Source organism: Bufo bufo, chromosome 4 (genome assembly GCF_905171765.1).
Source record: "Bufo bufo chromosome 4, aBufBuf1.1, whole genome shotgun sequence".
NCBI lineage: Eukaryota > Metazoa > Chordata > Amphibia > Anura > Bufonidae > Bufo > Bufo bufo.
This window is the reverse complement of record NC_053392.1, coordinates 414,870,357-414,942,445: the sequence shown is the minus strand read 5'-3', so window position 1 is coordinate 414,942,445 and position 72,089 is coordinate 414,870,357. Positions and strand designations below refer to the sequence as shown.

General features: G+C 44.2%; 1 long non-coding RNA gene across 1 annotated transcript; it reads right to left on the bottom strand.

Moving 5' to 3' along the window:
* Positions 1 to 22,084: 22,084 nt before the first annotated feature.
* On the bottom strand, positions 22,085 to 45,041 carry LOC120998588. The gene is made up of 3 exons (XR_005778439.1): positions 44,909 to 45,041; positions 31,459 to 31,464; positions 22,085 to 22,096 (listed from the first exon to the last, which is right to left on the bottom strand). It is a non-coding gene; the product is annotated as an uncharacterized LOC120998588 (long non-coding RNA).
* Between the last annotated feature and the right edge of the window lie 27,048 nt (positions 45,042 to 72,089).

Sequence of the window (72,089 nt, the reverse complement as noted above, 5' to 3'; positions counted from 1 at the left end):
GGCCCCGGCACCCAGACAGAGGAGAGGTTCATTCAACTTTGGGTTGCCCCGCAATATAATGGTAAAATGAAAATAAAAATAGGATTGAATGAGGAAGTGCCCTGGAGTAGAATAATATATTGTTAAGGGGAGGTAGTTAATATCTAATCTGCACAAGGGATGGACAGGTCTTGTGGGATCCATGCCTGGTTCATTTTTATGAACGTCAGCTTGTCCACATTGGCTGTAGACAGGCGACTGCGTTTGTCTGTAATGACACCCCCTGCCGTGCTGAATACACGTTCAGACAAAACGCTGGCCGCCGGGCAGGCCAGCACCTCCAAGGCATAAAAGGCTAGCTCTGGCCACGTGGACAATTTGGAGACCCAGAAGTTGAATGGAGCCGAACCATCAGTCAGTACGTGGAGGGGTGTGCACAGGTACTGTTCCACCATGTTATTGAAATGTTGCCTCCTGCTAACACGTTCCATATCAGGTGGTGGTGCAGTTAGCTGTGGCGTGGTGACAAAACTTTTCCTCATCTCTGCCATGCTAACCCTGCCCTCAGAGGAGCTGGCCGTGACACAGCTGCGTTGGCGACCTCTTGCTCCTCCTCTGCCTTCGCCTTGGGCTTCCACTGGTTCCCCTGTGACATTTGGGAATGCTCTCAGTAGTGCCTCTACCAACGTGCGCTTGTACTCGCGCATCTTCCTATCACGCTCCAGTGTAGGAAGTAAGGTGGGCACATTTTCTTTGTACCAGAGATCCAGCAGGGTGGCAACCCAGTAGTCCGCACACGTTAAAATGTGGGCAACTCTGCTGTCGTTGCGCAGGCACTGCAGCATATAGTCGCTCATGTGTGCCAGGCTGCCCAGAGGTAAGGACAAGCTGTCCTCTGCTGGAGGCGTATCGTCATCGTCCTGTGTTTCCCCCCAGCCACGCACCAGTGATGGGCCCGAGCTGCTTTGGGTGCCACCCCGCTGTGAACATGCTTCATCCTCATCCTCCTCCACCTCCTCCTCATCCTCGTCCTCCTCGTCCTCCAGTAGTTGTCCCTGTCTGGCCACATTTGTACCTGGCCTCTGGTGTTGCAAAAAACCTCCCTCTGAGTCACTTCGAAGAGACTGGCCTGAAAGTGCTAAAAATGACCCCTCTTCCTCCTCTTCCTCCTGGGCCACCTCCTCTTCCATCATCGCCCTAAGTGTTTTCTCAAGGAGACATAGAAGTGGTATTGTAACGCTGATAACGGCGTCATCGCCACTGGCCATGTTGGTGGAGTACTCGAAACAGCGCAACAGGGCACACAGGTCTCGCATGGAGGCCCAGTCATTGGTGGTGAAGTGGGTCTGATCCGCAGTGCGACTGACCCGTGCATGCTGCAGCTGAAACTCCACTATGGCCTGCTGCTGCTCTCACAGTCTGTCCAGCATATGCAAGGGGGAGTTCCACCTGGTGGGCACGTCGCATATGAGGCGGTGAGCGGGAAGGCCGATGTTACGCTGTAGCGCAGACAGGCGATCAGCGGCAGGGTGTGAATGCCGGAAGCGCGAACAGACGGCCAGCACTTTATGCAGCAGCTCTGACATGTCGGGGTAGTTGCGAATGAACTTCTGCACCACCAAATTCAGCACATGCGCCAGGCAAGGGATGTGCGTCAAACCGGCTAGTCCCAGAGCTGCAACGAGATTTCGCCCATTATCGCACACCACCAGGCCGAGCTTGAGGCTCACTGGCAGCAACCACTCTTCGGTCTGTTGTTCTATAGCCCGCCACAACTCCTGTGCGGTGTGGGGCCTGTTCCCCAAACATATGAGTTTCAGAACGGCCTGCTGACGTTTACCCCAGGCTGTGCTGAAGTTGGTGGTGAAGGTGTGTGGCTGACTGGATGAGCAGGTGGAAGAAGAGGAGGAGGAAGCTGAGTAGGAGGAGGAGGAGACAGGAGGCAAAGAATGTTGCCCTGCGATCCTTGGCGGCGGAAGGACGTGCGCCAAACAGCTCTCCGCCTGGGGCCCAGCCGCCACTACATTTACCCAGTGTGCAGTTAGGGAGATATAGCGTCCCTGGCCGTGCTTACTGGTCCACGTATCTGTGGTTAGGTGGACCTTGCCACAGATGGCGTTGCGCAGTGCACACTTGATTTTATCGGACACTTGGTTGTGCAGGGAAGCCACGGCTCTCTTGGAGAAGTAGTGCCGGCTGGGAACAACATACTGTGGGACAGCAAGCGACATGAGCTGTTTGAAGCTGTGTGTGTCCACCAGCCTAAATGACAGCATTTCATAGGCCAGTAGTTTAAAAATGCTGGCATTCAGGGCCAGGGATCGAGGGTGGCTAGGTGGGAATTTACGCTTTCTCTCGAATGTTTGTGAGATGGAGAGCTGAACGCTGCCGTGTGACATGGTTGAGATGCTTGGTGACGCAGGTGGTGGTGTTGGTGGTACATCCCATGTTTGCTGGGCGGCAGGTGCCAACGTTCCTCCAGAGGCGGAGGAAGAGGCCGAGGCGGCGGCAGCAGCAGAAGAGGCCGAGGCGGCAGCAGCAGAAGAGGTAGCAGGGGGAGCCTGAGTGACTTCCTTGTTTTTAAGGTGTTTACTCCACTGCAGTTCATGCTTTGCATGCAGGTGCCTGGTCATGCAGGTTGTGCTAAGGTTCAGAACGTTAATGCCTCGCTTCAGGCTCTGATGGCACAGCGTGCAAACCACTCGGGTCTTGTCGTCAGCCAGGGAAGTGCCATGCCAGGGAACTCCTTGAAGCTGCCTTTGGGGTGCTCGGTCCCAGATGGCGGCGGTCAGTAGCAGGCGGAGTCTCTTGGTGGCGGGTGTTCTGATTTTGCCCACTGCTCCCTCTTTTGCTACGCTGTTGGCTCGGTCTCACCACTGCCTCTTCCTCCGAACTGTGAAAGTCAGTGGCACGACCTTCATTCCATGTGGGGTCTAGGACCTCATCGTCCCCTGCATCGTCTTCCACCCAGTCTTGATCCCTGACCTCCTGTTCAGTCTGCACACTGCAGAAAGACGCAGCAGTTGGCACCTGTGTTTCGTCATCATCAGAGACGTGCTGAGGTAGTATTCCCATGTCCTCATCATCAGGAAAAATAAGTGGTTGTGCGTTAGTGCATTCTATCTCTTCCACCCCTGGGGAAGGGCTAGGTGGATGCCCTTGGGAAACCCTGGCAGCAGAGTCTTCAAACAGCATAAGAGACTGCTGCATAACTTGAGGCTCAGAAAGTTTCCCTGATATGCATGGGGGTGATGTGACAGACCGATGGGCTTGGTTTTCATGCGCCATCTGTGCGCTTTCTGCAGAAGACTGGGTGGGAGATAATGTGAATGTGCTGGATCCATTGTCGGCCACCCAATTGACTAATGCCTGTACCTGCTCAGGCCTTACCATCCTTAGAACGGCATTGGGCCCCACCAAATATCGCTGTAAATTCTGCTGGCTACTAGGACCTGAGGTAGTTGGTTTACTAGGACGTGTGGCTGTGGCAGAACGGCCACGTCCTCTCCCAGCACCAGAGGGTCCACTAACACCACCACAACCATATCCACGTCCGTGTCCCTTATTAGATGTTTTCCTCATTGTTCCCGTTCACCACAATTTTGAGAATGGCAAATTTGGGAATAGTTTTTCAACCCAGAACAAAAAGTGTGCTTTTACGGTCACTACAAATAACTTGACCAGCTAAAACCGTACAGATTTGGTTGAATAGAAATGTGAGGCCTGTTTTTTTTTGCGCTGTGTGACAGGTATAGGTTTAATCACAGAATTAGACTTGTATCTGCACGGTAGCGTGTGTGTTAGGTTTTTCTGAATGACACTATCAGCACCTTGAATGTAAGATATCCTTTTTGGGATAGATTTCAAGTTGGCCTCATATAGCAGAAACTAGTTATTTTGAGAATGGCAAATTTGGGAATAGTTTTTCAACCCAGAACAAAAAATGTGCTTTTACGGTCACTACAAATAACTTGACCAGCTAAAACCGTACAGATTTGGTTGAATAGAAATGTGAGGCCTGTTTTTTTTTTGCGCTGTGTGACAGGTATAAGTTTAATCACAGATTTAGACTTGTATCTGCACGGTAGCGTGTGTGTTAGGTTTTTCTGAATGGCACTATCAGCACCTTCAATGTAAGATATCCTTTTTGGGATAGATTTCAAGTAGGCCTCATATAGCAGAAACTAGTTATTTTGAGAATGGCAAATTTGGAATAGTTTTTCACCCCAGAACAAAAACTGTGCTTTTACGGTCACTACAAATAACTTGACCAGCTAAAACCGTACAGATTTGGTTGAATAGAAATGTGAGGCCTGTTTTTTTTTGCGCTGTGTGACAGGTATAGGTTTAATCACAGAATTAGACTTGTATCTGCACGGTAGCGTGTGTGTTAAGTGTAACGGTCACGTCCACACACACACAGGGGGAAGGGTAGTGACCACTGCGCTCCACCCTCACCCCTGGCCCAGCCTACTTGCCTCACGAGTCCTGATGACAGGGGACAACTAGACGGCAGTCCCTAACTTAGGATATGTGCAGGGAAGACAGACAAGACAAAATACGGAACATGAACGGACCGGGTCAGAACCAAGAGAGCTACGCAGTACAACGGATTAAGCAAAGAATGGTCAGGAGAAGCCGGGGTCAAATACCAGGAGAGTAGCGAAGTACAAGAGGAGTCCTAAGAGAGTAGTCAGGTGGGAGCCGAGGTCACAATACCAGGATGTATGCGCAGTACAGGAGGAGCAGGCAGAGGATAGTCAGGGAACAGGATCAGGTAAATATTTAGTCCAACAAATACCCAGGAACCTAGAAATTAACAGGCAACCTGTAGCCAGCAGGCTGCCTGTATTTATAGTGGGGAGTGAGGGTCATGTGACGTGGCTAGCATCACATGACCGACAGACCAACCAGTCGAGCACCGAGTGATCAGCTCGGCGCTCAAGGCAGACTAGGAGCAGGGAGCCACCCAGCTAGTAAAGCCGCCCTGGGAATGAGGTCAAACACAGAACCTCATTCCAAAAGCTAAGCAACAGTTCTGCGGGCAATGGGGGACCGAGTGCACCTTCGGAACCCGTGACATTAAGTTTTTCTGAATGACACTATCAGCACCTTCAATGTAAGATATCCTTTTTGGGATAGATTTTTAAGTAGGCCTCATATAGCAGAAACTAGTTATTTTGAGAATGGCAAATTTGGGAATAGTTTTTCAACCCAGAACAAAAACTGTGCTTTTACGGTCACTACAAATAACTTGACCAGCTAAAACCGTACAGATTTGGTTGAATAGAAATGTGAGGCCTGTTTTTTTTTGCGCTGTGTGACAGGTATAGGTTTAATCACAGATTTAGACTTGTATCTGCACGGTAGCGTGTGTGTTAGGTTTTTCTGAATGACACTATCAGCACCTTCAATGTAAGATATCCTTTTTGGGATAGATTTCAAGTAGGCCTCATATAGCAGAAACTAGTTATTTTGGGAATGGCAAATTTGGAATAGTTTTTCACCCCAGAACAAAAAGTGTGCTTTTAAGGTCACTAACAATAACTTGACCAGCTAAAACAGTACAGATTTGGTTGAATAGAAATGTGAGGCCTGTTTTTTTTTGCGCTGTGTGACAGGTATAGGTTTAATCACAGAATTAGACTTGTATCTGCACGGTAGCGTGTGTGTTAGGTTTTTCTGAATGACACTATCAGCACCTTGAATGTAAGATATCCTTTTTGGGATAGATTTCAAGTTGGCCTCATATAGCAGAAACTAGTTATTTTGAGAATGGCAAATTTGGGAATAGTTTTTCAACCCAGAACAAAAACTGTGCTTTTACGGTCACTACAAATAACTTGACCAGCTAAAACCGTACAGATTTGGTTGAATAGAAATGTGAGGCCTGTTTTTTTTTACGCTGTGTGACAGGTATAGGTTTAATCACAGAATTAGACTTGTATCTGCACGGTAGCGTGTGTGTTAAATTTTTCTGAATGACACTATCAGCACCTTCAATGTAAGATATCCTTTTTGGGATACATTTTAAGTAGGCCTCATATAGCAGAAACTAGTTATTTTGAGAATGGCAAATTTGGGAATAGTTTTTCAACCCAGAACAAAAAATGTGCTTTTACGGTCACTACAAATAACTTGACCAGCTAAAACCGTACAGATTTGGTTGAATAGAAATGTGAGGCCTGTTTTTTTTTACGCTGTGTGACAGGTATAGGTTTAATCACAGAATTAGACTTGTATCTGCACGATAGCGTGTGTGTTAAATTTTTCTGAATGACACTATCAGCACCTTCAATGTAAGATATCCTTTTTGGGATAGATTTCAAGTAGGCCTCATATAGCAGAAACTAGTTATTTTGAGAATGGCAAATTTGGGAATAGTTTTTCAACCCAGAACAAAAAATGTGCTTTTACGGTCATTACAAATAACTTGACCAGCTAAAACAGTACAGATTTGGTTGAATAGAAATGTGAGGCCTGTTTTTTTTATGCGCTGTGTGACAGGTATAGGTTTAATCACAGATTTATACTTGTATCTGCACGGTAGCGTGTGTGTTAGGTTTTTCTGAATGACACTATCAGCACCTTCAATGTAAGATATCCTTTTTGGGATAGATTTCAAGTAGGCCTCATATAGCAGAAACTAGTTATTTTGAGAATGGCAAATTTGGGAATAGTTTTTCAACCCAGAACAAAAAGTGTGCTTTTACGGTCACTACAAATAACTTGACCAGCTAAAACAGTACAGATTTGGTTGAATAGAAATGTGAGGCCTGTTTTTTTTTTGTGCTGTGTGACAGGTATAGGTTTAATCACAGAATTAGACTTGTATCTGCACGGTAGCGTGTGTGTTAAGTTTTTCTGAATGACACTATCAGCACCTTCAATGTAAGATATCCTTTTTGGGATAGATTTCAAGTTGGCCTCATATAGCAGAAACTAGTTATTTTGAGAATATCAAATTTGGGAATAGTTTTTCAACCCAGAACAAAAAGTGTGCTTTTACGGTCACTACAAATAACTTGACCAGCTAAAACAGTACAAATTTGGTTGAATAGAAATGTCAGGTCTATTTTTTAGGCGCTGGGTGACAGGCTCAACTTGCCCCTGATGTAGTATATGGCCAAAAAATAACCACACTATTGATGGTTAAATGCACTTGGGTGACACAGGCTCAGCCTGCACCAGATGTAGTATATGGCCAAAAAATAACCAGACTGTTGATGGTTAAATGCACTTGGTGATAGCTTGTGCTGGCGCACCACAAGCCACAAAATGGCCGCCGATCACCCCAGAAAAAAGTGATCTAAAAACGCTCTGGGCATACTCAAAAAAGTGAGCAAGTCGATATTAGCACTTCAATGATCCACAGCTGCAGATCGATCACAGAATGAAGTCTTTTGGAGGACTTAATCTGCCTAATATCGCTCTAACGTCGCAGCAGCAACCTCTCCCTATGCTTGAATCAGCAGAGTGACGTGCAGCGCTACGTGACCCAAGCTTATATAGAGGCTGGGTCACATGCTGCACTGGCCAATCACAGCCATGCCAATAGTAGGCAAGGCTGTGATGGCCTCTTGCGGCAAGTAGTATGACGCTTGTTGATTGGCTGCTTTGCAGCCTTTCAAAAAGCGCCAAGAAAGCGCCGAACACCGAACCCGAACCCAGACTTTTACGAAAATGTTCGGGTTCGGGTCCGTGTCACGGACACCCCAAAATTCGGTACGAACCAGAACTATACAGTTCGGGTTCGCTCATCCCTAACCACTGCTTCAATCAGTTAATTTGGGGGGCAACTGGTATATAACACCAGTAGAAATTGTTTGGTCCAATAGCTTGTGTCACTCTGGGTAGCTGCGGCAAATCAGCAAATATGCTGCACTACCTACTGTAAATGCACTATATAGAAAGTATATTATTGGTATATAACACCCCTGATTCAATCAGTTTTTTAGGAGAGCACCTGGTATATCACACCAGTAGAAATTATTTGTTCCAATAGCGTTTGTCACACTGTGTAGCTGCGCTAACGCAGAAAAACCGCAAAGAAATGTTGCACTACCCAAATGCACTATATAGAAATTATATTATTGGTATATAACAACTCTGCTTCAATCAGTTTTTTGGGGGACAACTGGTATATCACACCAGTAGAAATTATTTGTACCAATAGCGTTTGTCACTCTGTGTAGCTGCGGTAACACAGAAAAACCGCAAAAAAATGCTGCACTACCCAAATGCACCATATAGAAATTATATTATTGGTATAGCTTCAATAAGTTTTTTGGGGTGCAACTGGTATATAATACCAGCAGAAATTATTTGTTCCAATAGCGTTTGTCACTCTGTGTAGCTGCAGTAACGCAGCAAAACTGCAAACAAATGCTGCACTAGGTAAATGCAAAATATAGAACGTATATTATTCGGATATAACACTATTGCTGCAATCAGTTTTTTTGGGGCGCAACTGGTGTATCACAACAGTAGAAATTATTTCTTCCAATAGCATTTGTCACTCTGTGTAGCTGAAGTAGCGCAGCAAAAAACGCAATCAAATGCTGCACTACCCAAATGCACTATATGGAAAGTATATTATTGGTATAGGACACCCCTGCTTCAATACATCTTTTGGGGAGGAAACTGGTACATAACACAAGTAGAAATTATTTGGTTCCAATAGCGTTTGTCACTCTTTGTAGCTGCGGTAATGCAGCAAAACCGCAAACAAATGCTGCACTAACTAAATGCAATATAAAGAAACTATATTATTGGTATATAACCCCCCTGCTTCAATCAGTTATTTTGGGGGGAAACTGGTATATAACACAAGTAGAAATTATTTGTTCCAATAGCATTTGTCACTCTGTGTTACTGTGGTAACGCAGCAAAACGACAAACAAATGCTTCACTACCCATATACACTATATAGTAAGTATATTATTCGTATTTAACACCCCTGCTTTAATCAGTTTTTTTTGGGGGCAACTGTTATATCACACGAGTAGAAATTATTTGTTCCATTAGCGTTTGTCACTCTGTTTAGCTGTGGTAAAGCAGCAAAACCACAAACAAGTTCTTCACTACCCAAATGCACTATATGGAAAGTATATTATTGGTCATGGGCGTAGGAAGCGGAAGGACGGGGGGGACGGATAATGCGGGGGGGACAGGTATGGTCAAATCCCTTCCAGCGGCAGCGGGGCAATGTGTGCGGCGGGGCAGGCACTGAGATGAGCCAGGGCTGGAGATGATAGTTCTCTGCCCCGCCGCCGATGTTCTCAGCAGCGCAGAGGAGAAGGAGTCTCTCCCTCCCCCCTGTGCTGCTGCCCCCGCCGCTGCCAATAAGAAGAGAGACGGGAGGAGGAGGGGAGGGGCTGTGGCCACTGCGCCACCAATGAAGAAAACTGACCTGTAATACAAATACAGGAGGCGGGTGCTGGAATCAAATAGCCGGCACCCGACCTCTGTGACAGGGAGCTGCGATCAGCTGCAGTTGAGTTAACCCTTCAGGTGCGGTACCTGAGGGGTTAACTGCCGCTGATCGTAGCTCCCTGTCACAAAGGTCGGGTGTCGGCTATTTGATTCCAGCACCCGCCTCCTGTATTTGTATAAGAAACATTGGTGGCGCAGTGGGAAGTGCCAATGAGGGTTAAAAAATAATTAAAAAAATTAACTCACCTCCTCCAGTTGATCGCGTAGCTGCCGGTCTCCTGTTCTTTCTTCAGGACCTGTGGTGACGCCTCTGAGCTCATCACATGGTCCATTACCATGGTGATGGATCATGTGATGTATCATGTGATGAGCACAGTGATGTCACCACAGGTCCTGAAGAAAGAACAGGAGACGATCAATTGGAGGAGGTGAGTTCATTATTTTTTTATTTTTTAACCCTCATTGGCACTGCCCACTGCACCACCAATGTTTATTATACTGGGGTGTTGGGGGGGCGCACTGCACCACCAATGTTTATTATATTGGGGGGCCCACTGCGCCACCAATGTTTATCATACTAGGGTGTTGGGGGGGGGCACACTGCGCCACCAATGTTTATTATTTTGGGGGGCGCACTGCGCCACCAATGTTTATTATACTGGGGTGTTGGGGGGGCGCACTGCGCCACCAATGTTTATCATACTGGGGTGTTGGGGGGGCACACTGCGCCACCAATGTTTATTATTTTGGGGGGGCGCACTGCGCCACCAATGTTTATTATATTGACCTTCTACTAAGCATTCTGTATTAAAGAATGCTATTATTTTCCCTTGTAACCATGTTGTTATAAGGGAAAATAATACAGTGAATAGACTTTCATCCTAGCAACCATGCGTGAAAATCGCACCGCATCCGCACTTGCTTGCGATTTTCACGCAGCCCCATTAACTTCTATGGGGCCTGCGTTGCGTGAAAAACGCACAACATAGAGCATGCTGCGATTTTCACGCAATGCACAAGTGATGCGTGAAAATCACCACTCATGTGCACAGCCCCATAGAAGTGAATGGGTCCGGATTCAGTGCGGGTGCATTCCAGTATTTTGAATGCCAGATCTGGCGCTAATACATTCCTATGGGGAAAAATGCTGGATCCGGCATTCAGGCAAATCTTCAGTTTTTTTCGCCGGAGATAAAACCGTAGCATGCTGCGGTTTTATCTTTTGCCTGATCAGTCAAAATAACTGAACTGAAGACATCCTGATGCATCCTGAACGGATTGCTCTCCATTCAGAATGCATGGGGATATGCCTGATCAGTTCTTTTCTGGTATAGAGCCCCTAGGACGGAACTCTATGCCGGAAAAGAAAAACGCTAGTATGAAAGTACCCTAAAATATTAAGTTTAAATCCCCCCTTTCCCAATTTTACATATAAAATATATAAACAATAAATAAACATATTACATAGCGCTGTCCAAACTATTAAATTATTTAAAAATATCTCCTATGCGGTGAGCATTCGCCATTTTTTAGTCACCTTGTCACCCCAAAAATAGGATAGGACTGTTCTATCATGAGCCGAATGTTTCATAAAATGCGAAATGCACGCAGCTTTTTTTATTTTTTTATTGAGTATCGCAATACTTTTTTATGGTGACGAAAGCGAATTAAAAATTTTGGTATCAAAACAACCCTACGCCGATCTGATTGGCGTAGCGTTGTCACGATACCAAAATTTTGATTCGGTTTCGTTTTGGCGACTAAAAATTTGATTTGGCTCCTAAATTTTTCAGTTCAGGAGCCAATGGCTACTAGGTATTTTTTTTAGTCTGGAGCACTGTGAGTGCTCATCTCCATAGTGATCTGTTTGTATCGCCGTCCTCAGGACAGCGATACAAACAGAAGGCTGCGGAGGAGCAGGGCAGGGAGGTGTGTCCCTTTCCTGTTCCTCTGATAGGCTGCCGGCACTACTAGGCCGTCAGCCTATCAGAGGCCGGAAGGGCGGCGCGATCCGCCTGAGCCGTACAGCGCTGGAGTCGGGACAGAGTGACAGGCCGAAAGAGGCCTGCATCGCATCGCTCTAAAGAGGTAAGTATAAGTGTTAATTATTTTTTTTATATATATACAATACTTTGTTTTACTGGCACATGATTGGGGGGGGCTATTACTGGCACTTGATTGGGGGGGTATTGGGGGGGCTATTACTGGCACATGATTGGGGGGGCTATTACTGGCACATGATTGGGGGGGCTATTACTGGCACATGATTGGGGGGGCTATTACTGGCACATGATTGGGGGAGGCTATTACTGGCACATGATTGGGGGGGCTGTTATTACTGGCACATGATTGGGGGGGCTGTTATTACTGGCACATGATTGGGGGGGCTGTTATTACTGGCACATGATTGGGGGGGCTATTACTGGCACATGATTGGGGGGGCTGTTATTACTGGCACATGATTGGGGGGGCTGTTATTACTGGCACATGATTGGGGGGGGGGCTGTTATTACTGGCTGATGAGAGGCACTGGGGGGCTGATGAAAGGCACTGGGGGGCTGATGAGAGGCACTGGGGCTCTTATCTGAGGTCTGATTGGGGGACATTCATATTGAGGTCTGAGCTGAGGTGTGATCTGAGGTCTTATTAACATTGGGGATCTTATTGGGGCTGTTAGCTGAGGTCTGATTAACATTGGGGGTCTGATTGGTGGTCTGACCTGAGCCCAGAGCACTGATCCGGAGCAGCTTGGAGAAAAAGGCCTCACAGTCTCCCACACTCCTGCCCGGCCAAGCCAGCCAGCACCCCTGAGTCTTCAGAACTGTAAGTGTGTGTGGGGAAGGAAGGGGGTTCACACACACACACTTAAAATTTAACGATATAAACAACTCGCAGTTTACTGAATAAGAATATACCCGGCGAGCAAAAATGCTGTCCCCCCCAGATTTTTGGGGGTTCCTACACCCATGTTATTGGTATATAACACCCCTGCTTCAATCAGTTTTTTGCGGGGCAACTGGTATATAACACAGGTATCAATTATTTGTTCCAATAGCGTTTTTCACTCTGTGTAGCTGTGGTAACGCAGCAAAACGACAAACAAATGCTTCACTACCCAAATACATTATATAGTAAGAATATTATTGGTATTTAACACACTCTGCTTTAATCAGTTTTTTTAGAGGGCAACTAGTATTTCACTCAATGTGTTAATAAGGGTTATTTTCTCCAAAAAGCAAGGTGTTCAGAGTGATATTCTGAACGCTACCAAACAACCCCTGCCACCTATTGTGGGAACCGAGTGCACCACTCCCCAATCAGTATCTTTTTAGATTTTGGTACCAATTATATTTTATCATATAGTTTTAATTTTGTGTGATATATGAATTTCGTGTGATACATGTGTTTTATGTACAAGTTTTTATTGTATGTGCAACCCTCATATTAAATACATCCATTATGGTCCAAATGTTGTGAGTGCTCACTCACTCTCCACCTATCCTTACACTACTTTACTTTGGGGCAGGGCACCCCATTTGTGAGCTGGTAGCACCCATCATAGCCACCAGGTGTGAGCCAACCCCCTGTATTCTATTTTTCCTATACTGTTGCCCTTTTTGTGGTTGGGCTCCCCGAAGTGAAATTGAAGTGAAGTCCAAGAGAACAATACAATGACAGAAAGTTTTAGAAATCTAGAAAACCTATTACAAAAACAGTTGAGGCAGCATTGGGAGATCCGCTCTTTACAACACTATGTAGAAGAAACAAAGATCCCAAAAGGATTATTAATAAATAAAAATCAAGCACAGGACCTTATTAGTGATGAATTCACCAGAGATTGGAACAACTTATTGACCAATCAGTCAATTGCTCTGATGAATTTAATCATTAAAAGAAGAACAGAGATCCTGATAGATATAAATACAAAGATTGGCAAATTAAGGGAACATGTAGAGAAATTCCCCAAAAATACTGAATTTAACTCTTGGCAAGACAGATTATGCAAAAGTTTGGATAAACTAGAGATGGATATAATCAATAAAAAAAGCAAAAAACATGTAGAGGTACACAGAAACAAACAACAAGAAATACACAGAGAAACTCAGGAAGATAGTAATAATTCCCACCAAGGATTGAGAGATATAGATTTAGGTAGGGACGAAAGAAGTAACCCTTATAATGTACCAATTAGTAATAGGTACGAGGAATTGGCAGGACAACATTTTTTAGACCATACCCCAGCACACCACAGAACACGCACGAGACACAGAGATCAGACACCGATACGACACAGATCACCTTACAATTTGAGACACACGAGCACCAGGCACCAACATCCCACAGGAAAGAATTCCCATCCCAATTATCAAACACGGAATTGATACACGCACTATCACAACAACGACGAAAATTCACAAACTCACCAACAATACCGACACTTAGAAAGAGAAAGACAAGAAGAAGCAAGAGTAAGGGAACCACGACACAGGAGACACCCACAAACCCAGAGATGGGATCAATAATCAATTTAAGTTCTAAAACCCTCACTATTTCACAAATTAATTTACTGAATAAGGGGCTGAAGTTTGCCCTGTCTAATACTGTAGACAAATTTTCCACCTACATAGGTGTCCAGAAGTTTATTAGAAATCTCTGCCTTAGGAAATACTATATTAAAAATCCTTTAGAGATTCTCTAGATAAAAAATTCAAAGACCTATTCAAACAAACTAATCTGAAAAAGAAATCCAAAATGTTCCCACGCAATGAAATAAGTAGGGAGATCGCAACTTTTCAGAAATGCGTAGAAGACAACATGAGAAAGATCAGAATTAGACCCCCTACCAGGAATAATTTAACCAAACAAGAAATTCAAGCTATCAAATCACTTCAGAAAGATAATAATTTAACAATACGCCCAGCCGACAAGGGTGGGGTGTCAGTGATTTTAGATACCGACCAATACAATAAAGAATGCTGGAGGTTGTTAGCGGATCAAACGACATATACAAGACTTAAGAATGACCCAATGCAAAAATTCAACCAGGGTCTGGAGGATCTATGTAAGAGGGGGTTGGAACAAGGAATCCTGTTACAACAGGAATCTGAATTCATTTTAGGCACGGAGAGGAGGTTACCTACCTTCTACTGTTTGCCCAAAGTGCACAAAAGTTTGATGGATCCTCCGGGACGCCCTATAGTGTCCGGAATAGGATTCATCACTTCAAACCTATCCAGATACATAGACACCCAACTCCAACCTTTGGTGAAAAATACCAAAACTTATCTAAGAGACACTACACAGATCATTCAGGTCTTGAAGGGACTGGTGATCGAACCAGGTTGGATTATAGGGACCCTAGACATTCAATCCCTATATACAGTTATAGACCACCAACAAGGATTGGAAGCGGTAAAACAACAATTAATAAAAAATGGTATGCTTGAAGATCCCCAGATTGAATTAATATTAGAAGGGATCCAATATATCCTACAACATAATTATTTTTATTTTGAGGGGGAATATTTTTTGCAGAAACGCGGCACCGCCATGGGAACCAGATTCGCCCCAAGTTACGCCAATTTATTTTTGGCGGAATGGGAATCATATACTATCGAACCCAGACTTGGGGCGGATCTGGTCCTATGGCGGCGCTACATTGATGACGTGATATTTATTTGGAACAAGGGAGAAACAGAATTGGCGAAATTCTTGGAGGAGATCAATAACAACAATTTAAATCTGATTTTCTCGTCTAGTATCAAGGAGGAAACAGAATTTCTAGCAATGCTAATAAAAAAAAGACGGTAATCGCTATTCTTGTAGCACGTATCAGAAACCAACTGCCAAGAATAGCTTTATCCTCTTTAACAGTTGCCACCTACCCAGGTGGCTATTGAATGTTCCCTCTGGACAATTCCGCAGGATCAAAAGAAACTGTACGGAATCAGATAGGTTTGAGGAGGAGGCAGCTAGAATGACGCTTCAATTTCTGGACAAAAAATATCCAGCAATTATTTTGGACGAATCCTTGAAGAAGGTGAGAGAAATGGAAATTAGGAAATCCGATGATCCCAATATGGACATCAAGATAATTTTGCCCTTCAACAGTAACTATAAAAGAATTAATACCATTATAACCAAACATTGGTACCATATATTGAGCGACAAAGTAATAGGCTCACAACTGCCAAATACACCTCAGATAGTATATACAAGGGCCCCCAGCCTTAAGTTAAAAATAGCCCCGTCAGTGAAAGATAAAAGACCTACAAAGACAGACTTGGGATCCTTCATGAATTTAAAAGGGTTCTTTAAATGCGGGAGGTGTATGGGTTGTAGATTGAGTCTACAAGACAGAAAAACATCTATAGTACACTCAGCCCATAACTCTTTTGTTTGGGAGATCAATGACTGTTTGACATGCAATTCCTTTGGAGTTATTTATTTGATACAGTGCCCTTGTAAACGCCAGTATATTGGCAGAACGAAAAGACTGTTGAAAACAAGAATTAGTGAACATGTATCGAATATCAAAAAGGTCTACATAAAACATTCACTCTCCAAGCATTATGATGAAGTACACAATAGAGATCCATCCAACCTGATCTTTGTGGCACTTGAAAAAATTTATAGGCATTGGAGGGGCGCGATTATATCAAGAGGATGTCCAGAGCTGAGTCAAAACACATCTATGAATTTGGCTGTTTATTACCAGCAGGTTTGAATTCAGATCTGGAGATCTTCGGCTTTTTGTAGGGTGGTGGTCCCATCTATGATGGTGGGTCACATGTCTGGCCGTTTATCGGCATTGTGACCCCCCCTCAGAGTAGGGACCCCCATCCCCAACCACCGACACTTCAGCCGGTTGGTTTTCATTCACTGCCAGAACTTTCATTCATTGCCAGAACATTCATTTACTGCCATGATTTCCATTCATTGCCAGAACTTCTACCTATTTCTCACCTTCCCTAATTCTGCTGCAAAATATATGAATTATGTTCCCCCTATTAGATTAATATATATGTAAGTGTCTCAGTTTATTTACTCCAAACAATTTTTTTTATATGTAAGAGGTTCATACTGACTATATTACCCAGACGGACCATCATTATCTTTTAAATTGTTCTCAACACGCTTATTTTAAATATTTCACGTTATGTGTGTTTTATATGTTTTATAAGATTATTTTAACTTAAATGATTCAATAGGAAATATTCCTGCAATGGATTTAACACATTTTCAGAATAAACGCAATAATGCGAGAAAAAAAAAACAACCATACCGCACAAAAAAAACGCATTAAAGAAATGATATCCGTGGAATCCAGAATCCAGAGCTTTTGGATGACCGAACGGGATATAAAAGGTGGAGGGATACGATTGGCGCTTGACCACTGAGGAAGGGGTGTAGACGCCCCGAAACGCGTCTGGTGAAAAAGGACAAGTGCCCACTAAACCAACTGGACCTCCACTAAAGATTGCATGGCCATGCGAAAATAATCTAAGTCAATCCATCGATACAACTTGAGGTAACGTACGTCGCTGATAAGGTATAACTCCTGACTGCGTAATCTCGCGATACTCTGACGTTACCAGCCCGAGGTGTGCGACACAAGACGCCGAGTGTTGTTTGGACTGCTCGCCCCTCGTGTAACAGGATCACAAAACGTCCTAGCAGAACGCCATAACAGGAGACAGGTAGGAACCTGAAAATACCTTTTTCATTCTAATACTGAGTGATTAATAGTCAAAGTGACTCATACAAGTTATCTTGGCGGCAACAATAACGGTGGAAAAAGCAAACATAGCGGCATATTCCGGATAAGACCTTTTGCATTGACTATTACCTGCTTTCATTTACTGAGGAGAAGCCACCTCTACTAGCGACTTGCCATATCTACAAATATATAGAGTACTGCTTTCCCTTGGTGACCTGCGGGACTCAATGTGTTAATAAGGGTTATTTTCTCCAAAAAGCAAGGTGTTCAGAGTGATATTCTGAACGCTACCAAACAACCCCTGCCACCTATTGTGGGAACCGAGTGCACCACTTCCCCATCAGAATCTTTTTAGATTTTGGTACCAATTATATTTTATCATATACAGGGAGTGCAGAATTATTAGGCAAGTTGTATTTTTGAGGATTAATTTTATTATTGAACAACAACCATGTTCTCAATGAACCCAAAAAACTCATTAATTTCAAAGCTGAATATTTTTGGAAGTAGTTTTTAGTTTGTTTTTAGTTTTAGCTATTTTAGGGGGATATCTGTGTGTGCAGGTGACTATTACTGTGCATAAATATTAGGCAACTTAACAAAAAACAAATATATACCCATTTCAATTATTTATTTTTACCAGTGAAACCAATATAACATCTCAACATTCACAAATATACATTTCTGACATTCAAAAACAAAACAAAAACAAATCAGTGACCAATATAGCCACTTTTCTTTGCAAGGACACTCAAAAGCCTGCCATCCATGGATTCTGTCAGTGTTTTGATCTGTTCACCATCAACATTGCGTGCAGCAGCAACCACAGCCTCCCAGACACTGTTCAGAGAGGTGTACTGTTTTCCCTCCTTGTAAATCTCACATTTGATGATGGACCACAGGTTCTCAATGGGGTTCATATCAGGTGAACAAGGAGGCCATGTCATTAGATTTTCTTCTTCTTACCCTTTCTTGCCAGCCACGCTGTGGAGTACTTGGACGCGTGTGATGGAGCATTGTCCTGCATGAAAATCATGTTTTTCTTGAAGGATGCAGACTTCTTCCTGTACCACTGCTTGAAGGAGGTGTCTTCCAGAAACTGGCAGTAGGACTGGCAGTTGAGCTTGACTCCATCCTCAACCCGAAAAGGCCCCACAAGCTCATCTTTGATGATACCAGCCCAAACCAGTACTCCACCTCCACCTTGCTGGCGTCTGAGTCGGACTGGAGCTCTCTGCCCTTTACCAATCCAGCCATGGGCCCAGCCATCTGGCCCATGAAGACTCACTCTCATTTCATCAGTCCATAAAACCTTAGAAAAATCAGTCTTGAGATATTTCTTGGCCCAGTTTTGACGTTTCAGCTTGTGTGTCTTGTTCAGTGGTGGTCGTCTTTCAGCCTTTCTTACCTTGGCCATGTCTCTGAGTATTGCACACCTTGTGCTTTTGGGCACTCCAGTGATGTTGCAGCTCTGAAATATGGCCAAACTGGTGGCAAGTGGCATCTTGGCAGCTGCACGCTTGACTTTTCTCAGTTCATGGGCAGTTATTTTGCGCCTTGGTTTTTCCACACGCTTCTTGCGACCCTGTTGACTATTTTGAATGAAACGCTTGATTGTTCGATGATCACGCTTCAGAAGCTTTGCAATTTTAAGAGTGCTGCATCCCTCTGCAAGATATCTCACTATTTTTGACTTTTCTGAGCCTGTCAAGTCCTTCTTTTGACCCATTTTGCCAAAGGAAAGGAAGTTGCCTAATAATTATGCACACCTAATATAGGGTGTTGATGTCATTAGACCACACCCCTTCTCATTACAGAGATGCACATCACCTAATATGCTTAATTGGTAGTAGGCTTTCGAGCCTATACAGCTTGGAGTAAGACAACATGCATAAAGAGGATGATGTGGTCAAAATACTCATTTGCCTAATAATTCTGCACTCCCTGTAGTTTTAATTTTGTGTGATATATGAATTTCGTGTGATACATGTGTTTTATGTAGAAGTTTTTATTGTATGCGCAACCCTCATATTAAATATATCCATTATGGTCCAAATGTTGTGAGTGCTCACTCACTCTCCACCTATCCTTAAACTAGTATTTCACACCAGTTGAAATTATTTGTTCCAATAGCGTTTGTCACTCTGTGTAGCTGCAGTAACACAGCAAAACCGCAAACAAATGCTGCACTACCAAAATGCACTATATAGAGAGTATATTATTGGTATATTACACCCCTGCTTCAATCAGTTTTTTTTGGGGGGTGGGCAAAAGGTATATCACACCAGTGGAAATTATTTGTTCCAATCGCATTTGTCACTCTTTGTAGCTGCGGTAACGCACCAAAACCGCAAGCAAATTATGCACTACATAGAAAGTATATTATTGGTATATAACACCCCTGCTTCAATCACTATTTTTGGGGTGCAACTGGTATAACACAACAGTATAAATTATATGATCCAATAGCATTTGTGACTCTCTGTAGCTGCAGTAACGTAACAAAACCGCAAACAAATGCTGCACTACCTAAATGCACTATATAGAAAGCATATTATTGGTATATAACACACCTGCTTCAATCAGTTATTTTGGGGGGCAAATAGTATTTCATACCAGTTGAAATTATTTGTTCCAATAGCGTTTGTCGCTTTGTATAGCTGCGGTAACGCAGCAAAACCGCAAACAAATGCTGCACTACTTAAATGCACCATAAAGAAAGTATATTATTGGTACACCCCTGCTTCAATCAGTTTTTTGGGGGGGCAACTTGTATATCACACTAGTAGAAATTTTTTGTTCCAATAGCGTTTGTCACTCTGTGTAGCTGTGGTAACGCAGCAAGACCACAAATGCTTCACTACCCAAATGCACTATATAGAAAGTACATTATTGGTATATAACACCCCTGCTTTAATCACTATTTTTGGGGGGAAACTGGAATATAACACAAGTAGAAATTATTTGTTCCAATAGCGTGTGTAATAAAGCAGCAAAACCGCAAACAAATGCTGCACTACCTAAATGCACTATATAGAACGTATATTATTGGTATATAAAACCCCTGCTTCAATCAGATTTTTTGGGGGCACCTGCTATATCATACCAGTAGAAATTATTTGTTCCAATAGCATTTATCACACTGTGTAGCTGCGGTAACGCAGAAAAAATGCAAAAAAATGCTGAACTACCCAAATGCACTATATAGAAATTATATTATTGGTATATAACACCCCTGCTTCAATCAGTTTTTTGGGGGGCAACTGGTATATCACACCAGTAGAAATTATTTGTTCCAATAGCGTTTGTCACTCTGTGTAGCTGCGGTAACGCAGCAAAACCGCAAACAAATGCTGCACTACCTAAATGCACTATATAGAAAGTATAATATTGGTATATAACACCACTGCTTCAATCAGTTAATTTGGGTGGGAAACTGATATATAACACCAGTAGAAATTATTTGTTCCAATATCGTGTGTCACTCTGTGTAGCTGCAGTAACGCAGCAAAAATGCAAACAAATGCTGCACTACCTAAATGCACTATATAGAACATATATTATTGGTATATAACACTATTGCTGCAATCAGTTTTTTTGGGGGGCAACTGGTATATCAAAACAGTAGAAAATATTTCTTCCAATAGCATTTGTCACTCTGTTTAGCTGCGGTAAAGCAGCAAAACCACAAACAAATACTGCACTACCCAAATACACCATATAGAAAGTATATTATTGGTATATAACACCCCTGTATTAATCACTGTTTTTGAGGGGCAAATGGTATATCACACTAGTTGAAATTTTTTGTTACAATGGCGTTTGTAACTCTGTGTAGCTGTGGTAACACATCAAAACCGCAAACAAATGCTGCACTACCTAAATGCACTATATAGAAAGTATAATATTGGTATATAATACCACTGCTTTAATTAGTAAATTTGGGGGGCAACTGGTATATAACACCAGTAGAAATTATTTGTTCCAATAGCGTGTGTCACTCTGGGTAGCTGAGATAAAGCAGCAAAACAGCAAACAAATACTGCACTACCTAAATGCACTATATAGAAAGTATATTATTGGTATATAGCATCCCTGCTTCAATCAGTTTTTTGGGGGGCACCTGGTATATCACACCAGTAGAAATTCTTTGTTCCAATAGTGTTTGTCAAACTGTGTAGCTGCGCTAACGCAGAAAAAACGCAAAAAAATGTTGCACTGGGGGCTGCTCCCCCAATAAATAGACACGCCACAGTGTCAGGGGCTGAGCAGCTCCTCCAGAATTGCCACTTCATTTCTGTGTTTTTGTCTTGTTAGATTTGAGTGTGTTTGGACACTCTGTTGCACCTGGTAACTTCCATCACATGGTCTGGCATAGGTGTGGCTCACGGCCTGGCCTCATTCACATTGTACTACCACAGTATTCATGCTGGTCCTTTGTGTGGAGGCTTGGCTGTGTGCTGAATTATATCACCCCCAGACCATGTTCACACCATAGTTAGAGTAGCGGCTAGGACCCTTTGCCATGCTGAGTGACCGTGACGTGGTGCATTGATGGGCTCCGATATCTTCCTGACTGGAACATATTGGCGAAAGTCTCAGCTTTTAATACCTGCATGTATGACTTCCCAGTATAGTCAGTAGCATTTCTGTTTGGTGCATTTCCTCTCTGTGTTTCATATGTTTATTTGCTACATTCTGTGTAGTTTGCTTCTTGTGGTGCATGTGGACCGCGTCGACATCCTCCATTGTATGCATATTTTGCTGGGGTTAGTCGATTATTGCGGTCCACATGTGGTGGGGCTGCTCCCCCAATAAATAGACACGCCACAGTGTCAGGGGCTGAGCAGCTCCTCCAGAATTGCCACTTCATTTCTGTGTTTTTGTCTTGTTAGATTTGAGTGTGTTTGGACACTCTGTTGCACCTGGTAACTTCCATCACATGGTCTGGCATAGGTGTGGCTCACGGCCTGGCCTCATTCACATTGTACTACCACAGTATTCATGCTGGGCCTTTGTGTGGAGGCTTGGCTGTGTGCTGAATTATATCACCCCCAGACCATGTTCACACCATAGTTAGAGTAGCGGCTAGGACCCTTTGCCATGCTGAGTGACCGTGACGTGGTGCATTGATGGGCTCCGATATCTTCCTGACTGGAACATATTGGCGAAAGTCTCAGCTTTTAATACCTGCATGTATGACTTCCCAGTATAGTCAGTAGCATTTCTGTTTGGTGCATTTCCTCTCTGTGTTTCATACACAAATGCACTATATAGAAATTTTATTTTTGGTATATAACACCTCTGCTTCAATAAATTTTTTGGGGGGCAACTGGTATATCACACCAGTAGAAATAATTTGTACCAATAGCGTTTGTCACTCTGTGTAGCAGCGGTAACGCAGAAAAACTATAAAAAAATGATGCACTACCCAAATACACTATATAGAAATTATATTATTGGTATATAACACCCCTGCTTCAATTACTGTTTTTGGGGCGCAAGTGGTATATCACACTAGTTGAAATTATTTCTTCCAATAGCATTTATTACTCTGTGTAGCTGCAGTAACGCAGGAAAGCCGCAAACAAATGCTGCACTACCTAAATGCACTATATATTAAGTATAATATTGGTATATAACACCACTTCTTCAATCAGTTAATTTGGGGGGCAACTGGTATATAACACAAGTAGAAATTATTTGTTCCAATAGTGTGTGTCACTCTGAGTAGCTGCAGTAACTCAGCAACACTGCAAACAAATGCAGCACTACCTAAATGCACTATAAATAAAGTATAATATTGGTATATAACACCACTGCAACAATCAGGTAATTTGGGGGGCAACTGGTATATAACACCAGTAGAAAATATTTGTTCAAATAGTGTGTGTCACTCTGAGTAGCTGCAGTAACGCAGAAAAACCGCAAAATAAGTTGCACAATTCAAATGCACCATATAGAAATTATATTATTGGTATATAACACCTCTGCTTCAATCAGTTTTTTGGGGGGCAACTGGAATATCACACCAGTAGAAATTATTTGTACCAATAGCGATTGTCACTCTGTGTAGCTGTGGTAACGCAGAAAAAATGCAAAAAAAAAATGCTGCACTACCCAAATGCACTATATAGAAATTATATTATTGGTATAACTTCAATCAGTTTTTTTGGGGGCAACTGGTATATTACACCAGCAGAAATTATTTGTTCCAATAGCGTTTGTCACTCTGTGTAGCTGCAGTAACGCAGCAAAACCACAAACAAATGCTGCACTACCCAAATGCACTATATAGAAAGTAGATTATTGGTATATAACACCCCTGCTTCAATCAGTTTTTTGCGGGGCAATTGGTATATAACACAAGTATCAATTAATTGTTCCAATAGCGTTTTTCACTCTGTGTAGCTGTGGTAACGCAGCAAAACGACAAACAAATGCTTCACTACCCAAATACATTATATAGTAAGAATATTATTGGTATTTAACACACTCTGCTTCAATCAGTTTTTTAGAGGGCAACTAGTATTTCACACCAGTTGAAATTATTGTTCCAATAGTGTGTGTCACTCGGTGTACCTGCGGTAACGCAGCAAAACATCAAACAAATTCTGCACTTCCTAAATGTACTTTATAGAAAGTATATTTATGGTATATAACACCTCTGCTTCAATCAGTTTTTTGGGTGGAAAACTGGTATATCACACCAGTTGAAATTATTTCTTCCAATAGTGTTTGTCACTCTGTGTAGCTGCGATAACGCAGAAAAACCGCAAACAAATTCTGCTCATCCTAAATGTACTATATAGAAAGTATATTATTGGTATATAACACATCGGCTTCAATTAGTTTTTTGGGTGGGCAACTGCTACATCACATTAGTTGAATTTATTTGTTCCAATAGTGTTTGACACTCTGTGTAGCTGAGGTAGCGCAGAAAAACCGCAAACAAATGCTGCACTACCCAAATGCACTATATAGAAAGTATATTATTAGTATATAACACCCCTGCTTCAATCAGTTTTTTGGTGGGCAACTAGTTTATCACACCAGAAAAAAATATTTGCTCCAATAGCGTTTGTCACTCTCTGTAGCTGCAGTAACCCAGCAAAACCCCTATCAAATGCTGCACTACCTAAATGCACTATATAGAAAGTATATTATTGGTATAGGACACCCCTGCTTAAATACGTTTTTTAGGGGGGAAACTGGTATAGAACACAAGTAGAAATTATTTGTTCCAAAAGCGTTTGTCACTCTGTGTAGATGTGGTAACGCAGCAAAACAACAAACAAATGCTTCACTACCCAAATGCACTATATAGAAAGTATATTATTGGTTTATAACACCCCTGCTTTAATTACTATTTTTGGAGGCAAGTGGTATATCACACCAGTTGAAATTATTTGTTCCAATAGCGTTTGTCACTCTGTGTACCTGGGGTAACGCAGCAAAACAGCAAATAAATTCTGCACTTTCTAAATGTACTATAAAAAAAAGTATATTTTTGGTATATAACACCTCGGCTTCAATCAGTTTTTTGGGTGGGCAACTGGTATATCACACCAGTTGAAATTATTTCTTCCAATAGCGTTTGTCACTCAGTGTAGCTGTGATAACTCTGAAAAACGGTAAACAAATTCTGCACTTCCTAAATGTACTATATAGAAAGTATATTATTGGTATATAACACATCGGCTTCAATCAGTTTTTTGGGTGGGGAACTGGTATATCACACCAGTTGAAATTATTTGTTCCAATAGCGTTTGTCACTCTGTGTAGCTGAGGTAGCGAAGCAAAACCGCAAACAAATGCTGCACTGCCCAAATGCACTATATACAGTTGCAAGAAAAAGTATGTGAACCCTTAGGAATGATATGGATTTCTGTACAAATTGGTCATAAAATGTGATCTGATCTTCATCTAAGTCACAACAATAGACAATCACAGTCTGCTTAAACTAATAACACACAAAGAATTAAATGTTACCGTGTTTTTATTGAACACACCATGTAAACATTCACAGTGAAGGTGGAAAAGTATGTGAACCCCTAGACTAATGACATCTCCAAGAGCTAATTGGAGTGAGGTGTCAGCCAACTGGAGTCCAATCAATGAGATGAGATTGGAGGTGTTGGTTACAGCTGCCCTGCCCTGCCCTATAAAAAACACACACCAATTCTGGGTTTGCTTTTCACAAGAAGCATTGCCTGATGTGCATGATGCCTCGCACAAAAGAGCTCTCAGAAGACCTACGATTAAGAATTGTTGACTTGCATGAAGCTGGAAAGGGTTGTATCTCCAAAAGCCTTGCTGGATGTATCTCAAAGTGACAGGTACCACGCCCCTTTTCATTGTCTACTAAAACCCCTTTCGTCAACACGCCCCTTTCGTCCTCTTGACAGGCCCCCACGCCCCCCACCTCTTCCCCTCCTCCCTCCCAAGCGCCTCCTCCCTCCTGAATAATGCATGCCTGGTTATGTCACATTATATTATCATGCTCAGGGCAGGGGTCTCATGTATTTGATATCATTATGGTAGATAGCGTCCTCCTCTCAGGGCAAGGGGCTCATGTATTTGACATCATTATGGTAGATTGCGTCCTCCTCTCATGGCCGGGGTCTCATGTATTTGATATCATTATGGTAGATTTGTGTCTGAACATGCTTCAGGGGTCTCTGGGGTCAGGAGTAATCTCTAACAGACTTTTTTTTTTACATTCCCACACAGTTTCAACAGCTTTTATTGTCCAGATAAACAAATATTGGCAGCTCATGGCAGGGGGTCTCATGTATTTGATGATATTATGGTAGATCTAGAGGCCCGCACAACGAGCCCCCTTATTGACAGTAAGCTAATTGAGTACAAACAAAATAAAAGTTTCAACAGCTTTTATTGTCCAGATAAACAAATATTGCCATCTCATGGCAGGGGTCTCATAGGGGTCTCTGGGGGTCAGGAGTAATCTCTAACAGACTTTTTTTTTTTTACATTCCCACACAGTTTCAACACCTTTTATTGTCCAGATAAACAAGTATTGCCATCTCATGGCAGGGTGTCTCATGTATTTGATGATATTATGGTAGATGGGGCAGGGGTCTCTGTATTATGTTAGATGGGGCAGGGGTCTCTGGGGTCAGGTGTAATCTCTAACTGATTTTTTACAGTCCCACACAGATAGCTTCAACAGCTTTTATTGCCAGATAAACAAATAAAAACATACCACACAGATAATGGTTTCAACAGCTTTATTGTTAGATAACAGGGACTTAACAATACGCAGTGCAAACCTGGTGATAAACACACCATGGCAAAGAATTGCAGCGCTCGACTTTTAACTAATTTTTTATAAATATTTCAACTATTTTATCATTATGATCACATTTTTTATTAAATAAATATAAAACACTCTTATAAGAGACGCCCCGCGACAGATGATATAAAAAGAAGATACAGTATTCACCGCAAACACGACTGTTCATGTCTTGTAACTGATTATTTTGAAAGATATATCTCCCACAATTCCTTTTTATAAATTGAATAAAGCTACGAGGGTACATTTCAAAAGTCGGTGATAGCCCATAAGAGTCAACGAATATAGCGTCCTTATCATACAGTATAATTAAGACCCAGTGACTGCCCTGTTTACGGGATTCATCTGTATTCACGATGTATGCAGCAGGCCTCTGTAGCACAGGCTCGTCCGGTAGAAAGTCACACGGAAATACACCCGCGAATAGGTGGCTCAGATACGGATCAGATTTAGACAGAATCGTAAGCTGTAGATTATTCATTCCTCAAAGCTGCAGGGCTGCTTAGTTAAAAGTCACACACTATCTACCTTCTATGATTAATTTCCACTATATTTGTATTTATAGAGTAAACTATCATATTTACTGTGTGGGGTGTTGGCACTGCAAACCGCACCTCTGCTCTAAGATTTCCAGTTTTAATGAGCGAAAAATGACCACCAGGTTCTTGATCTGGTGACAAATCAAATGCAAAAAATGTGTAGCCGTTCATAAATTCATCTCTGTCTATAGCGAATCCACTATTATTTCTCTGATTTCCCGATATATGGAGAAGCGACGCATACTCCCTGACGGCCGATTCCGTCTCAAAATTAGGTTGAAAGGGCCTTGCGGGTATCTGCTGGCCGTCCAGGTACAGCGATGCCTGATTCACATCATAGTGGTGGAAGCATAGCGGATTACGATTGTATGAACCGCTAAAGGCTTCATTTTCAACAAAACCTATTATTACTGTTTTAGGAAGCTGCCCCAGAAACAGATTCTCCTGATTCGTAATTCTTGTACCAGACGGTATGCTGTACACCTTGAGACATGCTCTATCTATGGTGTATTTCGCGGTAGCTGATAGAAGGGCCTGACTGTGGCCTATTCTGAGAGCCGGGGATACCTGAACTCTCTTTACATACAGAGCGGCTTGTAATATCTGTACTTTAAAATGCTCTGCATCTGCAGACATCAGGCAGAAAGCATCTTTATTTCTGGTCAGTTTAATTTTCAGGTCCAATCCATTCAGTACGAGCTTTGGTTGATTAAATATATCACCAAAAAGGGGTCCCAAAAGCTCTACAGGCCTAGACCGGGCTGTAGCCCTAACCCTTTTGTTAAACCCCAAATTGTTACCCCCAAGAGTTCTTTCATGATGATGACCAGCGGTGTCTTTATAGAACAGGCCAGCTGTAAACTGCGACGACAGCGCTTGAGGGCTGTAATTTAAAATAGTCTCTATGTACGCTCTGTACTATACAAATTATCTGAGCGTGAAATAAGTCTGTCGCCGAGTGTCACGTCCGTCTGACAAAAAAGTGTGGCGATTGGGTAATTAATCAATCCAACACAGGCATCAGCTGGAATAGTGGTATTATCCGACTTCACAATACGGCAATTGATATACAAGAGTGTGTTGTTCAGGTCGTAATAATATTCGCCACTGCCTGAAATGAAGAACTCCAACGAGGCATTGTCGGCCAAGGCCGCTATAGGTTGGACTTCTACAAAGAGCGATTTTTCAATACTCGTCTGCGTCGGGGGTAAATCAAAAATATCTAGCTCCGATTTAGTACATTCCACAGACCCGTCATGTATGAACGCCATGGTATTTCACTAAAAGATGTAGTCTCCAGATCGTCTAACAGCTTTCTGGCGTCTACGTCTTTTACGCGGTGGCGTTTTATTCTTGAGCCCAGGAGGAAACGATGAACCCGAGCATGCTTTTCTTTTAGCTGTTTTTTTCACAACATAAACAAGGCCCGAGCCTTTCTGTTCTTTTGGGGGCTGGCTTAATTTATCCAGCACTGCAGATGATATACTCGTGACGGCGTCTTTAGCGATATTTCTGGCCGCAGTTTTTATATGCGGTTTCACAAGCTCAATACCCCTCCTGAAAAGGAGGACTGCTCTCCTAAAAAGTCCTCTAAACAAGCCCGCAAGGCCAGCCCCGTACATGTATTCATCACCACGGAATCCCTCTAACCCGTTACCTGCCTGATTAACGTAGTACCGTGCATACACACTGGGGTCGCCATACAGTCTCTGGGACAGCATTTTTAGCGTGTCACCTCCTTGCATGGTCTGAAATGTAATCTCACAATGGTTTTACCATACCTGAATTTAACAGGTCGAGACTGGTCCGTTAAAATGGCTATTGAAATTGTATTGAAATTATGATTGGATACAGGAATATAGTCGGGGCGCATATACTTTAGGGTCACAATCTCGTTGTTTCTACCTGTAATTTCAACAGTTTTTAAAAGTTGAGCGTATGAATTTCCAACGAGCGAATGCTGAACAATGTCTGAATAAACAAATAGCGTATAAAATCCAGAGTGTATGTCAGCGAACATGCCGCTCCGCTCGATCTGATTGTTTTCGATAGAGCCTTCAACATAGCAGCGTAGTCCTAAAATAGGCCCAAGCTTTTCACCAGGCATAAAAATGTGTGTCTGTGATTCCTGTGTATAAACAGACCTTTTTATGGGGTCATATCTCAATCTAAAGGGATCGCTCAAAATTTTTAAGTTTTCAAGAACCTCATTAATAGCTTTTACAACATCCGCTACGGTAGAATAATATCCAGATTTGATGCGGTAATCAGTTAAAGTTTCACCTTTTCTCCCAAAGAAGAAGATGCCTTCTTGCGATCCGGCGGTATACCAGCTATACGGATACTGGATCTCGGTCATAGCGACATCATAAGGACCCGACAAATGAACGGGTTTTGCTAGTTTTGTTGTATAAACAGCTATTGAATTTTCAGGGTAAATTTTGGAAGATGCATTACAAGGCAGCGTTATATAAAAGGACCCAGATTCCATGGCTTATAGAGTAGTCAGTTGCGTTTCACCGATCCAGCTATTGAATTTTGTGGGGTAACCACGCCACTTTACGAAAAAATGAGTTTCACCCCTCACATGTCTTTTTCGCAGTATCTTTTCTATTCTGTACACACGTCCAGCCGCCGCAGGGACTTTCTGTAACTCTTCTTTGTAAAATGAGCCTTCTATTAGATCATTACCCAAATCAACGAGTTTATACATAGGTTTTTGAAATCTTGTGTTAACGCCCGAGACGATGAAAATCTCCTCCGTGTAAGACTGTTCATACCCTTTAGCGAAAGTCCCTTTATACTGACTAATTCTTACATGGTCTCCAATTTTTAAAGTAGGGCTCGCTGGTTTAAGACTCATGGATTTGCCATAAATGTTTCTCCATATTCTCAAAGAATTTGTTTTTTGTTACGTCAACAGGTCTGCACAGGATTGTATTGTGGTATGTATGATTATAGCTGTATAAAAAATTATTTAGCTTATCTATATAGCGAAATGTATTGCATCTATTTAAAATTTCCACATTTTTGTTTTTAACGTTCTGTTAAATCGCTCCACTAAAGCGGCTTTCACTGTGTTTGTAGTAAAGAAATGGTGGATATTGTGCTCTTTACAAAGCCGCTTCATAGCGTTGTTCATAAATTCCCGACCGCAATCCGTCTGTAGCTTTTTAGGTACAGGCTGATCATTCTTGAAAATCAATTCAAAGGCTTTCGCTACAGAGGCGCCTGTCTTATCATTCAGGGGAACACACCACGCATATTTTGATAATACATCAATCACATAGGAATGAGCGAACCCGAACTGTATAGTTCGGGTTCGTACTGAATTTTGGGGTGTCCGTGACACGGACCCGAACATTTTCGTAAAAGTTCGGGTTCGGTGTTCGGCGCTTTCTTGGCGCTTTTTGAAAGGCTGCAAAGCAGCCAATCAACAAGCGTCATACTACTTGCCCCAAGAGGCCATCACAGCCTTGCCTACTATTGGCATGGCTTTGATTGGCCAGTGCAGCATGTGACCCAGCCTCTATATAAGCTTGGGTCACGTAGCGCTGCACGTAACTCTGCTGATTCAAGCATAGGGAGAGGTTGCTGCTGCGACGTTAGGGCGAGATTAGGCAGATTAACTCCTCCAAAAGACTTCATTCTGTGATCGATCTCCAGCTGTGGATCATTGAAGTGCTAATATCGACTTGCTCACTTTTTTTAGGCTGCCCAGAGCGTTTTTAGATCACTTTTTTCTGGGGTGATCGGCGGCCATTTTGTGGCTTTTGGTACACCAGCACAAGCTACCACCAAGTGCTTTTAACCATCAATAGTGTGGTTATTTTTTGCTATATCCTACATCAGCTGCAGGCTGAGCCTGTGTCACCAAAGTGCATTTAACCATCAACAGTCTGGTTATTTTTTGGCCATATACTACAGCAGGTGCAGGCTGAGCCTTTGTCACCCAAGTGCATTTAACCATCAACAGTGTGGTTATTTTTTGGCCATATACTACATCAGGTGCAGGCTGAGCCTGTGTCACCCAAGTGCATTTAACCATCAACAGTGTGGTTAATTTTTGGCCATATACTACATCAGGTGCAGGCTGAGCCTGTGTCATCCAAGTGCATTTAACCATCATTAGTGTGGTTATTTTTTGGCTATATACTACATCAGGGGCAAGTTGAGCCTGTCAACCAGCGCCTAAAAAATAGACCTGACATTTCTATTCAACCAAATCTGTACTGTTTTAGCTGGACAAGTTATTTGTAGTGACCGTAAAAGCACAGTTTTTGTTCTGGGTTGAAAAACTATTCCCAAATTTGCCATTCTCAAAATAACTAAGTAGTTTATGTTATATGAGGCCTACTTGAAATCTATCCCAAAAAGGATATCTTAGATTCAAGGTGCTGATAGTGTCATTCAGAAAAACTTAACACACACGCTACCGTGCAGATACAAGTCTAATTTTGTGATTAAACATATACCTGTCACACAGCGCAAAAAAAAATAGGCCTCAAATTTCTATTCAACCAAATCTGTACTGTTTGAGCTGGTCAAGTTATTTGTAGTGACCGTAAAAGCACAGTTTTTGTTCTGGGGTGAAAAACTATTCCCAAATTTGACATTCTCAAAATTGTGGTGAACGGGAACAATGAGGAAAACATCTAATAAGGGACGCGTACGCGGACGTGGACATGGTCGTGGTGGTGTTAGTGGACCCTCTGGTGCTGGGAGAGGACGTGGCCGTTCTGCCACAGCCACACGTCCTAGTGAACCAACTACCTCAGGTCCTAGTAGCCAGCAGAATTTACAGCGATATTTGGTTGGGCCCAATGCCGTTCTAAGGATGGTAAGGCCTGAGCAGGTACAGGCATTAGTCAATTGGGTGGCCGACAGTGGTTCCAGCACGTTCACATTATCTCCCACCCAGTCTTCTGCAGAAAGCGCACAGATGGCGCATGAACACCAAGCCCATCGGTCTGTCACATCACCCCCATGCATATCAGGGAAACTGTCTGAGCCTCAAGTTATGCAGCAGTCTCTTATGCTGTTTGAAGACTCTGCTGCCAGGGTTTCCCAAGGGCATCCACCTAGCCCTTCCCCAGGGGTGGAAGAGATAGAATGCACTAACGCACAACCACTTATTTTTCATGATGATGAGGACATGGGAATACCACCTCAGCACGTCTCTGATGATGACGAAACACAGGTGCCAACTGCTGCGTCTTTCTGCAGTGTGCAGACTGAACAGGAGGTCAGGGATCAAGAATGGGTGGAAGACGATGCAAGGGACGATGAGGTCCTAGACCCCACATGGAATGAAGGTCGTGCCACTGACTTTCACAGTTCGGAGGAAGAGGCAGTGGTGAGACCGAGCCAACAGCGTAGCAAAAGAGGGAGCAGTGGGCAAAATCAGAACACCCGCCGCCAAGAGACTCCGCCTGCTACTGACCGCCGCCATCTGGGACCGAGCACCCCAAAGGCAGCTTCAAGGAGTTCCCTGGCATGGCACTTCTTCAAACAATGTGCTGACGACAAGACCCGAGTGGTTTGCACGCTGTGCCATCAGAGCCTGAAGCGAGGCATTAACGTTCTGAACCTTAGCACAACCTGCATGACCAGGCACCTGCATGCAAAGCATGAACTGCAGTGGAGTAAACACCTTAAAAACAAGGAAGTCACTCAGGCTCCCCCTGCTACCTCTTCTGCTGCTGCCGCCTCGGCCTCTTCTGCTGCTGCCGCCGCCTCGGCCTCTTCCTCCGCCTCTGGAGGAACGTTGGCACCTGCCGCCCAGCAAACATGGGATGTACCACCAACACCACCACCTGCGTCACCAAGCATCTCAACCATGTCACACGGCAGCGTTCAGCTCTCCATCTCACAAACATTTGAGAGAAAGCGTAAATTCCCACCTAGCCACCCTCGATCCCTGGCCCTGAATGCCAGCATTTCTAAACTACTGGCCTATGAAATGCTGTCATTTAGGCTGGTGGACACAGACAGCTTCAAACAGCTCATGTCGCTTGCTGTCCCACAGTATGTTGTTCCCAGCCGGCACTACTTCTCCAAGAGAGCCGTGCCTTCCCTGCACAACCAAGTGTCCGATAAAATCAAGTGTGCACTGCGCAACGCCATCTGTGGCAAGGTCCACCTAACCACAGATACGTGGACCAGTAAGCACGGCCAGGGACGCTATATCTTCCTAACTGCACACTGGGTAAATGTAGTGGCGGCTGGGCCCCAGGCGGAGAGCTGTTTGGCGCACGTCCTTCCGCCGCCAAGGATCGCAGGGCAACATTCTTTGCCTCCTGTCTCCTCCTCCTCCTACTCAGCTTCCTCCTCCTCTTCTTCCACCTGCTCATCCAGTCAGCCACACACCTTCACCACCAACTTCAGCACAGCCTGGGGTAAACGTCAGCAGGCCGTTCTGAAACTCATATGTTTGGGGGACAGGCCCCACACCGCACAGGAGTTGTGGCGGGGTATTAAACAACAGACCGACGAGTGGTTGCTGCCGGTGAGCCTCAAGCCCGGCCTGGCGGTGTGCGATAATGGGTGAAGTTTCGTTGCAGCTCTGGGACTAGCCGGTTTGACGCACATCCCTTGCCTGGCGCATGTGCTGAATTTGGTGGTGCAGAAGTTCATTCGCAACTACCCCGACATGTCAGAGCTGCTGCATAAAGTGCGGGCCGTCTGTTCGCGCTTCCGGCGTTCACACCCTGCTGCTGCACGCCTGTCTGCGTTACAGCGTAACTTCGGCCTTCCTGCTCACCGCCTCATATGCGATGTGCCCACCAGGTGGACCTCCACCTTGCACATGCTGGACAGACTGTGCGAGCAGCAGCAGGCCATAGTGGAGTTTCATCTGCTGCACGCACAGGTCAGTCGCACTGCGGAACAGCACCACTTCACCACCAATGACTGGGCCTCCATGCGAGACCTGTGTGCCCTGTTGCGCTGTTTTGAGTACTCCACCAACATGGCCAGTGGCGATGACGCCGTTATCAGCGTTACAATACCACTTCTATGTCTCCTTGAGAAAACACTTAGGGCGATGATGGAAGAGGAGGTGGCCCAGGAGGAAGAGGGGTCATTTTTAGCACTTTCAGGCCAGTCTCTTCGAAGTGACTCAGAGGGAGGTTTTTTGCAACACCAGAGGCCAGGTACAAATGTGGCCAGACAGGGCCCACTACTGGAGGACGAGGAGGACGAGGATGAGGAGGAGGTAGAGGAGGATGAGGATGAAGCATGTTCACAGCGGGGTGGCACCCAAAGCAGCTCGGGCCCATCACTGGTGCGTGGCTGGGGGGAAACACAGGACGATGACGATACACCTCCCACAGAGGACAGCTTGTCCTTACCTCTGGGCAGCCTGGCACACATGAGCGACTACATGCTGCAGTGCCTGCGCAACGACAGCAGAGTTGCCCACATTTTAACGTGTGCGGACTACTGGGTTGCCACCCTGCTGGATCCCCGGTACAAAGACAATGTGCCCACCTTACTTCCTACACTGGAGCGTGATAGGAAGATGCGCGAGTACAAGCGCACGTTGGTAGACGCGCTACTGAGAGCATTCCCAAATGTCACAGGGGAACCAGTGGAAGCCCAAGGCGAAGGCAGAGGAGGAGCAAGAGGTCGCCAATGCAGCTGTGTCACGGCCAGCTCCTCTGAGGGCAGGGTTAGCATGGCAGAGATGTGGAAAAGTTTTTGTCACCACGCCACAGCTAACTGCACCACCACCTGATACGGAACGTGTTAGCAGGAGGCAACATTTCACTAACATGGTGGAACAGTACCTGTGCACACCCCTCCACGTTCTGACTGATGGTTCGGCCCCATTCAACTTCTGGGTCTCCAAATTGTCCACGTGGCCAGAGCTAGCCTTTTATGCCTTGGAGGTGCTGGCCTGCCCGGCGGCCAGCGTTTTGTCTGAACGTGTATTCAGCACGGCAGGGGGCGTCATTACAGACAAACGCAGCCGCCTGTCTACAGCCAATGTGGACAAGCTGACGTTCATAAAAATGAACCAGGCATGGATCCCACAGGACCTGTCCATCCCTTGTGCAGATTAGATATTAACTACCTCCCCTTAACAATATATTATTCTACTCCAGGGCACTTCCTCATTCAATACTATTTTTATTTTCATTTTACCATTATATTGCGGGGCAACCCAAAGTTGAATGAACCTCTCCTCTGTCTGGGTGCCGGGGCCTAAATGTGTGACAGTGGCCTGTTCCAGTGGTGGGTGACGTGAAGCCTGATTCTCTGCTATGATATGAAGACTGATTCTGTGCTGACATAAGGCCAGATTCTCTGTTACGGGACCTCTCTCCTCTGCCTGGGTGCCTGGGTGCCTGGGCCTAAATATGTGACAGTGGCCTGTTCCAGTGGTGGGTGACGTGAAGCCTGATTCTCTGCTATGACATGAAGACTGATTCTACGCTGACATAAGGCCAGATTCTCTGTTACGGGACCTCTCTCCTCTGTCTGGGTGCCGGGGCCTAAATATGTGAAAGTGGCCTGTTCCAGTGGTGGGTGACGTGAAGCCTGATTCTCTGCTATGACATGAAGACAGATTCTGTGCTATAAGGCCAGATTCTCTGTTATGGGACCTCTCTCCTCTGCCTGCGCCTAAATATGTGACAGTGGCCTGTTCCAGTGGTGGGTGACGTGAAGCCTGATTCTCTGCTATGACATGAAGACTGATTCTGCGCTGACATAAGGCCAGATTCTCTGTTACGGGACCTCTCTCCTCTGTCTGGGTGCCGGGGCCTAAATATGTGACAGTGGCCTGTTCCAGTGGTGGGTGACGTGAAGCCTGATTCTCTGCTATGACATGAAGACTGATTCTGTGCTGACATAAGGCCAGATTCTCTGTTACGGGACCTCTCTCCTCTGCCTGGGTGCCTGGGCCTAAATATGTGACAGTGGCCTGTTCCAGTGGTGGGTGACGTGAAGCCTGATTCTCTGCTATGACATGAAGACTGATTCTGTGCTGACATAAGGCCAGATTCTCTGTTACGGGACCTCTCTCCTCTGTCTGGGTGCGGGGCCTAAATATGTGACAGTGGCCTGTTCCAGTGGTGGGTGACGTGAAGCCTGATTCTCTGCTATGACTTGAAGACAGATTCTGTGCTGACATAAGGCCAGATTCTCTGTTACGGGACCTCTCTCCTCTGCCTGGGTGCCGGGGCCTAAATATGTGACAGTGGCCTGTTCCAGTGGTGGGTGACGTGAAGCCTGATTCTCTGCTATGACATGAAGACTGATTCTGTGCTGACATAAGGCCAGATTCTCTGTTACGGGACCTCTCTCCTCTGTCTGGGTGCCGGGGCCTAAATATGTGACAGTGGCCTGTTCCAGTGGTGGGTGACGTGAAGCCTGATTCTCTGCTATGACATGAAGACTGATTCTGTGCTGACATGAAGCCAGATTCTCTGCTATTTCATGTAGAGACTGTGTCACGGCTGAGGATGGGGAAAATCCTCAGCCGTGCGATGCCCGAAGATGTAAGGCGGCTCGGTCAGGACGACAGGATTAGGGAGCAGGTCACCTCCTAAACGCATCCCTAACCTGACCCTGACTCCTAGCTACATGAGCCAACCTTGATGGTAGGAGGGCTCATGCACCGGAACCTTGAAGTTCCTGCTAGCCCTCAAGATGGCCCTAACCTAGGAGCAGGGTAAGACGGCCTGTTCCTTCTGAACGCGGAGGAACAGGGGTCTCACTGGCCAAGCTGCAAGGAATGGGGGAACACATACAACATACAGATATGACACGGGAACTAAACAAGTTCCACACTTACCTGTCACAGCCACGCTGACTGGAACCCATGCATGCACTACTCATGTCCACAGAACACAAAGGGACATAGCACACATAACACACAGGTAACCAGGACATCCATAGTTGCACTAAATAGGAAACAAAGGGAAACATCAACTGAACATCATGCAAACATAACTAATACTTCACAGATAAACCTATGACCACAAGGGTGGCCCCCACTGGCAGATGATATACACAGGAGGCTGCTCCAGCTACACATGGCTGAAGCAACCCACTGAGACATGCCAAACACTGAGGCTTTATAGGCCTAAGAGGCCACACCCACACAGACACACCCAGTATCTCACACACACAGAAAGGGAGTTAACCCTTCCAACACCAGGGAAGGGAAACCACCACTTAAAGGGGAAGTGACTAAACCAAGATCACACTGTGGCTGTTGCCGCAGGCAACGACATGGGTGGCTACCATGTCCTGGGAGTCAGCCCGCAGGCCGGGACACTGCCACCACATGTACACATCCAACCAAACGTTGCCACGGGCAGCCACAGTGAAGGGAAGAGTCCTAGTGCACACACAACACAAAACACAGTGCACAACAGACAAACAAACACAACACCCAACATGAGTGTTGTTAGGTGCAACCGCATGCAATGCAGCAAGCTGCCCAGCACCGCTCAGGCTGCTCTGCTGAAACTAACACCATACAACTAGTTGCCCGCGGCAACCACAGGTGAGGCCACAAACCAGCGGCCCTCAGCTGTGATTGAAGACCTAAAGCAAACCGCAGGCAACCGCATGCGGTTGAGGAGTCACGACCATAGCCGTGGCCATGACAGACTGATTCTCTGCTGACATGAAGCCAGATTCTTTGCTATGGCATGAAGAGACTGATTCTCTGCTGACGTGAAGCCAGATTCTCTGCTATGGGACCTCTGTCCAATTGATATTGGTTAATTTAATTTTTTTAATTTTTATTTTAATTCATTTCCCTATCCACATTTGTTTGCAGGGGATTTACCTACATGTTGCTGCCTTTTGCAGCCCTCTAGCTCTTTCCTGGGCTGTTTTACAGCCTTTTTAGTGCCCAAAAGTTCGGGTACCCATTGACTTCAATGGTGTTCGGGTTCGGGACGAAGTTCGGGTCGGGTTCGGATCCCGAACCCGAACATTTCCGGGAAGTTCGGCCGAACTTCTCGAACCCGAACATCCAGGTGTTCGCTCAACTCTACAATCACAGTTAAAATATATTTTATGCCGTCATTTTCTTTGGCGTAGGTTGACATATCACACAGGTCGCTCTGCCATTGCGCGACGATGGTCACCACGATGACCTTATTTTGCACAAAAAAAATTCTTACGGGTTTATGTAGCGTGTACGTGTCTTGGTTATTTAACCACGCTGCTATAGTCGCTCTCTTTATACCATGTTTTTTTAACAGATCTGTATAAACTCTCTAAACCAGCAAAAGATCCAGGTGCTTTAGGATTAAAATATGCCTTTTGTAAATATTTTTCAGACTGCGGGGTCGTCATGATTGTACCGAGTGTCATGAAGAAACCTCCTTATGCGTGTTTATTTCATATGCGTGTGCGAAATCAGCGCGGCTATCACAGAGTATATACTAACACAACTTTATATACAGTTTTACACTATAGCGGCATAATGTATTGATAAATTAATACCATGTGTAGAGCTCTGGAGGGCGGTGTGGGGGCGTGTATGTTTGATCACCATCACCCCTAGTGGGTGTCGCCTGTTACAAGTTCTATAAGAGTCCTCTCTCTCTCAGTCTATGATCAGCACAGACCAGCCAACACCAATCTGTTTAAGACGCACAAGATACTTGTCAATTTTACACACATCCGCACGGCGGACCATCCATAAATGTAAGTAGTTTTTATCATGCATTTTTATGTATCATTTTACAGCTATTATTTTATATTTGTTTTTCAGTGTTTTGTGTATACAAAATTGGTTAGCAAATTTGTAAAAGCGTATTTTATTATCTTGTTATTTATATTTAGCGAGACTGGCTGTGTCCCAATACTATACAGCTTACTCACTTTGTTTGAGTGGTGCTCGCGATGCGGTCTTTTTTTCAGCACTAGAAAGGTATTGAAGCATAGCATTTAGCGCGGTTATTCTATATTTCGTGAGCAGATGCGGTATTATAGTTTTTATCATGCATTTTTATGTATCAATATACAGCTATTGTTTTATATTTGTTTTTCAGTGTTTTGTGTATACAAAATTGGTTAGCAAATTTGTAAAAGTGTATTTTATTATCTTGTTATTTATATTTTGCGAGACGGGCTGTGCTCTCAATACTATACAGCTTACTCACTTTGTTTGAGTAGCGCTCGCGATGCAGTCTTTTTCGGCACTAGAAATGTATTGAAGCATAGCATTTAGCGCTGTTATTCTATATTTCGTGAGCAGCTGTGGTATTATCAAATAGCCGCACGCTTTTTCGGCACTAGAAATGTATTGAAGCATAGCATTTAGCGCTGTTATTCTATATTTCGTGAGCAGCTGCGGTATTATCAAATAGCCGCACGCTTTTTCGGCACTAGAAATGTATTGAAGCATAGCATTTAGCGTTGTTATTCTATATTTAGATGTTGCAACTAAATCATTGTGGTTTTGAAGATTTGTTTCCTGGAATGACGGATTCTCAACTAGGTAAATAGAGTTTATTTACAGTTTATGCTTTTACACACACGCCCCACACTCCCACTATACACGGCTGGTAATCTGTATTCTTTTTAGGTTGAGGCTTTTGAAATCCCCCTTGATGAAGAACAGCTAGCGACGGATCATTGCTGCGTACAGCAGGGTCAGACCAGTATCGCCGATGCTATTTTGGAACCGTTCCTCAACCGTAAGTAATTTTCATAAATATACATAAGCAGCTAACAAAACACATGCAAAAATCTAACATTGTTTGCTGCCTTTATACAGAGGGTGATTTATCTAGCGTAGACGTGCCTGCGGTAGCGCTGAACGCCTGTTATTCTCAGGACGCACGAAAAAAGACGACAGCGGTTAACAACCAGGCAAAAAAAGGTACTAGTTCATATTGTAGTTTAAAATAAAAATAAAATGTGTGTGATAGTAAAATAAGTTTAATATATATATTTACACATTTCGAATTGTGTTGGCAGAGTGGAAATTTACTAAATCAAGAAAGAACAGTTTTAAAGAGAACATACACCCCAACCCAGCAGCGTACAATTGTGAAACGCCGGGTCCTAGCACATCAAACCTGTCTTGTAAGTATATATAATTAACCTGTGCTATACATATAAGCTATGTAGGAGGTTTGAGACCAGCATCCACTATAGTTTTACCCATAGTTAAATTGTTATTTCCCGAGGTGTTGGCTCTACACCATGTTTCAGCGTATGTTTATAATTCATGCATGATACAAAGTCTGACTCTCTCTCTTTTAGGTGTGATAACAGGAAAAGGTAAATCTCCGCCACACCGTCACCCGTTGACACATCCATACAAGGACACGCCAATGAAAAAGAACCTCCCAGCACCGTCGCCTTCTCGCCATCACGACAAATCTACACCTTTATCAAGAGTATGCGGCGCAGGCAAAAAGAACGCTACACGTACAGCTACACACCACAAGCGACGTATTACGCTTAGTACAGTGGAGGAGCCCCTCGTTGCACAAGCATTGTTCCATGAGCAAAACACCGGTTTTAACCATACTGCGCTAGCGACGATACCTGAAGTGGACGAAAGCATAGTCGATGGAGACAGCATTGGTAAGCAACAAGTCATAAATTCAGACTGTAATCGGGGCTGCCACAATCAACTTTTGCCAAACACTCATTCACACACAACAACTACACCATGTAGTGAGTGGTCACCATCTCATAGCAACGGACAGTGGCCGCGAGTGGTGCTGTACGCATTAAGCGAACTGTCTGGTGTATGTCTCTTCTTAACTAATTGAGTTATATTGTAAATACCCACTCAGAATTAATTTTATCCAGACCACACATGAATAAAATTAATCAAATGTCTGAGTTGAGGCAGAATATCGCTTCTCTGTTCGAGACATCTCTGAGAAGGCCTGAGAGTCCATTCCTGAGAAGCCCAGAGACGCCGTTTCCATTCCAGCCTGCGCCGGCAAGACCTGGTAGTGCATTATGACTACATATGGTCGGCGGCGGTTTGACTGAAATGTCTAAACGTAAAAAGCCCCTTTTTAAAAGTCTGTAAAAAGGGCTTTGAAAATGTTGTCAGTCTCTAAGAGATCTTTAGCAATCAGGAAGCGCAGAAGGGTTAACAGAGCAAAAGCGCCAGACACTGCGCAACAATCAACAACGCGACAACACGAAGGCCACTATGACGATCCCTTAGAAGGACCTAATGGTGCAGGTTTGAATGACAGAGTACACACACACGAGATTGGTACGCTCGGTTATGCCGCTCCTCTAGAACCCACCGATACTGCCTCATGTTCCACACAACCCCGTACACAGAGGGCGCCACCAGACAGATCCATACACCCTGCAACAGACCCAATATTACGATTACCAGACAACGTTCTTCAGCCGGTAGTCATCCCTGTGATACTAGACCATCAGTTTCACAACGAGAGACGTCTAACAGGCTTTAACGGTGTTGAGTATATCGATCACTTTAGGTTTAAGAATTTAGATCGTATACATTCGTTTGTAGGTGCTCTGGAGGCTGTGCATGCTGCCATCCAGTCTTTACTGGACAGAGTCCTCAGAGATATTAATCCTGGTGATTTTTTTCAGTTAAGACTTGAAGGTGGTCACGCCTTAGACGCCGTTTATTCTACAAAGCAGTTGCGAGAGGTCTTTAACGCAGAGACGTTTCTCAATGCGGTTGCGGCAGCGCTCCAGAGTAACGCTGAAATCCTTTCTTCACAACAGCTCAAACTTGTGGTTATTGTTATTAGAAATCGACGTGGTGGGGTGAAACGGCGTTTGAAATCCATTGTATACAGTAAGATTATTCAGCAGAAAAAGCGGTGGCTGTATGACTTTAATAATACCGACTCTAATTTGTGTCTTGCGGCCAGCTTATACGCTCTGATAGGTGATGGTGCTGACGACGACGCTAGTTTACTGACACAGGCTAGACAGATACACGCTGATTTGGGTATCCCTGATAATGAGTTGGTCAGTTTCAGCGGTATAGATGCTTTTGAGAACCACCTTGACATTGTCATTAAGGTCTTGTACCACAGTAGTGGTGATTGGCGCTATTTTGAAACTGGGAAAAAGTCTACGGAAAAAACTGTCTATATTCTGCATCATGACGGTCATTACTATGGTATCAAAAATGTGAAGGGGTTTATCGGTGAGGCATACTTCTGTGAAAAGTGTAGCTCAGTGTATCACCACAAAGACAACCACTCGTGTCAATATTTCTGTAGGGCTTGTCAAAGAGACGATTGTGTTGAGTGTGTTGACCAACAACCGCGATGTCCCACTTGTCGTGCTTTTTGTCGTTCGATCGCGTGTTTAGACCGCCACAACCTGTTGGCCAGAGATACGCCAGAGTTTTGTAGGCTTAAAACGTTTTGTGATCGCTGCTGTTGTTTTGTGTACAATAGAGAGGAAGAGCACAAGTGTATCGGTTTGCAATGCAGCATTTGTGGGGGTCTGTATAAATTCGATGATCATCTTTGCTATATGCAACCATACAAAGTAAAGAAACAGTCGGATCTATATGTTTTCTATGACTTTGAATGCATGCAGGAGACGGAGACGCACGTGCCCAATTACATTTATGCCACGTCATTGTACGGCGCTAATTCCTGGGAGTTTGTGGGTAAAACTTGTACGCAGGAGTTTGTTAGCTTCTTTACCAGTGGTAAATTTGCAGGGTACACCTTGATAGTGCATAATGCCGGCAGGTACGACGGGTACTTTATTGTTAAGGAGTTGATTAAGGAAAAGCTGCGCATAAAAATGATTACTCAAGGAGGGCGACTGTTGTGTGTGACGCTGCCCGACTTAAAATTAAGGTTCATAGATTCCCTCAACTTCCTACCAATGAGATTAAGTCACTTACCAGACGCGTTAGGATTCTCGGGTTCAAAGGGTAATTTTCCCCATTTCTTCAACACTGAGGAAAATCAAAACTATGTGGGTCCCTTACCGTCTGTTGACTATTACGGGTTTGAATATATGATGCCTAGTGATAAAAAGGATTTTGTGGAGTGGTATGAGACGCAGAAACGCACTACTTTTGATTTTAAGGCCGACTTAAAATCATACTGTATGAAGGATGTCAATGTTTTGAGACAGGCATGTGAGCATTACAGAGAGCGTGTGATGGAGATGACTAGAAAAAAGATTACAAAATACTGTGAACGCCAAAAGAAAGATGTTGCAACTACCCAGTGCATCGATCCTTTTTTAGCTTATCACCCTGGCATCTGTATGTATGGCTATGTACAGGTTTAAGTTCCTCCCCAAAAATACCATCGCCATTTTACCAGCCGACAACTACCACAAAACTAAAAAGCGTTACTCATCACCGGCCATTCAGTGGCTCATGTATGTTGCACACACTGAAAACGTTGACATTCAGCATGCTTTGAGAGGAGGTGAAAAACAAGTAGGCAGATATTTTCTAGATGGGTATGCCTGTGTTAATGGGGTGAACATAGCGTATGAATTTCAGGGGTGCTTTTACCACGGATGCCCCGTCTGCTATAACGAAAATGACACCAATAGTGTTACAGCTATGGGCAGTTGTACCACACATTCTACATTAAAAAACGTTTTCTACAGACCTGTGGATATGTAGTACGTGTGCTGTGGGAACATGAGTGGCGTGAAATGGTAGAGAAAGATTCTAAACTTCAAGCATACCTCCTTAACATGCGGTTCCCAATACCTCTAGATCCTCGTGATGCTCTTTATGGCGGTAGGACTAACGCCATAAAGCTCTATCACAAACAGGCTGAAGGGGAGGCAATACACTACTACGATTTCACGAGTCTGTATCCCTTTGTCAACAAAACTAAAACATATCCGGTAGGACACCCCAACATCATTTATAACAATTTTGGCTACATAAAAAATTACTTTGGCATTGCCAGGGTTACGGTTTATCCGCCGAGAGACTTGTTTTTTCCGGTCCTACCGGTGAAAATGAACAATAAATTAATGTTCCCCCTGTGCAACACATGCGCCGCAAACTCCTTGACGGATGTTTGTACGCATAGCGATGAACAACGTTCTCTGACAGGTACATGGTGTACAATAGAGTTAGAGCTAGCTTTGGAAAAGGGATACAGGATCGCAGAGGTCTATGAGGTGTGGCATTTTCCAGACACGACGGACGAACTGTTTGCACCTTACATCGAGCTTCATCTCAGGGACAAGCAGGAGGCATCGGTCTATCCGCGCTGGTGTACAGATTCTGGTAAGCAAAAAGAATACATTGACGCATTTCTTGAAAAAGAAGGTGTACAATTAGATCCTGCAAATATCGCTGTGAACCCTGCAAAAAGACAGATCTATAAACTCTTCTTAAATTCGTTATGGGGAAAGTTTGCGCAGCGTTCTAATTTACCCTGTACCAGCATCGTGAATAACCCTGATGAGCTCTTTCGCTATGTCTTTTTCCCATACTACGAGGTTTCTGAGTTAAATTTTATTGATGATGAAACTGCATCGATCAATTGGAAATATGCAAAAAAACACCACACAATCAACAAAAACACAAACATTTTTATAGCATGTTTTACAACAGCCTACGCCAGACTAGAACTCCCTTCTGGACAGACTGCAGGAAAGGTGTCTTTATCACGACACGGATTCTGTCATTTTTGTTCATCGTGAAGGTGACTGGCTTCCCCTTTTAGGCGATTATTTGGGCGAGCTAACCAGCGAAATACCAGATAACACATACATCACAGAATTTGTATCTTCGGGTCCAAAATCGTACGGGTACAAACTGAATACAGGTAAGACTGTTTTAAAGGTTAAGGGGATCACACTAAATGTTGCGTATTCATTTTGACAGCCTAAAGGATTTAGTTCTGGATTACATCCTAAACAGTGATCTTGAATGTCAGAAATACACAAAAAGGCGTCTGCAAGACTATTTTACCACGCTACCTTTCGGGTTCTAATAACGTTATGACACCGTTACACCATTCTTTTTCAGGTGAATTAGTTGCTCTTTTTAAGAAGGTCCTGAATCCTGTTTTTGAAAGGCCACCATCACGCGATTTTACAACGAGAACGATCGGTTTTTAATACCATGGACACACGCCTACAACACCCTTTTTCATGCATTTTAGCAGGACCGTCCAACTGTGGAAAGAGTTATTTTGTAAGAAAACTGTTAGAAAATACTGACACGCATTTATCACACAAGCCCGATTAATATTGTTTGGTTTTATGCTTGTTGGCAAAAAAAAAGTCTGTTAGAGATTACTCCTGACCCCTGAGGCATGTTCAGACACAAATCTACCATAATGATATCAAATACATAAGACCCCGGCCATGAGAGGAGGACGCAATCTACCATAATGATGTCAAATACATGAGCCCCTTGCCCTGAGAGGAGGACGCTATCTACCATAATGATATCAAATACATGAGACCCCTGCCCTGAGCATAATAATATAATGTGACATGCCCAGGCATGCATTATTCAGATTTGGGAGGGAGGAGGCGCTTGGGTGGGAGGGAGGAGGGGAAGGGGTGGGAGGGAGGAGGGGAAGGGGTGGGGGGCGTGGGGGCCTGTCAAGAGGACGAAAGGGGCATGTTGACGAAAGGGGTTTTGGTAGACAATGAAAAGGGGCGTGGTACCTGTCACTTTGATGAAAGGGGTTTTGGTAGACAATGAAAAGGGGCGTGGTACCTGTCACTTTTTTGACGAATAATATAGAAGTTTCACTACTTACGTAAAACCCTAAACAAGAATGAATTTCATGGGAGGATACCACAGAGGAAACCACTGCTGTCCATAAAAAAAACACATTGCTGCACGTTTACAGTTTGCACAAGAGCACCTGGATGTACCACAGCAGTACTGGCAAAATATTCTGTGGACAGATGAAACCAAAGTTGAGTTGTTTGGAAGAAACGCACAACGCTATGTATGGAGAAAAAGAGGCACAGCACACCAACATTAAAACCTCATCCCAACTATGAAGTATGGTGATGGGGGCATCATGGTTTGGGGCTGCTTTGCTGCATCAGGGCCTGGACGGATTGCTATCATTGAAGAAAAAATGAATACCCAAGTTTATCAAGACATTTTGCAGGAGAACTTAAGGCCATCTGTCCGCCAGCTGAAGCTCAACAGAAGATGGGTGTTGCAACAGGACAACGACCCAAAGCTTAGAAGTAAATCAACAACAGAATGGCTTAAACAGAAGAAAATACGCCTTTTGGAGTGGCCCAGTCAGAGTCCTGACCTCAACCCGATTGAGATGCTGTGGCATGACCTCAAGAAAGCGATTCACACCAGACATCCCAAGAATATTGCTGAACTGAAACAGTTCTGTAAAGAGGAATGGACAAGAATTACTCCTGACCGTTGTGCACATCTGATCTGCAACTACAGGAAACGTTTACGGTAGTTGAAGTCATTGCTGCCAAAGGAGGTTCAACCAGTTATTAAATCCAAGGGTTCACATACTTTTTCCACCTGCACTGTGAATGTTTACATGGTGTGTTCAATAACAACATGGTAACATTTAATTAGTGTTATTAGTTTAAGCAGACTGTGATTGTCTATTGTTGTGACTTAGATGAAGATCAGATCACATTTTATGACCAATTTGTGCAGAAATCCATATCATTCCAAAGGGTTCACATACTTTTTCTTGCAACTGTAGAAACTATATTATTGGTATATAACACCCCTGCTTCAATTAGTTTTTTATCGTGCAACTAGTTTATCACACCAGAAAAAATTATTTGCTCATATAGCGTTTATCACTCTGTGTAGCTGCGGTAACGGAGCAAAACCGCAAACAAATGCTGCACTAACAACATGCACTATATAAAAAGTATATTATTGGTATATAACACCCCTGCTTCAATCAGTTTTTTTGGGGGGCAACTGTTATATCACACCAGTAGAAATTGTTCCAATAGCGTGTGTCACTATGTGTACCTGCTGTAACGCAGCAAAACCGCAAACAAATGCTGCACTACTTAAATTCACTATTTAGAAAGAATATTATTGGTATATAACACCCCTGCTTCAATAATTTTTTTTTTGGGGGGGGCAACTGGTATATCACACTAGTATAAATTATTTGTTCCAATAGCGTTTGTCACTCTGTGTAGCTGTGGTAACACAGCAAAACAGCAAACAAAATCTGCACTTCCTAAATGTACAATATAGAAAGTATATTATTGGTATATAACACCTCAGCTTCAATAATTTTTTTGGGTGGGCAACTGGTATATCACACTAGTTGAAATTATTTCTTCCAATAGCGTTTGTCAATCTGTGTAGCTGCGGTAACGCAGGAAAACCGCAAACAAATGCTGCACTAACCAAATGCACTATATAGAAAGTATATTATTGTGGTATATAACACCCCTGCTTCAATCAGCTTTTCAATCATAAATTGTTTGTTCCAATAGCGTTTGTCACTATGTGTACCTGCGGTACGGCAGCAAAACCGCAAACAAATGCTGGACTACCCAAATGCACTATATAGAAAGTATATTATTGGTATATAACACCCCTGCTTCAATCACTAATTTTGTAGCGCAACTGGTATATCACAACAGTAGAAAATATTTGTTCCAATAGCGTTTGTCACTCTGTGTAGCTGCGGTTATGCAGCTAAACCGCAAACAAATACTGCACTACCCAAATGAACTATATAGAAAGCATATTATTGGGATATAACACCCCTGCTTCAATCAATTATTTTGGGTGGCAACTAGTATTTCAAACCTGTTGAAATTATTTGTTTCAATAGCGTTTGTCACTTTGTGTAGCTGTGGTAACGCAGCAAAACCAAAAACAAATGCTTCACTACCCAAATGCACTATATAGAAAGTATAATATTGGTATATAACACCCCTGGTTCAATCACTATTTTTGGTGGGCAACTGGTATATCACACCAGTAGAAATTATTTGTTCCAATAGCGTTTGTCACTCTGTAAAGCTTCGGTATCGGAGCAAAACCGCAAACATACGCACTACTTAAATGTACTATATAGAAAGTATATTATTGGTATATAACTCCCCTGCTTCAATTAGTTTTTTTTGGGGGGCAACTGGTATATCAAACTACTAGAAATTATTTGTTCCAATAGCGTTTGTCACTCTGTGTAGCTGTGGTAACACAGCAAAACTACAAACAATTGCTACACTACCCAAATACACCATATATAAAGTATATAATTGATTTATAACACCACTGCTTCAAATACCATTTTTGGGGGCAACTGGTATATCAGACCAGTTGAAATTATTTGTTCCAATAGCGTTTGTCACTCTGTGTACCTGCGGTAACGCAGCAAAGCAGCAAACAAATGCTGCACTACGTAGATGCACCATATAGAAAGAATATTATTGGTATATAACACCCCTGTTTCAATCAGTTTTTTTGGGGGGGGAAACTGGTATATAACACCAGTAGAAAGTGTTTGTTCCAATAGCGTTTGTCACTATGTGTAGCTGCGGTAACGCAGCAAAACCGCAAACAAATACTGCACTACTTAAATGCACTATATAGAAAGTATATTATTGGTATATAACACCCCTGCTTCAATCAGTTTTTTTTTTGAGGGGCAACTAATACATAACACAAGTAGAAATTATTTTTCCTAATAGTGTGTGTCACCCCCTGTAGCTGTGTTAACGCAGCAAAACAGCTAAAAAAAATACTGCACTAACTAAATGCACTATATAGAAAGTATATTATTGATATATAACAACCCTGCTTCAATCAGTTTTTTTGGGGGGCAACTGGTATATCACACCAGTAGAAATTATTTCTTCCAAAAGTGTGTGTCACTGTGTGTAGCTACGGTAACCCAGCGAAACCGCAAACAAATGCTGCACTACCCAAATGCACTATATAGAAAGTATATTTTTGGTATATAACACCCCTGCTTCGATCACTATTTTTGGTGGGCAACTGGTATATCACATCAGTTGAAATTATTTGTTCCAATAGCGTTTGTCACTCTGTGTAGCTGTAGTAACGCAGCAAAACCGCAAACAAATGCTGCACTACCCAAATGCACTATATAGAAAGTATATTATTTGTATATAACACCCCTACTTCAATCTGTTTTTTTGGGGGGCAACTGGTATATAAAACCAGTAGAAATTATTTCTTCCAAAAACGTGTGTCATTTTGTGTAGCTGCGGTAACGCAGCAAAACCGCAATCAAATGCTCCATTACTTAAATGCACTATATAGAAAGTATATTATTGGTATATAACACCCCTGCTTCAATCAGTTTTTTTGGGGGGCAACTGGTATATAACACTTGTAGAAATTATTTCTCCCAAAAACGTTTGTCACTCTGTGTAGCTGTAGTAACGCAGCAAAACCACAAACAAATGCTTCACTACCCAAATGCACTATATAGAAAGTATATTATTGATATATAACACCCCTGATTCAATCACTATTTTTTGGGGGCAACTGTTATATCACACCAGTAGAAATGATTTGTTCCAATAGAGTTTGTCACTCTGTGTAGCCGCGGTGACGCAACAAAATTGTAATCAAATGCTGCACTACCCAAATGCACTATATAGAAAGTATATTATTGGTATATAACACCCCTGCTTCAATCACTATTTTTGGGGGGCAACTGTTATATCACACCAGTAGAAATTATTTGTTCTAATAGAGTTTGTCACTCTGTGTAGCTGAGGTAATGCAGCAAAACCACTAACAAATGCTGCACTACCCAAATGCACTATATAGAAAGTATATTATTGGTATCTAACACCACTGCTTAAATAACTTTTTTTGGGGGGGGGGCAATTGGTATATAACACCAGTTGAAATAATTTCTTCCAATAGCATTTGTCACTCTGTGTAGCTGCAATAACGCAGAAAAACTGCAAACAAATGCTGTACTTCCTAAAAGTACTATATAGAAAGTTTATTATTGGTATATAACACCCCTGCTTCAATCACTATTTTTGGGGGACAACTGGTATATAACACCAGTAGAAATTATTTGTTCCATCAGCGTGTGTCACTCTCTGCAGCTGCAGTAACACAGCAAAACTGCAAACAAATGGTTCACTATCCAAATGCACTATATAGAAAGTATATTATTGGCATATAACATCCCTGCTTCAATATTTTTTTTTGGGGGGGCAACTGGTATATCACACCAGTAGAAATTATTTGTCCTAATAGCGTGTGTCACTCTGTGTAGCTGAGGTAACGCAGCAAAACTGCAAACAAATTATGTACTACCTAAATGCACTATATAGAAAATATATTATTGGTATATAACACCCCTGCTTCAATTAGTTTTTTTGGGGGGCAACTGGCATATCACACCAGTAGAAATTATTTGTTTCAATAGCGTTTGTCACTCTGTAGCAGTGGTAACACAGAAAAACCGCAAATAGAGTTGAGCGGACACATGGATTTTTGGGTTCGACAGGTTTGGCCGAACTTCACAAATAAGTTCTGACCCCGAACCCCATTGAAGTCAATGGGGATCCGAACTTTTGAGCAAAAAAATGTCATGAAAAGGGCTAGAAGGCTGCAAATGGCATCAAAATGTGGTTAGGGAAATGACTTTAAATAAAATAAAATACGGAAAAATAAAAAATAATAATCTTGATCTAGGAGGACGAGATCCATATGGAGTAGGAGGTTGAGGAGGCGGTGGATGTGGTGGTGTATGTAGAAATGGCGGTGGATAAGGAGGAGGTAGCCTACACTGCTTTTTTGGATTAAAATGTATTTATATTTTTTTTAAATTAGGGTACACCCCAAAAAATTGGGAAGTATAACCTGTCATAACCCCCTCCAGTCATGGTAAACACACGTTCAGACAATACACTGGCTGCAAAGGGCAAGCTCAGGCCATGTGCCCAATTTGGAGACCCAGGAGTTGCAGGGGCAGAACCATCAGTCAGTTCGTGTAGGCGTGTGCAAACATACTGCCCCACCATGTCGCACTTCCCCGTGATGTTCACAATTCAAATGGATATCTGCTCTATCAACTTTCGATGTTCTTTTCTGCGCCTACCATGTTGATCACGGTTAGCGGCGAATCAGGGTTCCACGCCGGAGAGGGAGTGTGAGATAGAGAGACCGCATCCAAGGGAGGTTAATTGTTTAAAATTAAATATGATAGAGTGGAACTGTGGGACAAACTATTGAAGCGCAAATGTGGGACAACTTGTTAAATTTAAGCATTGAATGAAAGGAGGTGGCGCGCATCAATTAAAGAAGAAATTGTAATCCTATGCAGAGCAGGGGTTTCTATCCGGCAAAATTAGCAAAATGTCACCTGACAATGTAACAGACGATTTTTAGAAATGTATGTTCCTGTCACCTATGCAGAGGTGCCCCCGTGACGTCCACCATCCATTTGGATATCTTCTCTATCAACTTTCGATGTTCTTTTCTAAACCTACCATGTTGATCATGGTTATCGGCGAATCAGGGTTCCACGCCGGAGAGGGTGCGTGAGAAAGAGAGACCACATCCAAGGGAGATAAATGGATGAAATTTTATTTTGATCGAGCGGAAATATGGGAAAAGTTATTAAAGCAGAAGGATCGAAGAAAAGGGCCAATTAAAGACAAATTTTTCGAAATTGAAGACCCTGTCACCTATGCAGAGTAGGATTTTATTCATGTCAAAAATTTTAAAATGTCAACTCAAGAATGTAACTGAAAAATTAGTGAAATGGATTAACCTGTCTACTAGGTAGAGCAGGGGTCTATCACAGACAAAAACTGTTTAATGTCACCCGAAAATGTAAAAGAAAAATTTGTGAAATTTATTAAGCTGTCAACTAGGTAGAGGAGGGGTATATCACAGCCAAAAATTGGTGAATTTCACCCAAAAATGTAACAGACAAATTAGTGATTTTTTATAACCTGTCTACTAGGTATAGCAGTGGTATATCACACCCAAAAAATTGTGAATTTCACCTGAAAATGTAACAGACAAATTAGTGTTTTTTTTTTTTTTTTACCTCCTCTACTAGGTATAGCAGTGGTACATCACACCCAAAAATTTATGAATTTCACCTCGAAAATGAAACAGACAAATTAGTGATTTTTTTAAATCTGTCTACTAGGTACAACAGTGGTACATCACAACCAAAAATTTGTAAAATTCACATGAAAATGTAACAGACAAATTAGTGAAATGGCATAAAATAAAATACATACAAATAAAAAAAAAACAACCACGATTTATGAGGTGGAGGTCCATATGGAGTAGGAGTTTGAGGAGGTGGTGGACATAGCGGTGTAGGTGGTAGCAGCGGTGGAGGAAAAAGAGGTAGCCAACACTGTTTTTTGGTTTAATTATTTTTATTTTTTTTAACTTAAGGTACACTCCAAAAGAGTAGGAAATATCCAAAATACAAGAAACAGCAATTGCGCTGTAGTAGAACAATGGCTGGTTAAGGCCAGTATACATGTCTATTCTGCACAAGGTATGGACAAGTCCTGTGAGGTTTATGCCTGGTTCATTTTAATGAACGTGAGCTTGTCCACATTGGCTGTGGACAGGTGGCTGCGCATGTCTGTGATAATGCCCCCTGCCGTGCTAAACACACGTTCAGATAATACACTGGCTGCAGGGCAGGCCAGCACCTCCAAGGCGTAAAGGGTAAGCTCAGGTCATGTGCCTAATTTGGAGACACAGAAGTTGAAGGGGGAAGACCCGTCATTCAGTACGTGTAGGCATGTGCACACATACTGCTCCACCATGTTGGTGAAATGCTGCCTCCTGCTAAGATGTTCCATATCAGCTGGTGGTGCTGGTTGTTGTGGCGTGCTGACAAAGCTTTTCCACATTTCGGCCATGCTAACCCTGCCTTCTGAGGTGCTGGCAGTGCCCGAGCTGCGTTGGCGACCTCTTCTTCTTCCTCTGCCTTCGCCTTGTGCTTCCACTGTGCCCCCGCTGTCAGGTGGGAATGCCACCAGCAGCGCATCTACAAGCGTGCACTTGTACTCGCGCATCTTACGATCACGCTTCAGTGAGGGAATTAAGGACGGTACGTTGTCCTTGTAACGGGGATCCAGCAGCGTGGCCACCCAGTAATCAGCACAAGTTAGAATGTGGGCAACTCGGCGGTCATTGCGGAGACACTGCAGCATGTAATCGCTCATGTGTGCCAGGTTGCCGAGAGGCAACGAAAAGCTGTCCTCTGTGGGAGGTGTATCGTCTGTGTCCTCTTTATCCCCCCAGCCATGCACCAGTGTAGGCCATGAGCTTGTCTGGGTGCCACCCTGCTGTGAACAAGGTTCCTCCTCCTCCATCTCCTCCTCCTAATCCTCCACCTCATCATCCTCCAGAACTGTGCCCTGGCTGGACAACTGTGTACCTGGCGTTTGTGGGTGCAGGAACCCACCCTCGGAGCCACTTGTGAATGACTGGCCGGAAACCCTATGAAATTATCCCTTTTCCTCCTCCTCCTCCTGTGCCACATCTTCTTCCATCATCGCCAGCAGCGTTTTTTCAAAGAGGCATAGAAGTGGGATAGTAACGCTGAGAATGGCGTTATCGGCACTGGCTATGTTGGTGGAGTAATTGAAACAGCGCAACAAGGAACACAGGTCTTCATTGGTAGTGAAGTGGTGCTATTCCGCAGAGCGACTCACCCGTGCGTGCTGCAGCTGAAACTCCACTATCGCTTGCTGCTGCTCTCACAGTCTGGCCAGCATGTGCATGGTGGAGTTCCACCTTGTGGGCACGTTGCATATGAGGCGGTGAGCGGGAAGGCCGAAGTTACGCTGCAGCGCTGACAGGCGAGCAGCAGCAGGGTGAGAACTCTGAAAGCGCGCACAGACAGCCCGCACTTTATGCAGCAGCTCTGACATATTGGGGTAATTTTTAAGGAATCTCTGCACCACCAAATTCAGCACATGCGCCAGGCTGTGCGTCAAACCGGCTAGTCCCAGAACTGCTACGAGATTTCACCCATTATCGCACACCACCAGGCCGGGCTTGAGGCTCACTGGCACCAACCACTCACCGGTCTGTTGTTCAAGGCCCATCCAGAGCTCCTGCTTAGTGTGGGGTTTGTCCCCCAAACGGATGAGTTTTAAAACTGCCAGCCACCGCCATAAGGCCTTTAAAACTCTCTGTCTCCACCAGATGGAATGACAGCATTTCAAAGGCCAGTAATTTTGAAATGCTGGCATTCAGGGACAGGGATCGCGGGTGGGTAGGGGGGTACTTCCTCTTCCGCTCCAGTGTTTGGGAGATGGAGAGCTGAACGCTTCCGTGGGACATTGTGGAGATGCTTGGTGACCCAGATGGTGGTGTTGCTGGCAGATCCTCTGTTTGCGGGGTGGCAGGTGGCACTGTCACTCAAGAGGTGGATGAAGAGGCCGAGACTGCAGCAGAAGAGGAAGCAGGAGGAGCCAGAGACCTTTCTTGGTTTTTGAAGTGTCTACTCTACTGCAGCTCGTGCTTTGCACTTAGATGCCTGGTCATGCAGGTTGTGCTCAGGTTGAGAACGTTTATGCCTCGCTTCAGGCTCTGATTGCACAGCATGCAAACCACTTGTGTCTTGTCGTCAGCACATTGTCTGAAGAACTGCCATGCCAGGGAACTCCTTGGAGCTGGCTTTGGTGTGCTCGGTCCCTTGCTGCAGTGGGCAGTAGCAGGCGTACTGTCTAGGGGACGGCCGCTCCGCTTTTGCACCCTGCTCCCTCTTCTGCTGTGCTGGTGGCTCTGTGCGACCACCGCCTCTTCCTCCGAACTACACAGGTCACTCGCATGACCTTGATTCCAAGTGGGGTCATCATCCTCCACCATCTTCACCCCTGCCCTCCTTGTCAGTCTGCACACTTTCGAAAGCCCCAGCAGTTGGCACCTATGTTTATTCATCATCCGAGAGGTGCTGCGATGGTCCTCCCATGTACTCATCTTGAAACATAAGTGGTTGGGCATTTGTGCATTCAATCTCTTCCACCTAGGTTTAGGGGCGGTTGAAAGCTTTCTGGATGATGACTTTTTTTTACCCATCTGCCAAAAAGCCTTCATTCTAGACTATATTCGATACATACTAACACACAATGATTTTCAGTATAAGGGTGAGTTCTACCATCAAAAGTGCGGAACAGCTTTGGGGACTAAATTTGCCCCTTCATACGCCAACCTGTTTATGGGGGCGTTTGAGAGTAAAGAAGGCCTGAACGTGATGACGTTGTTTTTTATAAAAGATTTATTGACAACATCATCTTCTTTTGGAAAGGGGGCCCATCCTATTTGCCAACACTATGCCATAATTTCCCTTTTAAAAAGATTTGCCCTTTTCTCTAATTTTAAAATAAACTCCCAAAAGTCCCAAATCCTTCATATAGGCCTCTCTCCTACCCTAACTTAGGCTCTCCAACTGAATTAACCATTCAACTGGTCTTCCCGACACCTAACCTATTTGGGCATTAAACTAAGCTCCCATCTCCCAGACTTATTCCACCTCAACTATACTCCCCTCTTGGCGGCCATTGTTGCTCAGCTGGACTCTTTAGACTACCCTTACCTGTCCTGGTTCGGTAGAAAAAACTTTGTGATGTCCTTGGTGATTCCTAGACTCACTTACCTCCTGAAGGTTCTCCCAATTGCTATTCAAAGGTCTTTCTTTAGGTCTTTGAACTCCCACATTCGTCAGTTTATGTGTCAGGGTAGGAAGCCTAGAATATCCTTTTCTACCTTAACGAAACCTAGACACCTCGGCGGAATAGTTCTTCCCGACCCTGAATTATACATGAAAGCTATACATTTAAGTAGAGTAATTGATTGGCTCAGACCCTCTCATCACAAACACTGGCTATCACTGTAAAATGTAATTTTCCCCTCCACTCTCAGGGCCCTTTTGCTGGCGGACAGGCCATTTCCCACCATCTCTTCTATCCCGAATCCCATAATACGCACCACTATAAAGGTGTGGGAATGGTTCTCCTTGTAACGCACCTAGTTGATCAGTTAGTGCATGTCCATTGCTTCCGCAGTTGAGATCCTATTATCCCACTGCCCTTGTTCTTGGCTGTGGGATTCGCGGTTACTCAGTATGTACCCCAGGCGTCTCTCTCAGTCTTGGGCGGAGAGTTTGGGGTAACAAAATCATTTACCGCTATCCATCTATTTAGTATTACTGCTGGAGAGGAAGGTCTCCCAGTATTACAGGAGTCACAAGTTAGTATAAGCTTGTGCACAGTTCAGAGTTAGTATCTAGTATGCAATAGGTTCAGGGTTAGTATATAGCATGTCCTCAGTTTAGTATATTGTATGCCATAGGTTCAGAGCATGTCCACAGATTAGTATATAGTATGTAGTAGGTTCAGAACATGTCCACAGTTTAGTATATAGTATGCAGTAGGTTCAGAGTTAGTATAGCATGTCCACAGTTTAGTATATAGTATGCAGTAGGTTCAGAGTTAGTATAGCATGTCCACAGTTTAGTATATAGTATGCAGTAGGTTCAGAGCATGTCCACAGTTTAGTATATAGTATGCAGTAGGTTCAGAGTTGGTTTGGGAGTATCGTCTCACACCAGTCAGGAACCACCCCACTCAGAGTTCCAGGACATTAATCAGAGCAGGTAACAGGCATATACTTGCGGTTAGTTGGTCCTGGCTAGGAAGCCAGCAGAGGAAGCCAGTGGCAAGAAGGTAGACAGTCCTTCACGCTGTTGTTAGGGATCCAGGTCTGGATATATGGACAGAGTCCTCAGATGCAGTGGAGCTAGCAGGGTGCGCACTCCATTAGTGGAACACCCTGCTTAGCACCTGTCTTCTATTTAAGGGCCGGACGGTAAGTGGGCGGAGTCACAGGAGGGCCCAGCAGCCACTGCGTTCCACGCTGGAGCGCAAGCCAGCGTAACAACACAGGCGGTCGCTGCATTCCACGCTGGAACGCAAGCCAGCGTATCATCGCAGACGGCCGGTGCGTTCCACGCTGGAGCGCAAGTCAGCGTATCGTCACAGGGAGCCGCTGTGATCCAGGCTGTACTGTTACAGTACCCCCCCCCCCCCCTTAAGGGACCCCTCCGGGGTACCCCACTAGGAGAGGGTCGGTTGGGAAATCTTCTATGGAACAATCTTTGGAGTCTGGGAGCATGAACGTTTTGCACATCTTCCCAAGAGTCATCCTGGGGACCATACCCCTTCCATCTAATGAGATACTGGATCTTCCCCCGTCTTCTTCTGGAATCAATGAGCTGCTCAACTTCAAATTCTTCTTCTCCTTGGACCTCTATCGGAGGCAAGGGTCGAGGATCACTTGATGGGAACGGCCTAGATCTAAACGGCTTGAGTAGTGACACGTGGAATGTGGGATGTACCTGTAATCGCGGAGGAAGGGTGAGTCTCACCGTGTTGGGGTTAATAATCCTTTCTATCGGAAAAGGACCCAGGAATTGTCTTCCCAATTTCTTGGAAGGTACCCCCAACCGAAGGTTTTTTGTTGATAACAGAACCGAGTCCCCGACCTGGTAGGGAGGACTTTCTCTCCTACGACGGTCGTAGTAACACTTCTGTCTTTCTTTTGCCCGTTGAAGGTTGTCTTTTAGCGTCTTAAGGGTAGTTTGCAAAGTGGTCAGATAATCGTCTGTGGCTGGAACGTTTGTAGGAAGGCTGGTTTGAGGAAGAGACCTAGGGTGAAATCCGTAATTAGCAAAGAATGGAGTATGTAATGTGGAGGAATTTGTAGAATTATTATAGGCGAATTCAGCGAGAGGAAGTAGGCCCTCCCAGTCATCCTGGAGAAATGAGCAGTGACATCTGAGATACTGTTCCAGACACTGATTCACCCTTTCAGTCTGCCCATTAGTTTGGGGGTGATAGGCGGTAGACATTCTGTGGTCGATTTGAAGTCTGGAACAAAGTGCTCTCCAGAATTTGGATACGAATTGCGAACCCCTGTCTGATATGACCTGGCTAGGAATTCCATGTAACTTAATAATATTAGACAGGAATACCACGGCCGTTTCCTTGGAGGAGGGTAACTTCTTGAGGGGCACGAAGTGTGCCATCTTAGTCAGCAAATCCACTACCACCATGATGGTGTTGTTTCCTCTGGAAAGGGGAAGTTCAACTATGAAATCCATCGAGACCCATTCCCAGGGTCTGTTGGCGATGGGAAGACTCATTAGGAGACCATAAGGTCGGTTTCTGTCAGTTTTACATGAGGCACAGGTCTCGCACGTGGAAACGTATTCCTCAATTTGTTTGGTCATCTTTGGCCACCAGAAGTTCCTGCGTATCAGGGTTGTGGTTTTAGCAATGCCGGGATGTCCCGCGAGGGGTAAATCATGGCAAAGTTTGATCACCTGATTGGTGAGGGAGGGTGGTATGTACAGTTGGCTGTCCTTGTAAAGGAGACCCTGTTGGTTCTGCGAAAGACCAGGGGGGGTATTAGCATGGTCATTAATTAGAGCTTCCTTGAGCTGGGTTTCCAACGTTATGGTGGCAAGGACGAGTTTCTTCGGTGGAATGATCCATGTGGGGGCCGTGTCTGAGGTGCGAATTTCAGCCAGTCGTGACAAGGCGTCGGCCTTCCCATTTTTTGAGCCTGGTCGGTATGTAATTTGGAAGTTAAACCTGTCAAAAAAAAAACTCCACCGTACTTGACGGCCTGATAATGTTTTATTGGTTTTCAGGTATTGTAGATTACGGTGATCCGTATAAATTGTGATGGGGTGTATTGATCCTTCAAGTAAATGCCTCCAATTTTCCAGGGAGCACTTTATGGCGAGGAGTTCCTTTTCGCCTATGGGGTAATTGAATTTGGCGGTATTTAGCGTCCGGGAGTAGAACCTGATAGGATGTAACGGAGTTTAAAAAGAGCTTCGCTGGGACAGAACAGCTCCTATGGCTGCCTGGGACGCGTCTACTTCCAGCACGTAGTGATGGTTCGGATTTGGGAGAGTCAGTATCGGTGCCGTAGTGAACCTGTTCTTTAATAACTCAAACGCTGATTGGGCGTCCTTGGACCAAACGAACTTCGTGTTGACACTAGTTAAGCGGGTTAGTGGTTTAGTGGTAGCGGAGAAATCTTTAATGAATTTCCTATAGAAGTTTGAGAACCCCAGGAACCGTTGAAGAGCTTTCCTGGAATCCGGAATCGGCCAATTTTGGATGCAAGTGATTTTTGAGGGATCCATCTGGATACCTTTGGGTGAAATTATGTATCCGAGGAAGGGAAGAGAGGTAGTCTCGAATACACATTTTTCCTGTTTGACGTATAAGCGATGAACACTTAACCGTGCGAGAACCCAACGGACATGTTTCCTGTGATCGTGTAAGTTATCGGAATACACTAGTATATCATCAAGATAGATGATTACACATACGTCCAGTAGATCCCTAAAGATGTCGTTAATAAAATTTTGGAATGTGGCAGGGGCGTTGCACAACCCGAAGGGCATCACTGTATACTCGAAGAGACCATACCGAGTGCGGAAAGCTGTCTTCCATTCATCACCTTTTCTGATCCTAATTAAGTTGTATGCGCCTCTCAAATCCAGCTTGGTGTAGATTGTTGCTGTTTGTAATCTTTCTATGAGTTCGGATATTAGTGGCAAGGGGTACCGATTTTTGATTGTTACTTTGTTCAAGGCTCTGTAATCTATAATGGGCCTTAGGCTTGAGTCTTTGTTTCTCACAAAGAACATCCCTGCTGCTGCCGGGGAGGTTGAAGGCTGAATAAAACCTTTTCGTAAGTTCTCTTCTAGGTACTGTTTGAGGTGAACAAGTTCTGGTTGTGCCAATGGATAAATTCTACCCGTGGGTATCTCACTACCCAGCAGCAAGTCTATGGGGCAATCGTAAGATCTATGGGGCGGAAGAGATTCCGCCTTCTTTGCGCTGAATACCTCAGCAAAGTCTGCGTATTGGCTGGGGACCTGGTTCACTCCCACGTGCATGAGAGATTTGAGAGGAAAGCAGGTCTCCATACAATAAGGTGACGTAAACTGAACTCTCCCCTGTTTCCATAGGAGGGTTGGCTGGTGTATTTGCAACCATGGCAACCCAAGAATCACGGGAAACAATGGAGAGTGTATGATATCAAAGGATAAGAATTCTGTGTGGTTATTTTCACATGTCACCATGAGGGGTTGAGTCTGACTGTGGATAGGACTAGAAGTGGTACCGTCAATGAAACTCACGGATATCGGAACGTTTTTTCTCATGTGGGGAATTTTATTTCGCTCAACCAGATGCATATCAATAAAATTCCCCGAAGCTCCCGTGTCCACCATGGCTTCAACGATAATCCGGTTTTGGTCCCACTGTAAGGTGAGAGACGTGTATATGTAACCACCAGTACTATTTTTTGTACTGCCCAAGGTACAAGACGTGCCGCTCTTACCTTCGCACTTCTTACGTATCGCGGGGCATCCGTCAACGGTATGGTCAGCAGACGCACAATATAAACAGAGGTTGAGGTTACGTCTCCTGGCTTTCTCTCTCTCGGTCAGAGGACCTCGGATCGCCCCAATCTCCATCATCTCTACAGCAGGACCCTGGCTGGACGGTCTTGGGTTGGGTGTGAAGCCTGAGACTCTCTCGGCTCTGTGTTCCCTCAGCCGTCTGTCAATGGTGGTGGCCTTCTGCATCAAGGCATTAAGTGTAAGTGGTAATTCTCCTCGGGCTAATTCGTCCTTCAGGGCCTCGGAAAGACCTAGGCGAAACTGATTCCTAAGGGTGAGGTCATTCCATTCAGTCTCCCGGGCCCAGCGAGTGTATTCCGCAATAAAGTCTTCTACAGGTCGTCTCCCTTGTTTAAGGCTGCGTATAGCGGTCTCAGCGGTCAAATGTTTACTATGGTCCTCGTAGAGAAGGGCCATTTTTTCAAGGAACAGAGGGAAGGATTCCAGGACTGGGTCTTCTTTTTCTAAATAAGTATTGGCCCATGCTCTGGGCTCCCCCCTGAGGTATGAGATCATGGTAAGTACTTTTGTTCTGTCAGTTGGGTAAGTCCGGTGCTGCAGCTCAAACATTAGTTTGCACGCGTTCAGGAAATCCCTGAACTGCCTTCGGTCACCCGCGAATATCTCAGGTGGGCTGACCTTGGGTTCTGGTCCATCACGGGGGTGTCCTGGCCCCTGAGTGACAAGTTGCCGTATTGCCTGGTTTTCTAGCTGGAGATGTTGTATAGTCACATTGAGGGTCTCCACCCTCTTAGTGAGGGTGACGAGGTGACCTGCAACCTCCGCTGGATCCATGTGGGTTCCACTAATATGTAACGCACCTAGTTGATCAGTTAGGATCTCAACTGCGGAAGCAATGGACATGCACTATTATCCAACTGCCCTTGTTCTTGGCTGTGGGATTCGCGGTTACTCAGTATGTACCCCAGGCGTCTCTCTCAGTCTTGGGCGGAGAGTTTGGGGTAACAAAATCATTTACCGCTATCCATCTATTTAGTATTACTGCTGGAGAGGAAGGTCTCCCAGTATTACAGGAGTCACAAGTTAGTATAAGCTTGTGCACAGTTCAGAGTTAGTATCTAGTATGCAATAGGTTCAGGGTTAGTATATAGCATGTCCTCAGTTTAGTATATTGTATGCCATAGGTTCAGAGCATGTCCACAGATTAGTATATAGTATGCATTAGGTTCAGAACATGTCCACAGTTTAGTATATAGTATGCAGTAGGTTCAGAGTTAGTATAGCATGTCCACAGTTTAGTATATAGTATGCAGTAGGTTCAGAGTTAGTATAGCATGTCCACAGTTTAGTATATAGTATGCAGTAGGTTCAGAGCATGTCCACAGTTTAGTATATAGTATGCAGTAGGTTCAGAGTTGGTTTGGGAGTATCGTCTCACACTAGTCAGGAACCACCCCACTCAGAGTTCCAGGACATTAATCAGAGCAGGTAACAGGCATATACTTGCGGTTAGTTGGTCCTGGCTAGGAAGCCAGCAGAGGAAGCCAGTGGCAAGAAGGTAGACAGTCCTTCACGCTGTTGTTAGGGATCCAGGTCTGGATATGTGGACAGAGTCCTCAGATGCAGTGGAGCTAGCAGGGTGCGCACTCCATTAGTGGAACACCCTGCTTAGCACCTGTCTTCTATTTAAGGGCCGGTAAGTGGGCGGAGTCACAGGAGGGCCCAGCAGCCACTGCGTTCCACGCTGGAGCGCAAGCCAGCGTAACAACACAGGCGGTCGCTGCATTCCACGCTGGAACGCAAGTCAGCGTATCATCGCAGACGGCCGGTGCGTTCCACGCTGGAGCGCAAGTCAGCGTATCGTCACAGGGAGCCGCTGTGATCCAGGCTGTACTGTTACACTCCTTCAGTCATTGTTCCCTGACCCTACCCTCACCTCTCCTTCAGGTCGGAGATATAATTTCACTAGCCCCACGGGAATTGAGGGACTCCTTCCCTCTTGAGATCAGATCATCTTCCAAGCTAATAATATATCTATTTGACTAAGATGGTTGTGTTCTTAGGACATTCTCTTAAATAGAGTCTTGATATCAGTACCTCACACACTCTATTTTTCAATTTCCTTAAAAATGAAATTGCCCTCAGAGCAAAGTCTCTGAACACGGAACAGAAATCTCAAGAGTGGTTTGAGAATCTACTGACCACCGCCAAATATCCTTCTAAACTGATTTCCACTTTGTACAAAAAAAATCATCCTCTTCCCTATAGATGTCAAACCTGCTGTAATAGGCTTATGGGAGAGAGACCTGGGAAGACAATTTTCACAAACTGAGATTACCAAACTCTTTAACATCCCACATAAACTTTCACATTGTGTCTGAGTACAAGAAAATGGATATAAAATATTATCTAGATGGTACAGAACTCCAGACAAGATTTCCCTTTATTATCCCAATATTTCAGATCATTGTTGGAGATGTGAAAAGAGTAGAGGTTCGTACTTCCATATATGGTGGGAATGTCCTTCGATACTATCCTGGTGGAAAACAATTTTCAGTCTAAGCAATAATATCTGTAGAACCAATTTCCCTTGCTCTCCTGAAATTGCTCTCTTATCTTTTGGCATCCATGGGGTAGATACCCATAAAATGTCGCTCTTCTCCTTCCTGATTTCAGCAGCCCACCTCATTATCCCTACATTCAGGCGCTCACCAGAAACGCCTCATATCGATCAATGGATTAACAAGGTTGATCAATTTTATCGCTTGGAGAAACTCTCCCATTGGGAACTTAAAACCAGAAACACTTTCCTCCATATCTGGTCCTTATGGAAAACTTGCAGACACTTTAAGGAATATTTTTCACTCTCTACCCTTGCGCTCCCGAGTTTGTTATTCTAACTTTTTGAATTACCTAAAAAATAATATCTGTATAATGTAATTACACAATGCCTTTCATTTGCTCTAACAATTGTAACTATATATGTAACCAGTCTTTTCTAATAAGATGTAATATGTTTACAATTATCTCTTGCACGGATATATTAAAACAATAAAAATTGTTTACAAAAAAAAAGAAAAAAGAAGGCCTCCCTAAACATGATGACATTGTCTTTTATAAAAGATTTATTGACGACATCATCTTCATTTGGAAAAGGGGCCCATCCTCTCTGTCAGCACTTTTTCAAAAATTAAACCATAATGACTGGAATTTGTCCTTTTACAGCCCATTTGGATCCAAATTCCATAGTCTTTCTTGATCTCCGCATCCAGACATATGAGGGCTGAATTATGACAAGCACACATTTTAAAGAAGTGGACGCTAATAGTTACTTGGACTTTAGCAGTTCTCACTTTCACAAATAGAAAAAACCATACCCTACGGACAGATGAGAAGGGTCTGGAGGAATTGCTCAGACAATAAGACCCTAGACAATCAGTTAGGAATACTTCAAAAAAGATTCAGGGACAAGGGGTACCCGAAAGAACTTATACGAGACTCTAAGTCTCGAGTCTTGAAAGAAAGCCAGACAGACTGTATAAAAGCACGTACGACTACCCCTAAAAGTGAACCACGAGACACACAGTTAAACTTTTTTACCAGGTACAACTCCCTTCATAATTCTATAAAAGTGATTCTACAAAAACATTGGTCCATCCTCCACCGAGATCCAGTTATCAGTAAAATTTACCCGAGTAAACCTAATATCACGTTTCGTCGCGCTCACACTTTTAAAATTATGATTATATTGACACCCTCCTGTCCCAAACTGACCACCCGAAAACCGGATTCTACTAACAACAATTCTATAAGTCCACCCATAGGTTCCTTTAAATGCGGATCTAAACGCTGCAATAGCATTTTGGATAATGTCAATGTAGTGTTTGTCACCAACGCTGGGAAATCTATCTCCCTCAAGCATCATATGAACTGCAATTCCAGAAATGTGGTCTATATGTTGGAGTGCCCTTGTGGACTACAATACATAGGGCACACCACCCAAACAGTAAGGGGAAGACATAATAATCATAGCTCAAACATCCAACGACAATATCTGAAACGCGAATATTCAAACATTTTTCTGAAACACACGCGGGTGACTTTTTGGGCTCAAATTGACCCCTATTGATATGGTGTCTCAATCATACACACAGCTGTGCAGATGTGAAATGTACTGGATCAATAGGTTCAATACCCTTTCCCCATTTGGTTTAAACAAAATCCTGGACTATAGCCAGTACTAAACTAATACATAATACCCAATCAGATAAAAATTAAAATAGAACTACTTTTAATGAAAATATAATGAAAACCACCAATAACAATAAGAAAATAATTATAAGCTACCTTGGAACGTAAAAGCCACTTTTTGCTAAAAAAAATTACTCACCATTATTTATTACCTACTACCTATTTCACAACCATTACATTACTATTTACTGATGACGTAATACGTATTTATTTCATTTTTATCACGCTTTACTTAATATTTGTATCGTTTGATATATACGGAGACCATGTGATGGAAATATGGGGACCATGACATGTCATCTCGATCCCTACTCAAATTTAGGGCTAAACTACATTCATTTTATCATTTTACCACTATTTTTAGGTATGCCTAGGGGCAAAATATGTTCACATTTATGTTTATATGTATATATATGTATTTATATGTTTTTCAATATCTCAGGTATTTTTTGATATTTATGATCTTATAAAAGGACAAATTCCATGTATTTACCTAGAGCAGGGCTGTATACGTGGGAGGATCTTAATTTCTTTTTATAGATATGCTTACTACAGTGGGATGCGAAAGTTTGGGCAACCTTGTTAATCGTCATGATTTTCCTGTATAAATCGTTGGTTGTTACGATAAAAAATGTCAGTTAAATATATCATATAGGAGAAACACACAGTGATATTTGAGAAGTGAAATGAAGTTTATTGGATTTACAGAAAGTGTGCTATAATTGTTTCAACAAAATTAGGCAGGTGCATAAATTTGGGCACTGTTGTCATTTTATTGATTCCAAAACCTTTAGAACTAATTATTGGAACTCAAATTGGCTTGGTAAGCTCAGTGACCCCTGACCTACATACACAGGTGAATCCAATTATGAGAAACAGTATTTAATGGAGTCAATTGTATGTTTCCCTCCACTTTTAATTTTCTCTGAAGAGTAGCAACATGGGGGTCTCGAAACAACTCTCAAATGACCTGAAGACAAAGATTGTTCACCATCATGGTTTAGGGGAAGGATACAGAAAGCTGTCTCAGAGATTTCAGCTGTCTGTTTCCACAGTTAGGAACATATTAAGGAAATGGAAGACCACAGGCTCAGTTCAAGTTAAGGCTCGAAGTGGCAGGCCAAGAAAAATCTCGGATAGACAGAAGCGACGAATGGTGAGAACAGTCAGAGTCAACCCACAGACCAGCACCAAAGACCTACAACATCATCTTGCTGCAGATGGAGTCACTGTGCATCGTTCAACCATTCGGCGCACTTTACACAAGGAGATGCTGTATGCGAGAGTGATGCAGAGGAAGCCTTTTCTCCGCCCACAGCACAAAAACTGCCGCTTGAGGTGGGCTAAAGCACATTTGGACAAACCAGCTTCACTTTGGAATAAGGTGCTGTGGACTGATGAAACTAAAATTGAGTTATTTGGCCATAACAAGGGCGTTATGCATGGAGGAAAAAGAACACAGCATTCCAAGAAAAACACCTGCTACCTACAGTAAAATATGGTGGTGGTTCCATCATGCTGTGGGGCTGTGTGGCCAGTGCAGGGACTGGGAATCTTGTCAAAGTTGAGGGACGCATGGATTCCACTCAGTATCAGCAGATTCTGGAGACCAATGTCCAGGAATCAGTGACAAAGCTGAAGCTGCGCCAGGGCTGGATCTTTCAACAAGATAACGACCCTAAACACTGCTCAAAATCCACTAAGGCACTTATGCAGAGGAACAAGTACAACGTTCTGGAATGGCCATCTCAGTCTCCAGACCTGAATATAATTGAAAATCTGTGGTGTGACTTAAAGAGAGCTTTCCATGCTCAGAAGCCATCAAACCTGAATGAACTAAAGATGTTTTGTAAAGAGGAATGGTCCAAAATACCTTCAACCAGAATCCAGACTCTCATTGGAACCTACAGGAAGCATTTAGAGGCTGTAATTTCTGCAAAAGGAGGATCTACTTAATATTGATTTCATTTCTTTTTTGTGGTGCCCAAATTTATGCACCTGCCTAATTTTGTTTAAACAATTATAGCACACTTTCTGTAAATCCAATAAACTTCATTTCACTTCTCAAATATCACTGTGTGTGTCTCCTATATGATATATTTAACTGACATTTTTTATCATAACAACCAACGATTTATACAGGAAAATCATGACGATTAACAAGGTTGCCCAAACTTTCGCATCCCACTGTATATTATATCATATAAAATATATATATATATATTTGTGTTAGGTGCTTACGGTAGTACAGTGAAGAGCCCTGGAATGCAGGGAAAGAAATGCAGTTGGTTGTGGTGTGCCGAAACCGAGGATGAGGTAGGCCTAAGAAAGAAGAGGGCCCACCCAAGGAAAAGACATAAAAGAAATGAGTTGTAAATGAGTGGAGTGGTGGGAGGGACAAAGCTCAGACCTCAGACGGTGCAGGAGCCAGGTAAGGGGGGTGCCCTAAATAGGCTGGAGGCGGACCTCAGCCCCTCCCACAAATCCAGGCAAATGCCTTAATACTTGTGTTAGGTGCTTACGGTAGTACAGTGAAGAGCCCTGGAATGCAGGGAAAGAAATGCAGTCGGTTGTGGTGTGCCGAAACCGAGGATGAGGTAGGCCTAAGAAAGAAGAGGTCAAAAATGGAAATAAACCCGTTTATTTGTAGCCAATAAATACATGAATAGCTCAACCCGTCATGCTTTGGAAAGCCACTCTCAACTCTTGCGCTGGATTGGGAATGTATCGTGCGTAAGCGGATGACTTCCAGCGCCCCAATTTCTTGATGACATGAGTAGGGATGTTGGCACTGGAGGCCGTGGATGCAGCTCCGATGTGAAAGGAGTGCCCTGAGTAGTTGGCTGCGTTGAGGCCCAGTTGGGTGAGAAATGACCTGACATGGATCATGAAGGTGGTAGTGGTGAGTACCAACCCATGAAGTTGAAGTAGCGGTTGAGAGGGTAGAAACTTGTGAAGCTGACTGTAGGTGTCCAGAACCCTGACTGGACACCATTTGTTGTGCGTGGGGTAATATGAGATGTTGACGGGTGAATGCTGACTACTCTTGGAGTGAGGTATGGTCAGGATGTAGTGATCCAGGTGTTTCGACAGGTGGGAGACAAGAAGACAAGGTGAGGTTTGGGACGTGGAGGTTGTAGTGAATTCACCGGGCCTCAGGAACCCGTAGAAGGCTAAGTAAATTGCAGTTTTGATGACGGCGTTGGTATCTGTATCAAAAGGCGTGGCGTCCAGCAAGTCGGATAATGCTTTGAAGACATGACTGTTGATGGGCAGCCTCTGGGCTGGACGTGCGGGTTCCGTCTTCTGAATGCCTCTGAGTATTGTTTTGATTTGGTGTGAGGCCATGAAGCTGATGTTGTTGGGATGCAAGATTAGCATATGATGTTGAATGCCAGTAAGATATAGTTTGATGGTGTTGTATGACATTTTGAGTTTGAGGTGGCAGAAAGAAGCAAACCCCAAAAGAGACGTCATGACGAAAGGGTGCGTGATGTTGTGTTCCAACAGGAACCTGTTGAATAGTGTGAATGCTCTGTTGTACGTTCTATGTGTATTGACTGACAGCGCTAAGTGGGACAAAGACTGGCTATGCCGCATGATGACCTCTAGTCCAGAATGAGTTGTTGAAATGATGGGGTGCTGGAGGCCGTGGGTGATGCTGATGGGAGAGCCTGATGAAATGCCTGAAATTTGAAGCAAGACAAATTGTCAGCTGCCGAATTGCACACCCCCGGGACATGGAAACAATGCAAGAAGAAATTATTGCAGGCGGCCAGCCAAGTAAGTCTTCGCATGAGCCTCATGATTGTGAGGGATTTAGAACGACCTTTGTTGATGATCTGGCAGGTTGCTTGGTTGTCTGAGTAGCACCGGACCGACATGTTTGCCCATAAATGACCCCACGCCACGGCAGCCGCTACGATGGGATAGATCTCAAACAGCGCTGAGGTAGTGGAGAATCCTTCCAGACCCTGGACCGCAGGAGGCCAGCTGCCCCACAGCCAATCGTTCCCAAATATGGCCGCAAAGCCTGTGGTAGATGCCGCATCTGACCAGATAGAGGGGGAAGAGTCCGACAGCTGAGGGAGAAACAAGCTCCTGCCATTCCAGGTGGACAGAAATCTCCTCCACATGCCCAGATCCGCCGCAGCGTGGGCATCCAGGGACAATCTGTGCGAGTCGTGTGGGAACAAGGGGAAGAGGTGCAGAAGCCGTGATATGAATGAGCGACCCTGGGGTATGATGCGCATGGCAAAGTTCAGGGAGCCCAGCAGGGACTGTAGTTCTTTGCGGTTGCAGGTGCCGAGTTGAAGATAGCCGTCTATGTGGGTGAGAATATCCTGGATCTTCCCGGATGGCAAACTGGCTTGCATTGAGGCTGAATCCAACTGGATACCCAGGAAGGTGATGATCGTGTCCGGCCCCTCTGTCTTCTTGGTGGAGAGGGGTACCCCCAGTTCCTTGAACAGCTCGATGGTGGCTCTGAGGCTGGAAGGGGTGGGGGGGAAGTGTTTTCTTCCACCAATAGGAAATCATCAAGGTAATGTAATACCAACGGGCACCTTGCTACATTCAAAAGCAACCAGCATAATGCTTCTGCAAATATGTCGAAGATGGCCGGGCTACTTTTGGACCCGAAGGTCAACCGGGAGAAAAAATAATAATCCCCGGACCACTTGATGCCGTGCAGGTGCCACAGTTTAGGGTGAATCGGTAGCAATTTGAAGGCGTTGGTGATGTCGGTTTTGCTGAGCCATGCCCCCACCCCTGCTTGTATGATGGCTGTGATGGCGTGATCTATGGTGGTGTATTGCAGAGAGAATTCCTCCGAGGGAATGAGGGAGTTGAGACTGGGGTTGCCTGACCCGTGAGGCGCCCATAGGTCGATGATGAGCCTCTGTTTCTGGGAAGATTTTCCAGTGACTATGCCAATGGGGTTGGTGCGCCATGTGGCGAATGGGGGAGTTTTGAAAGGACCTAGCACAAAGCCCTCTGTTACTTCTTGGGCTATGAGGGCGTCAATGGCGGTGGGGTTGTGTAGAGCGGATAAAAGATTGGGACATTCCAGGGTGCCAGTTGGCATATACAGGATGCCCGTGTGGAAGCCTTCTGTCAACCCTGAAACGAGGAAATCTGCGAGATGCCTGGATGGGTGTTGTGACATGAACGCGGTAAAAACTGGCATGTTGATGGTTGTTAGATACGGTTTTGCAAACATTTTATTTGAACACATGGATTTGGCATGCGCCCGGAAACATTTAGTGCATATATGTAACAACTTGCACCCGCTGTAATTACAGGACCCCTCATTGAAATTATTGCAAATCATGGATTTGCCTAGAAATTTGATCGGCCGACCCAGCTTGTCCCGGGCCAACCTTTCCGGGACCCCGGAGGGACCAGCTGCTTGTGAGAGGGCCTGTCTGTCCGACGTGTTTGGGCAGAAATTGGTGGTGTGGGCCGTGGAGGAGCAGTGCGCACAGGCTGGGGTCCTAAGGCCTGCGAAGTGGCGACAGAATATGACCGTGTCGATCCTCGCCCAGTTGGAGCGGACTCCGTACTGGGAGAAAGCCCCCGCCACTTTCGCCGAAAAAGACCTGTGATAGTCGTAAAATGCTGATCCTCCGTATTTGTTGCCCAGGTCCACCAGTTTGTGCATGTAGAGGTCAAATTCCTCCCTTCTGTTGGGGTAGACCGCACAGATGACCTCTCTATAGATTCCGAAAGCCAAAACGAATTCGGGAATGGTCAATTTCCTATTGAGCCGGGCATCCCTGGACTTGACCACAACTGAAACCTCGTCATATGCATAAGTCGTGTTCTCGACCACATCCTGGGAGGCAATCAGAAGGGAGGCCAGGTTTACATCCTTACCTTCCAGGATATCCCGTTTTAAGTGCTCTGGTATCATATGCGCCGGGTTGACTTCCTGGTCCTCCACGCTAACGGACGGCGTGATCACCGGTAATCCAGCCGGTGTCGGTGATGCCGCCGGTGGCGGACCTGCCAAGGAAAGGGTCGTGGTGACCGATTCTAGCCTCTCCAACCTGGCGTTGACTGTCGACATGGATGTCATCAGAGAGGCCAGCATGGCATGGATGTCCCCGGTGCCGGACTGGCTGGGTCCTTCCCCTGCCTCCCTATTATCGGTTGATGCGCGCAGCAGCCGGAACAGTTCCGCTTGCCGTGGCGGGGAAGGGAACATGCCGTTTCCTCAACTCCGCCGTGATGCGCGGAATTGTCCAGGACCGGATGGATGCTGGACTGGTTAGATCGTCTCCCAGGGTAGCAGTGACGGATCTAGCAGGGGTGCCAGGCAGGGAGAAGTTTTCTAATCCATCCAGAGACATACTAAAAATAGAATAGTTGATTAGCTTGAGGACACACAGGATCGTGCTGGCAAGCTAGCTAGGCCGTACGGCGAAAAAATTACACTTGCATGGTGACAGATGAGGCCCTGCTAATTTGCCAAGCGGCTTGAGAGGCTCTACCTATGATTTGGCGCGAGGGGTTAATGAGGCCACTCGTGGTAGTGGCAGGAGCGTTGGCCTCTCGGTGACTGTAAGACAGGACTAGGGGAAGGGAGTGACAGGTGAGGCCCTCTCTATGCAACACGCGAGGCGGCTTACTAACGAGGTGGCGCGTTGGGCGGTTGCCTCTGTACGTTTGAGGCGGGGTGTCGGCCTCGCGGGACCACTAACTGCTGGCGAAGCCAAGAAGGGGGTAACCTAGTGGGATGATGGTGCCCCTAAAGCCAGCACGCTGACCCTAACGGGACCATCCGAAATGTAAGGAAGACTTTGTTAATGAGCAGGTGAACGTACCTGGTAGTAAGAAAAAATTCTCCGGATACACGGTAGTGCAAAATACAATATAGGTTGACCGCCTGAAAAAGGGGGAGGGTAGACATAAAATATAGTGTGATGAAATGTGAAATGTATATGGTACATATGCATGACCCGGAGGATCATGACGGTTGTTAATGAAATGACAGTTTGCGCCTGGTGTGAAAAGAGACCAGCGCGTGCCGCATGCCTATGCACAAGTGGGAACGTGCGGTTTGCAATCCAATGGTATGTATTGGTTTGTGTCTTTTTTTTCTTTTTTTTTTCTTTATTAGCAACCAGTTGTTATCTCTTCCCGCCTTTTTTTTTTCTTTATTAGCAACCAGTTGATATCTCTTCCCCCCCCTTTTTTTTTTTTTCTTTATTAGCAACCAGTTGATATCTCTTCCCGCCTTTTTTTTAATTTTTTTCTTTATTAGCAACCAGTTGATATCTCTTCCCGCCTTTTTTTTTTTTCTTTATTAGCAACCAGTTGATATCTCTTCCCCCCCCCCCCCTTTTTTTTTTTTTTTCTTTTTTGTGTGGGGCTGCTGGGGTGATGTTTAACTGCAGGGTGCTTTAGTGGGGCGTGCTGGAAGCCCCCCCTGCAGCCTGTGCAGGAGGGGCCTGCTGTGTGACGCCGACCAGCCGAGCCGGACCGCCCGA